Source organism: Pistacia vera, unplaced genomic scaffold (genome assembly GCF_008641045.1).
Source record: "Pistacia vera cultivar Batoury unplaced genomic scaffold, PisVer_v2 Contig505, whole genome shotgun sequence".
Lineage (NCBI taxonomy): Eukaryota > Viridiplantae > Streptophyta > Magnoliopsida > Sapindales > Anacardiaceae > Pistacia > Pistacia vera.
This window is the reverse complement of record NW_022196341.1, coordinates 165,953-238,041: the sequence shown is the minus strand read 5'-3', so window position 1 is coordinate 238,041 and position 72,089 is coordinate 165,953. Positions and strand designations below refer to the sequence as shown.

Below are 72,089 nucleotides of genomic sequence, written 5' to 3'. Positions count from 1 at the left end.
GAGTGTGCTTGATGGTTTTGTTGACAACTTCAACTTGACCATTCGCTTGCGGTCCTGCGACAGAGGCAAATTTTTTATGGATACCCAGCTCGTCGCAAAACTGCTTGAACTTCTCATTGTCGAACTGTGTGCCATTATCTGAGATGAGGGTATGAGGAATCCCGTAGTAGCACACAATGTTCTTGAAGACGAAGTCCTTGAGCTTTTTGGTGGTGATTGTGGCTAATGGCTGTAACGCCCCACTTGAGGTACGTAGCTAAGTTATAGTGTATTGCTTGAATGTTTATTGTTTTGCTTTTATTTGGGTTGATATATTGTTAATATTGGTTGGTTGGCCCATAGTTGAATTTTTGTTAAAGTTATTTTGAGAAAAATATGAAGAAAATCCCTTAAACGTTCATTAGGAGTAAAATGGTCTTTTCACTCAAAATTAGTTGAAATTATGGGGAGTGAAAAGAGATAGAATTTCATAGAGAATGCATTAAAAATGAGGGCATTATTGTAATTGACTAAGGGACATATATGAAATTTATAAGAAAGAGCAAGGGAAAAATGGGAAGACATGTGTTAATTGTGAGTTAATAAGGGTTTGGGTCTAGAAAACCCTTCATTCTTCTTCTCCACCACCAACTTCTTCTCACCACTTCCTCTCAACTCTTTTTTTCGACATTTTAAGATATTTCAAGAATTTTAGAGAGCTTTTTGAGTAGTTTGGGATAGAAACTTAATCTAAAGCACCCTAAGGTAAGGATTTTTGCTCTAGATGTGAAGTTTTGCTTATATATATATTTTGAAGTCTTAGGGTTTTATTGTTTAAAGGTGTAGAGAAGAGACAAGCTATCAAAGGAAAGGAAAAGTGTTAGTGAAATCTCTCCATTAGAAGGTAAGTAAATCCAACCAAGTTGAGATTCAAGAAAAGTAAATGAGTAGAGATTTATTTTAATTATGTATATATATGTTATACATACTTAGAAATTGAGATGAGATGTGTGCTTAGTCATAGTTCTTGGATATGCTTAAATTATGAGAAGTGTTTTTGAGATGTGATGAGAGGATGTAGTTTGAGATGAAGTTGGAGCAGATTGAGTAATTTCTTTGGCAGTATTCTTTTATGACAGGAATTATACCTATGTGAGGGAGTTTCCCCTCATTTTGGATGGTGGAAGAGAGGAGTAGAGTTATATATAAAGTAGAGTTTGTGTATGCACATTAGTTGTTTGATGAAATGCCTAAGTGAAAAACTGCCCTGTCACAGCCGTGACTTTCTGTGTGATTTTTGGGCATCTTACAGATTGAACTAGGTTGAGACAAAAACATAAAAGGTATAGCCCTTTCTCTAAGCTTTAAAACGAGACCAAAATTGTAGCAATCCAATGTGTATAACTCAAGTTATGCCTTCTTGAGTGTGACCTGTGCAGAATGATTATTTTGATGCAATATTGCATTTGTGCATTTCATAAGTGCACTAAGTAAGAAACTTTAAGCACGAACCATCCTTATGCATTAATTGTGCATTGAGAAGTAGTTTGAGAAAGAGTTGAGAACTTTGTGAATGGGCTACTCTAAAAGTAAAGAGAATGAAAAAATCTACGAATGGGTTGGTGCTTTGTGAACTCCACAAGTCACGAAGAGTGGGTTGGTGCTTTGTGAACTCCACCCGGTCGTGCCTCCGGTAAGATGAGGCCGTGACATTCAAGTGACAAAGAATGAGAAAATATGAGAAAGAATAGAGGAAGAGAATGAGTAAAAGTCACGAAGAGTGGGTGGATGCTTTGTGATCTCCACTCAGCCGTGCCTCCGGTAAGATGAGGCCGTGACATACAACAGAAAGTTAATAGAAAAGAGCTTTGTGAAAGAGAAATAGAAAGAGAAAATAAATGAGATGAGAAGAGTGTAAGGAAAGAATTACGAGAAAGAGTTACGGGGATAGACAAGTAGAGGATTTACTTACTGAGCATTATTTTGTGCTCACCCCGTTGTTTCTCTTTGTGTTTGCAAGATCTCAGTGAGGACGTGGTCGAATGAGCATCGGCAAGCGAGGGGCAATAGCTACACTGTCCACTGTTTTTGATAACTTTTACAAATGATACCTTACTTTGTATAAAGAATATGATTATATGTATTAAAAGAAAATTTTGGGCTCATTTACTTTTGCTAATATAAATGTATTTTACTTGATGTATTTCTATGAGTATCCTAGTATGAAGCAGTTACTACAATGGCTCTGCTTCAACCCACTTAGTGAAGTAGTCTAACGCGACCACCACATATTTGACTCCCCCTTTACCAACTGGCATGGGACCAATGAGATCGATTCCCCACATGGAGAATGGCCAGGGGCTGGTCATGGTTATCAGCTGGTGGGAAGGAGCTCGCGGTATGTTTGCGAACCGCTGGCACTTGTCACACTTTTTGACAAAGTTGTAGGTATCTTCTTGGACCTTAGGCCAATAATACCCTTGACGAACAACTTTGTTGGCAAGAGATCGTGCGGCTATGTGATTACCGCAGATCACTTCATGTATCTCCCTCATGATGTAGTCTACCTCTTCGCTGGTTACACATCGGAGGAGAGGGGCACTAAACCCTCACCTATACAGCTAGTCTCTGATGAGCGTGTAACGAGCAAATCTTGTTCGCAGGGTCCTTGCCTCGACCTTGTCATTGGGCAAGGTCCCATCTCAAAGATACTGAATGATGGGGGTCATCCAAGAAACTGATTCTGTAGTATTCATAGCCTGTTCGGTTAGCTAACATTGGGGGCCTCTATGAACCAAACAGGAATACTTTTCGACGCGTCTGAGTCTAGCGACGAGGCTATCTTTGCCAAGGCATCTACCATAGAATTGCTATCCCTAGGAACCTGTGTGATCATGAAGTGCTTGAACGGCTCGAGTGCGGCCTTAGCTTTCTTCAAATAGCTGATCATATTTTCTTCCTTGGCCTGGTACTCCTCCAAAATCTGGTTGACAACCAGCATGGAGTCGTTGTGCATGCTGATCGCGGTCGAGCCCATTTCTCTAGCCAACCGCAATCCAGCGAGCAGGGCTTCATATTCAGCCTCATTATTGATCGCTTTGAACCCAAACTGGAGGATGCCATGAATATGACCTCCTTCGGGACTCAAAAGAAGAAGACTTGCCTCGACCTTCTTTCTATTCAATGATCCATCAACGTAAAGGCTCTAGGTTGATAGATTTTGGGCAGTTTCCTGAATGGCTTCTCTGGGCTATTGCTTTGACTTATTCGTCGGATGATATGAGAATTCTGATATGAAGTCGACAACGGCTTGCCCTTTGATGGTTGCTTTCGGTCTATACTTCAGATCGAACTGACTTAATTCTATGACCCATTTAAGCAATTTACCTGATGCCTCTGGTTTCTGGAGGACCTACCTGAGCGGATAATTGGTCATTACATGGATCGTATGGGCGTGGAAGTAAGGTCGCAACTTTCGGGAAGCGATCAGCAGGGCATAAGCTAATTGCTCCATTTCTAGATACTGTATTTCGGCATCCAACAGACGCTTGCTCACGTAATACACTAGCCATTGGACCCTGTTCTTTTCCTGAATTAAAGTTGCACTGACTGCGAACTGAAAGACAGACAGATACAGGAAAATGATCTCTTGCGGGAGAGGTTTGAACAGAAGATGTGGCTTTCCGAGGTGCTCTTTAATGCTCTGGAATGCCTGTTTGCATTCGGGAGTCCACTCAAACTTCTTGTTGGCCCTTAGTGCATTGAAGAATGGCAAGCAACGGTATGTTGCTCTCGATATGAAGCGACTTAGTGCCGCAATTTGCCCATTGAGGCTCATAACTTGCTTCTTGGTGGTCGGGCTTTTCATATCGAGGAGAGCCTGGATTTTCTCGGGGTTGATCTCTATTTCCCTTTGGTTAACCATGTATCCCAGGAATTTCTCCAAGGACACTTCGAATGAGCACTTGAGAGGGTTTAACTTCATTTTGTATTTTCGGAGGATGTCGAACATCTCAGCGAGATGCACTATGTGATATAAAGCAACATGCGACTTGACCAGCATGTCATCTACATAGACCTCCATCGACTTGACATTCGGTTAACCAGCCGCTGGTAAGTTGCGCTAGCGTTTTTTAGGCTGAAGGGCATAACCTTGCAACAATGCAGCCTCCGATCTGTAACAAATGAGGTATGCTCTTCATTCGGTGTATACATCGAAATTTGGTTGTATCTTGAGTACGTGTCCATAAAACTCAGTAGCTCGGGCTCGGAGGTAGCATCCACGAGCTGGTCGATCCTAGGTAGGGGAAAACTATCTTTCGGGCATGCTTTGTTGAGGTCGGTGAAGTCAACACAGGTCTGCCACTTGCCGTTAGGCTTCTTTACTATAACCAGGTTGGCAACCCAGCTTGGATAGAGCGCTTCTTGGATGGATCCATTCTAGAGGAGATTATCTACCTCAAGCTTCAAGGCAGCATTTCGCTTCAGATCCATCGCTCTTCTCTTCTAGCGAACCAGTTTGGCTTCACTGTCGACGTTCAAGGCATGGCAAATAACATTCGGGCTGATCCTAACCATATCTGCATGCGACCATCCGAACACTTCAATATTCTCTTTGAGGAAGCCGATCAGTTCGGTGGTGAGCTGGGGGTTGAGATTGATCCCAATCCTCAACACTCTGCTTGGCTCGCTCTGGTCAACTGACACCTCAGATAGATCCTCAATTGGCCCACTGGAAGGGCATTCGTGAATGCGAGGATCCATATTATCCTCAGCTAGGCCAGGCTGTCGTTCGATCTGGCTGATAGCCATTGCCTGTCTGGGAATGCCGCGCGAGATACCTTTCCCTTTGCACGCCATCTGCACTGCCCTTACATAACAGTCGCGAGATACGCCCTGAGACCTGCTTACTTCCCTTATCCCCGCAGGGTGGGGAACTTCATCTTGAGATGGTATATCGAAGTGATCGCCTTGAAGTTTCTCAGTAGAGGTCACCCCAGGATACCATTAAAAGCGAATGGGCAATCCACTACTAAGAACTCAGTTAATATGGTCACCTCGTCAGAGTCACCCAGCATGACTGGAAGCAAGATCGTTCCTTTGGGGATCAAGTGGTCCTTTGTAAAACAATATAGGGGGATCGAGGTGGGCTTCAGGTTGGCCTCGTCCAAATTTATTCTCTCAAAAGCTGTCTAGAACAGGATGTTCATAGAACTTCCGTTCTCCACCAACATTCTGTGGACGTCGAAGCGCCCTATTTGGGGTGTGATCATAAAAGCGTCATCGTGGGGATGATGCAATCGGACTGCATCCTTTTCAGAGAAGGTGATTTCTTCCTCCTTGCGAACCTTTGGTGGTCGCCGTGTCATGTTCATCACACTGATGGGGTCATGATGGGCTGCACGAGCATATCTTTCCTAGGCACCTCGCGAATTTCCCGCGAGATGTGGCCCTCCGAAGATTACTCCAATACTACAGATACCCTTGCGATCACGACACTTTTTTCCTGGTTCCTCTTGATTTTTCTCCCTTGCGAGAGCAGAGTCATCAACGTACTCTTTGAAATGCCCCTGCTCGATAAGGTTTTCGATTGCCTGCTTGAGAGCTCGGCACTCATCGGTGTGATGCCCATTGTCCCAATGATAACGACAATATTTTTTGTTGTTTCTGGATAAAGAGGAACCTTTCATGGGCTCGGGCTTTTTGAGCAGACTGGCCTCTTCTGACTTGTCAAGAATGGTCGAGACAGATGCATTTAAAAGGGTATATTGACTCCTGTCACGATCGCGATGAGGAACCAGAGCATAAGACTTCTTGGGCTCAAACCGGGGTTTCTTTCATTTTCGTTGATCATCATTAGCCCATCTGCGATCAACCCTCCTATTTTCCTCCCGATCAGGTGCACTACTTGAAGTGCCGAGGTCGTGGCAGTGGAACGCCGCCATGAAGTTTTCAATACGGAGGTATTTCTCCGCAAGGTTGTAGAAGCGGGTGAGGGAAACATTATCCTCAGCCTGTAGTTCTTTCCACAGATCCGTCTGTGAGTGAACTCCCGCGATGATGAGAGTTCGAACAGACTCTTCGGGAGTGTGAGCTACCTTATGAAGCTCTTTGTGGAATCGGTCGATGTAAGACTGGAGGGATTCATCCCTCTCTTGCCTTATGTTGCTGAGGTAGCTCAAAGGCATTGAGAATTTCCTGTTTGCTTGGAAGTGTCTCAGGAACGTCGTGCTCATCTGAGGCCACGAGCTGATCGATCCTGCTGGGAGTGACCTGAACCACCGTTTGGCATGAGAGGTTAGAGTTACTACTAAACAATGACACTTCACCAAGTCTGAAACCTGGTGAAGCTCCATCAGGTCGTTGAATTCATACAAGTGATCCTGCGGATCAGAATTTCTATCGAACGCCTGCATATCTGGCATTCTAAATCTTGATGGAAGAGGGGCGGCTAATACCGCCAGAGAAAAGGGAGGCGCTACTGCGACCTGCCCTTGCTCATTTTGCTGAGCTTTTAGCTGATCTAGAGCTCGCTGCAGCTCTCCAATCTGAGGCAGCGGAGCTATCTGGGGACTGTTTCCCCCATGTGAGTTCGACCCTCACGATTGCGGTTAAGGAATGACCGTAGGTCAGATTCCTCCTCGCCTTTGCCGGTAGTTCTAGCCAATCTTGACACACGCTGGCTAGAGCCGTGTGATGGTGATGAATGGTGCGGGGAATTTTCACGACCTCCATGGTGGTACGAACCACCCCGCGGAGTGTGGGAACCTCCTGCAGGATGACGATCGGGATCGTTATTCTGGCGGTGATAAGAATTACCCCGCTCAACAATTTTATAGGAGTGCTTATGCGATGTGGCATGGGCAGCTCGGGATGCGACCAGTCACCGAGCCTTAATGCCATGGGTATTTTACCTGGGACGTGGTCGGTGTTTGCCGGCCCTTAGGCTCGCTATTCGCCACTTATTTACCCTTCCTTTGACTCACTGCAGTGCACGCGACATGGGCCATCGCCTTTTTTCGTGCTTTCACGTGACCTGCAGACGTTTTTGGCGGTTGCACTGCCCCATTTGATTCGGGTGGCATGCCCTAGTCTAAACGGTCTAACCTTTGATTGATCGTTTGGACAGTATTGTTGAACCTCTCCGGGTAGCTCATGACGACAAGGTCGAGCTGTGAGCTTGAAGGAATATCCCCCACGACATTTTGTGGAACTGAGGGCACCTTGGGAAAAATGTCCTCTTGTACTTGGGGGATCTCCTCATCACCATGATTGGTTCGCTCAGATTCGAATTGGCGAGCCATTTGCTGTAGTAGGACCGATTAGTCAGAGATTCTCCTGATGAAGGACGAATACTAAATCAGGCACTCCTTCTAGCGTCATACTGTTGATGCATGATTTTGACACCAACTAAACGCACGTGTGAAATGCTGAGCTGGTCCAGAAGACACACGCGAATGGGGGTAGTGAAATGTGTAATAGGTGAAGCAACAATGTTTTAAAGTGGTTCGGATGCTTAAGCAAGCGACTTCTACGTCCACTGATATTGTATTAGTGTGGAGGGTCAGGTCGCGTTCAGCGAGCTGACTTGCAAGTGATTACAGAAGAGATAATAAGCAATTACAGAGAGAATTTAGCTATTACAGAGTAAAAATGAGCTAATTCCACAAACGGGAGAGGAGCTCTCTATTTATAGTGGGATGAATTGGAGTAATGATTACAGAATCCGTAAAAAGGGGGCAGATACCGTGCAAATCCTTCTTTGCGTCCCGTTGCTCACCCACTCGAGTGATTTCCTCGTTTAGTACAGGGGTTGGACATGTGGACGGCCTCCAACCTTTCGTAAGTATGGCACACACCCATTACACTGGTAGGAGCATGCTGCTTACGCCAGAATGCGACGTGTCTGTGTCTGAACGGTTGTAGGATCTGCCTAGACTCTGACCATTTACGCTAATCAGGCTCTGCATCAGCCCTTTTTTTTCAGGCATAACAGATATCAAGCTCAAATTTGCTCCAACTGTCGACTTGTCAATTTATGTTAGCTTTATTCACTAGTTGACCAGTTGTCATTTTCCAAGACAATGTTTCATTACTATTCCAACTCAACTATTGGTTAAACTTTGAGTCCTTGTTGATAAAACGACTTCCTCTTTTTATGTCATTTCTTATCCTTGCTCTAATTCTTCCCTCCATATGTAGCATGAGACACAGTAAATTAAAAAAAAAAAAATTATACTTACAACTTTTTCATACAATTTTTTTATACAATCTTGAGGTGGCAGTTCGCAATTGATCAATTTACATTTGGGCATACAAGACATGTTGCGAGCTGACCAATCGCAAGTTGTCATATCAGAGTTGTATGAAAAAGTTGTGAATGTAGTGCTGCTCAATTAAAAAATATTAAGTTTATAGATAATAGCTCAATAATTGTATATGATATTATCTATGAGGGAACTGTTTTACGAAACTATAAAAACTAAAAAAAAAAATGATATAAGTTTCAAAATATATTATTTGTATTTATGGGTAATAAATCACTACTCACAAAAATGATAAAATAATTTAATGTGGTTCACAAAAAGCCACATCCACGAAGAATGGAAGAGAAACACGTAACTTGATACCCCATTGGTACTCCAAAACTTGGTATTAAATTTCCAGAGATTAAGCAAAATAATATGATACTTAACAAAGTCTCAAAACTATATAATAACTACTTAAAAACCCTTTTGCTAGGGGTTAAATTGAAATCTGAACTCTTTTTTATTGGCTTAGTAAATTTACTCTAACAGATAGAGAAAGTCACTCTAACGCTTGACTCTCTTCCAGTCAACTCTAGTGCTACAATCTAGTCGACTCTTGCACTAGAGTAAATTTTTTTTTTTTTTTTTTTTTTTTTTTTTTTTTTAAGTTTTTGAAAAGAGCACTCTAGAAGTTTAAAATAGCATCCCTAACCTCTCCTCAGATTTCACAAAATTCTCTCAAACCTCTCTTCTCCACCTTTTGCTAACAGAATCCTTTAGGGGTTTGTATATTTTGAAAACATCGGGGGGTTAAAATAAGTATCGCAATCTTTATTGTTAGGCCATTCTTCAATTGAAAGTACTAATAACTAAATTAATACAGGAGGGTTAGGATAAAAGTCCTCTTCAACAATCTCATAGAAACTTGTTCATTCAAGATTAAGAAATTAGTTGATGATTTTAATAATATAATCCCGCATAAGATTAACAAATTATTCGTCCTTTTTTGCTGCATATTGTTAATATTTGGCTCAAAGATGTTAAAAAATGCTAAAATAATCACATGATGAATAAAAAATCTAAAACAATCTCAGCTTTTTGTCCTAACTTAATTCTTTTCGAAAACACAATATAATAAACATTTCAAAGTGGATAATAATAGGATTAACACTAGTACTAAAATTTATGTAAAGTATACCATAGTACTTTGTTTCTAATGCATAAGATATTTAGATCCCTGCATAATCTCAACTTTTTATATTGTTTAAGCGTCTAATTATTTCAGAAATTTATGTCCAATTTTAATTGTATTCACGAATTTGTATCTTTATTTTGATTCTCCCTAGGTATAAATATACTAATTTTTCCAAAGCACACACCAATGCAAGTAAACGAATGTCAAATCCATAAGGGTCAGTTTGGTTCGGGAAGGGTAATGTCACTCTTATATTACTTGATTACCACGTTTGGTTGTCAAGTAATATAAGATACCAGTAATCTTCAGATACCAATAGTGGTTATTATTGGTAATATAAGAGGTAATCTGATTACCTCCATTTTCTTAGGTTTTCTGAGATTACCAGGGTTATCTTTTTTTGTTACAATTTTATCCCTTATTAATAAAAATTTTGGACAATAATACCCCTACTTTAAAACAAATTTACATTAATATCCTATTTCAATTTTACCCTTGTTTAATTAAAATTTTGGACAATAATGTCCCTTATTAATAAAAATTTTGGACAATAATACCCCTACTTTAAAACAAATTTACATTAATATCCTATTTCAATTTTACCCTTGTTTAATTAAAATTTTGGACAATAATGCCCTTATATTTAAAATAATTTACAGACCACCACTGCCACCAAGCCACCACCACCACAGCCACCCAGCCACCACCGCCGACAGCGGGTCAACCACCACGGACCACCGCCGGAAAATTGCCGGAGTCCCTAAAAACACTGGAAATTCTGTGGGAGGCTCCGGGAGGCTTCGATATGGCCGTTTTTGGCCATATTGATGGCCGAAAACAGCCATATTGGGCCAGATCTGGCCGGAAATGGCCAGATCTATTTTGGCCATTTCCGGCCAGATCCCTCGATCTGGCCAAAAATGGCCAGAATAGATCTGGCCATTTCCGGCCAGATCTGGCCCGATATGGCCTTTTTCGGCCATCAATATGGCCAAAAACGGCCATATCGAAGCCTCCCGAAGCCTCCCACAGAATTTCCAGTGTTTTTAGGGGCTCCGGCGATTTTCCGGCGGTTGTTCGCGGTGGCGACAGGCGGCGGCAGGAGGTGGGGGTGATTTCGTCATGAATTAAAGTTTTTTTATAAGCGGGGGTGTTTTAGCTAAATTTGAAATATTGGGGGTTAAAAAACTATTCAAAAATTAATAATAAAAATAATATTATATTAATATTCAAAAGAGGGTCAATTTAGTAATTTAAATAACATACCCACCAATTTATTCCCATAACCAAACATATTAATATAACATACCCACCAACTAACCAAACATATTTTTTTAAAGATTCCCAGTAATCTTCCAAGGTAATCTATCTTTCCAGTAATCCAATATTCTCAGTAATCTAATATTCCTGAACCAAACGCCCCCTAAAGACCTTGTCATAAAAGCGTATGAACGTAAATAGATCAAGGTCTTTATGTAGGCCAGATTCACTTTAATTAAGAGACTGTTAACATTGACCTTAATTATTATCAAATTGTATATGGGAAGATTCAATGAAACAAACATCTTACGTTAAGACCTAATTTATTTAAACTTTTAGTTATTGTTGACAAATAAAGGTTTTGATCGATCCTTTTCTTATGGGCTGTCTTCTTTTCAACAAGATTGTTGTTATTTAGTTCAATTAAAAAAACATTACTCTTTAAGGGTGTTTGGTTGGCGATAATGTGAGATAATAGGGGTTATGTCATCTTATATTATTTGATTACCATGTTTGGTTGTCAAGTAATATAAGATTTCAATAATCTTCAAATATCAATAGTATTTACTATTGGTAATATTGGAGGTAATCTGATTACCTCCATTTTCTTAGATATTCTAAGATTACTAGGGTTATCTTTTTTTGTTACAATTTTATCCCTTATTAATAAAATTTTTGGACAATAATGCCCTCATTTTAAAATAAATTTACATTAATATCCTATTTCAATTTTACCCTTGTTTAATTAAAATTTTGGATAATAATGTCCTTATATTTAAGACAATTTACAGACCACCACTGCCACCCAGCCACCACCACTACCACCCAGCCACCATCGCCGATAGCGAGCCAACCACTACAGATAGTCGCCGAAAATTCGCCAGAGTCCCTAAAAAAGAACGAGATTCGGTGGGAGGCTCCAAGAGGCTTCTCTATGGCCGTTTTCGGCAATCAATATGGCCAGAAACGACCATATCAGAGCCACTTTGGTCACGACAAGCTACTGACAGGGACTTTCAGAGACTTCCGATGGTGGTTTTGCGATGGCGACAGGAGGTGGGGGTGATTTCATAATAAATTAAAGTTTTATATAAGTGGGGGTGTTTTAACTAAATATGAAATATTGGGGGTTAAAAGAAATTATTAAAAAATTAATAATAAAAATAATATCATATTAATATTTAAAAGGGGGACAATTTAGTAATTTAAATAATATACCCACCAATTTATTCCCTATAACCAAACATATTAATATAACATACCCACCAACTAACCAAACACATTTTTCTAAAGATTCCCAGTAATCTTCCAAGGTAATCTATCTTTCTAGTAATCTAATATTCCCAATAATTTAACATTTCTGAACCAAACGCCTCCTTTCAACAACTTTAGTAAGTGTTTGGGCTGATTCCTTCAAACAATTGAGTTTATTTTATAAGTCGAATTCGTGGGCTTGCTCATACAAAGCATGTGGAATTTTCAACAAATTCTTTAGCCAATTTTCTTAAGCAAATGGCAGCTACACGCCTACACCTTCCACATCAAATGATTCAAGTAAGTGGACTAACCTCTTTTTTTTTTTTTTTTTTTTTCAGTGACTTATTATTAAATTTATTGGAAAGTGATTTTTTAGCACCCAACAAATAACCCCCACTTTTATTATTATTTTTTTTCTTGACAAGGTTAACTAATGATATAATATTTTAAATACACTCATTCTCTATTTTATTTATTGTTTTAATTTTTAACTTTAATCTTAGATAAACCAATCTAAATTTTCAAATCATTAAAAAAATTTTTTTATTTAAAATTTTTTTGTTTGATGAAATATATTACTAATATGTATGGAGGAATAATCATACAACAGGGTGAATATGATTTTAAAGAAGAAAGAAGTAAGTTCAAATTTGAAATTTGGAAAAAAAAGGGGTTAAACAAAAAAACCTAATTAAGAAATTTGGGAAAATGATGTAAACAAAAACTCTAATTAGGTTTGAAATTGGGGGGGGGGGGCAAATAAAAAACCTAATAAACCTAATGAGCAGGGTTTTTGATATAAATAAGATTGAAAGAGAATTTAAAAAAAAAAAAAACGGTTAATTTAGTAATGGAAGATAGTGATCAATTTGATAGGAGCTAAAAATCACATCCCTCTTTTATTAAGGCATATAAAACACAATTTAATTTTTAATTGATTTGCTAGATTACAACATGATGCCTCGAAATATTTTTTTTCCTTTTTGATTGACAAATCACTCATTTATGTTTATTGAGTAATTATTAAATTGAATTTTTATAAACCTTAATCCACTCATTTTGTGAGTCAGTTTGTGTAGAGAGTTCGTACATTTGATTTTATTTTAAAATTAAAAATTTTGTGAAAAATTAGCCGTAAAAACATATAATTAATCTCTAACCAAAGAATGTTTTTTTATGTTATCATTATTTACTTTATTGCAAAATCTCATATTAATCATATGAAAATGATTAAAAACACATTTTCGATACTATTCTCAAAATAGGATAATTAACAGATTTTCAAAATTAAACTTGTTATTTTCATTATTAAAAGCAAAATATATACAAATATTAAAGGATTATTTTGAGTCCCAAGCTTGTATATGGGGTTAATAAAACTAACCCACTAAAAATTTGTTTAATCAAAAGGGCTTTGCAAGAGAGATCATGTTTTAAACTTTGAAGTAAAAAAATAAGCTTTGAAACAAAGGCCTTTTACACATAATCAAAGATATACCAATATCACCCAACAAGGGGAACATTGACCTCTAAAAGAATTAAAACTAAAATTAAAGTACAGGAATATAAAAGGTAGTAGTAATTTCAAACTCTTTGAAATTTCAAAATAGAGCAGTACAAGATAAATACCACTCAAACAGAGTGACTTCCTACATCATTAGCTATCATTGAGGGGAGAAAGAGCTTGGTGCAGCAGCTCTTTGCTCTGATAATGGAGGGCAAGGCAAAACATCCCGACTCGCTGGCAGGCTTGTATTAATGGAGCCCTCAGGCGGCACCGGAGAGGGTGGAAACAGAGGTGTAGCAGGGGCAGCATGTGTATTTGATACAACCTTAATGGGGTAAACTTCAGTGACTTCTTCAGTGCCCTCATCCAAGTATACAACATCCTGCATGGTAAGCTGGTGATACTCGACAACCTCCCTCAGGAAGCGATTCTCACGCGCATAGACTGAGTTCTCATGTGCCAATCGAGCCTTCTCAGCCAAAAGTGTTTCAAGTTGAAGCCGTATCTGACATGAAAATGTTGGCATCAGAATATGTGAATTCGGTTGATGTCTAGTTTTAATTCAAACTTCATTTTCCATTCCGTTTGACATGAAAAACTGGTGACTCTTCAATCTTAACTAGCTCAGAAAATTTGCGGCAGATTATTGAAAGGCTGCCTAAAAATTGCATGATACAATGTGAAGTAGTTCGTTGAATTACACAGCCCAGATATGGTTAAATCATGAAATGGACGCTGTTCCTGCAACTACTGACGACAGAACAGAAAGTTTAACTGTATCTATACATGGCTCTTGCAAATAGGACTCAGTGCAAACTTGGGTTCACAAATTGGATTCTTGTCTCTCGAAGTCCTTTGAATTATCCAACAAGTGTAAGGTATAAGGAGGTCTACTTTAGATTTGGCTTCCATCCTCTAGAAATTTTATCATGCAAGTGGAACGAGTTTTTTGAAATAAAATTTAAACAGAAATTTCAAACCCCCAAGCTAGAAAAGAAAAAAGAATTTTTTTAATTTCTATCTTTGATGGTACTAAAAAGGTATGCCACCAATAGTGTTTCCGGCTTGTATTGTTAGCTGTAATTCATTAATATGTCATTGCCTCTCACCCACATTCACTACAAATTACAGATATGCAGAACAGTGTATACTAATATATGGGCTTGTAATGCATTTTTTCAACAGAACCTTTGGTTTCAATTTTTCAGTTGTCGAAGAAAAGATAATAATGAAGCAGATCATTACCCAGATTATCTCAACAAGAAAAGATGAAATATATAAAGTAGAGAATCAGGGAATAAGAGTACCAAATCATCATCTTCTGAACTCTCTCCCCTTTCACGACTCTCCCGAAGAATTTTATTTTGTTCCTCCAGCTGAGCACATCGCTCTTTAGCAAAAGCCAGATCTGCTTTGACAGTTTTCAACTCCCGAAGAAGAAGCTTTGCCTTGGCAGCCATTGCCATAGCAACCTGTAACACAAAAAAGTAGGCAATCATGGATCTCACTTTGGAGGATGATTTATTAAAATAGGATTCACTTGAATATTAAATGGAGTTCTGCAACTCGCACATCAAAAAAGAAAAACAGTATTTTTTATTCTCTAGTTCCTACTCTCATGTATGTGCTGCCTAAGCATGAATTTATATACAGCTAATAATGAAAAATCTAGTAGTGATATGCAAGGCTCAAGGTTGGAAAGATACTGTCTCAAAAGACATTGATCTCCATATATAGGCTGTTTTTATGCCCATGTTCTGTCCTAATTAGTCAAGAAGAAAGAGTAAAGCAGGACTCTGGAAGCAATCGATATTTCAAAGAAGCGGTTCAACCAAAAATGCTGAGGATATGCAAAAACAAAAATGGAATATAAATCCTAACTAAAAGAAGCCAGAGCTTGATAAGATATCCATTTAAAACCAATGCATAAACTCAATAGGAATGCGGTTTCAAATGTTATAAGTCATTCAAGACATTTTGCTCATAGCATGCACTGAAAACAATCATGCAAAGGGACACACCATCATACACAAGAATACAGTGCCAAGTGCAACTTGAAACTTGTGTATATGAAACAACCAATGTTATATTCCATAACATCTAATAACAGTACTATGCACTGCAGGTTGGGGCAGCCCAAACATGCAATCTACTTCTAACACATGAACCAGTGACAAACAGTTGCCACCTTACGTCGCGAGATGCCTTCAATTGAAGTTCTTGATCAGTTGGCATCATAGTTTGGGCTTGGGTCTGTACATGCGGTTGTTTAGTTGCCTGTTTCTGCGCCATATAATTGCCAGGCTTTTTCTTAATATGCTTACGAGTTTCTTGAATGATGCCGGCAGTTCGGTTCTCCACAATTGAAATGCCCTCCTGAAAAAAGTGGAGCAGCAGAGGTTTGAATTAAAGAAAAACATTACATCAGCAGATTCACAAACAGTTTGCAAAAACAGTAGAAATATCATAAATTACGAACATGAATCCTTAAGTATGCCCTAGCAAAGTAGCTTCAATCAATGATCCCAATATGTCTATTAAGATTAAATATATAGGAAAAACTAAAAAGTAAACAAATGAATACTCAAAGGTACAAATGGAAGAAAAAATATCTATAAAAGCTCACCTCAACAGCATTTCCAATATAATTTAAAGAAGAAGTAAGTGCATCAAGTCCCTTCTGTAATCCAGGAGACTCCGGTTTTCTATGCGTCTCTGCTGAGTAATATGCTTTGTGGTACTGCCAGAAGGTAAACTTAAATGAATAATGCTATATATACAAAGTTGAAATCCTAAATTGATATCCCAACTGAAGTAGCTACTAATTTGGCAAGTAATACCACGTATCACATAGTATAGTGTTGTCATATCAACAACCACATTAATTGGGCTACAAAGTATTAATATCATTGACACACAAATATAATGATTATGAACAAATGCAGAAAAAGAGTACTACTATATACTCCAAATAGTATCTCAAAATTTCATTCCAACTGATAGCACTATCGTGTCATGACACATTGCCTTTTCTATACATTCTACACCTAATGTAGTTCTGCCACACAAGTTGCTACGTAAATTCAAATTCGACGTTAACGATTACGAACACCACACATCTCGAATAGTATCTCAAAAAATTTCAATTCTAACTTATGTGTGTTCTTAATGCTACATTATTTGGGATGGGAAATTTCGGATACTAAATAACTTCCTAAAAACATAACCTTGTAGAAATGAAACTTTAAATATAGACCTTGGGAGTTGTCTCAGTGGCAGGCAAGTCCTGCGGCGGTTGATCATCCAAGATTGCTTTAGCTTTTCTTGCGAGATTGCCCCAAAACCCAGGTTTGGATTCGTTTAAATTCTTCATTGATGTGTAGTTATAAGAGCCGGGATCCTAAATTAACAAAGAACATAACAACCCACATAAATTATTACTGTTAAAGAATAAAAAATAATAAAAAAAATGTTAAAAAATTAAAGAATACCTTTGATTGAGATGGAAAAGAAGAGGGGCTAGGTTTAGAAAGAGGAGAAGAGTAAGCAGAGGAAAGAGAAGAATCCCTATTAGCAGAAGAAGCTCTGATGGCTTTTGCAGCTAAAAAATTGGAACTTGAGCTGCTGTCAACATCATCTTCATCGGATAAGCCTTGTTCTTGTCTTCTTCTAAAAGCCATTTTTGTTCAGATTTCATCAAAATTAACAAACTTTTTTCTACTTGAGTTTGTTGATTGATTGGTGTTTCTCAAAACGCCTTCCTTTTTTGTCAACGCGTTTCCCCTCTTGCTTCGCTGCTGCTTATGCTGAATCTTCCACTCATTGTACAATTGGATAATTACCATTAACCCGCCTTAGTTAGGTCAAAGAACTAAACCACACTAACATTTGAAAAATTTAGAAATTTACCCTGATGGTATTGTATATGATAGATAAACGGAAAAGTTTTGAATAATATATGATGGTATTGTATATCATGTAATTTGTAAGACCATTAGATAACATCCAAGCATTTTTATATCTAATTTTACACCCAAATATTACTATAAAGTTTTAATTTTCAAATAAATATATAGAAAATGAAATGCATTCGCGGTTATTCAAAAATATTATATACCCTTGTTATCATTAAATACCCCATTAAAAAATATCAAAAACCCTCTAAAAAAAATTTTCGCTCTATGATTTTTCAAAACCTCACTAGATTTTGTTCTTTAATAGATTTTTTTTTTTTTTTTTCAACAGCCTCTGTTTTATATATACCCTATTTAATTTATAAATTTCCTTTTTAGATTCTCATTTAATTTTAAAAACACCCCATTAGTAGCATAACAATACGTTTTGTTTTCTATTGGTGAATTATTTATACTTGGTCTCTTTTAATTTTTGTTTATTCAAATAAATTCAATTGTAATGTTTAGGGTTTTGGTTAACCAGTTTTTTAAAATGATTAAACCGATAACCGAACCAAAAATTTGGTTCAAATAATTTTTCAAATCGAAATTGAATCAGTTTTCAAAAACTGGTTTTTTCGATTTTTTTGTTTTTTTTGCAGACCCCTATGTGTTGGTGTTGTCAGGGGCGACCGATGACGTTGAAATCAGGTTGGATTGGCCTAAGACGATAGTCACTATAGGGTATATTTGTAATTTGATCAACATTTGTGGGTGTATTTAATTTTTATAAAGTATATTTGTCATTTTTGTAAATAGTAGGGGGTATCATAATTTTTTTGGGTACCTAGAACCAAAATCAAACCTTGGATTTTAGGTTCCACTACCAGACATTTAGGACATCTAGGAACTGGAACCAACCAATTCCGATTCCATGGGATTTTGGCGGGTACTCGTAAGTGCCCACCCTTGGTCACTGTTTGGCATTTGCAAGGATTATTTTTATTTTGGCTTTTTTTAGTTATAGTTTTTTCCCTCTCTTCGTTTAATTTTTAATTTAAATATTTAAAATTATGTTTTCGGAATAATGATAATGAGGGACAAATAATACAAGTGAAAACAATGAAATGAAATTTTTATTTATCTAAAAAAAATTAAGGGTATTTATACAACTTACAAGGTTTAAGAATAAAAAATAATTTAAACCAATTAATTAAAAAAAAGTCTTTACCTTCACAATGCTATTCATCTAGCTAATAGCTATTCTCAACTTGAACTTAACACTTATTCTCCATTTGACGCCGGGGATTATTTATTTCGACGCATGAATACACTTCCCCGACTTCGTGGTTGCATCAGGGCAGTCCTTAGTTCTTATAGTGTATTGTAATGAAGAGTTCTATTGGGAACATACAATGTCTATGAGATTGATTCCTTAAAGCACATAAACATGTTAGTTCTCCAAGTGACTTGGAAGGGTCTAATGTAATTGCATTGCATAAATTTAAGGATGGTTATTAATATCTGTATACACAGATCTTTGTGGCGAACATTTACATGTAGTACAGATTTGTGTTAATGTAGAAAAGCTTATTTCACCTAAATAAAGTTGCTTGTTTGATACAGATTTGTTTGGACTCGGCCAAGTAGTGTCAGGAACTTTCCCCTTGTGGAAGGCAACTATGCTTTAAGTACAATTGTTAAATAAATGCTTTAGGTTAGAATTGCATCACAATTGCTAAACAATGGTTAAATAAATGCTTCAGGTTACAAGTTAATATGCTTCTTATGAGCCTGGTGCGAATGAATTAGAACGTAGATACCATTTCATAATTCAACCCATCACCAAAACATTTCTACAAATTACAAGAATACCGACCTATATCAAAATGTAGGTGAAAATAAGGTCAAACAACTCTGCACTTTCATATAGATTTAACTTAATGATATTTCATGTCTAATGCATAGTTTCAAAGAATATAACATTTGTGTCATAAGTATATAATTACAAAATGATGTGTACATAACCCTTAAAAAAAAATACATTAACATCATACAGTTAGATAAAGCTTCATCATCCCAAAAATGAGGTCGATTGACACATGAAGTCGGTAAGTCAGCCATTAAGTTTCTTCAATTCTTTTACAGCATGATTTAATGCATAAATACACATTTTCTTCACCTATTTTAACGTAATACAGAAAATACATTAGGGATCATTGAGATAAAGATAGATACAATTTTCATAACCCAATTTTTAAAAGTGCAAATAGATTTATATACATAGTTTATTAACCTTAATTTGATATTGTAAACCTTTACAAATTCTGCATGCTAAATAAAAAAACACAAGAAAGGTATGTACTAATACGTACCTCAAGTTTGTCCTTCTTACTCTTATGCTTCCTTGGAAGAGTGCGAAACTCTTCAGTGAGACGGATGCATTCTTCAATATTTTCAGGAGAAACAAAGTCAAGTGCAACTTTTATACAAGACTACAAACAACACGAAGGAAATGATTAGTAAAAATCTACTTATCATATGAATGCAAGCAACAAAACTTACCAAATCGACTGCAAAGGTCAAATTGAATGTTAAGTAAAACTTTCAATTAAAATGTTTTTCTCCTAAAGTCTTCCAATTACATTTAAACAATAAATACTCTTCCCAGTTACATTTATAACAAAAGCTTCACCAAATAAAAGAATCAAAATAAACATAAATATTAGATCAATCATCCTTCCATCTGCCATGGGTGTAATTTGTATAACGATACTAACCAAATAAGTTAAACTTCAAATATGTAACCAAACACCGTCAACATGGATTGAAAATTTGAAACAATGCACTTCGTTAAGGTAGAGACCATCGGCGTTGGTGTAATTTATAAGAATCTCATAGGCCCATAGCTCATATAAGAATCTTCAACTCCAGATGAAATTAATTATCATTGAAGACATCAACTTCAAATCAAAGAGAGAAAAATGTAATTACATGATGTAACTACCACATCAATAAGATACAAAACTACGGCGGCATTACTCTACCTGAAAACACAACCTACCATCTAATTACAATTACACTAAGTAGTTGGCAAACACAATCCAAACAAACTATTTAGTATGAACTCAAGCATTCATTTTTTTATTTAAAACTTGACAAATGAAGAAAGAAAAATTGTGACTCAAAGGAAGCAACCCAGCATCAAGGATTTACGTACCTTAAGATTTCTCACTTGATGGGGACATCCAGCTGGGATAAGGACTGCCTCTCCAAGTTTCTGAACAAAACTCCAAGGCTCTACACCTGCATAAAAACTTCTTACTGTGTCACAAAGAAAAACAAGTCAAAGTAACTAACATCAACTTAATAAAAAAAAAAAAAAACCAACCAAATTCCTCTTTGAGCTTTCTCTTATGATGCATCGTTAAGTAGAAAGTTTGATCATGAATCGGGTGCACAACCTATAACATTAGGCAAGTGAAGTATTAGCATCCTTAACAACCAATAAATATGATAAAAGATTTTCTTAACATTAAGTTTAGCATTGATAGTAATTGAGCAAAAGAATCAGATAACTTCTATTAATAGAAGTGTTCATGCCCCATCTTAGCAACAATAATACTTTATTTGTATAATTATATATAGAAAGCATCCTAATATAATTTACATACAAATAACTATTCTAGTTTAAATATCCAACTTAGATCATATGGAACCAAAGGAGGCTTACGAAAGTAATGCAATCTACTTTAATAAAGTAAATTGATATTTTTCAAACATTCAAATACAACATATAAGCAAATAAAATTATCCTTATATAATATAACTTAGACTAGTTGTTACTTCCTCTACAAAGCATTGCTCCATTATTAAACTATTTTACTGATAAAAAATGGAACTTCAGATAATTCATGTTTGGAATGAACTTGACTTCAAATGTTTCAAAAAAGAAAAAAAAAATTGAGCAATTTGATCTGTCATTTATAAAAATGTAAAATGTAGAGTAGCTGAAAAAAGAATCACCAAAATTTATACCTGATCTACTGGAGAGCAATAAACATCCCTAAATTCCTTGTGATGAAGCCTAAGATATTTGTCAAGTTTGGGAACATCTTCCCGCCGAAAAATATCCCAAAGAGCACTACCGTCTGATGCATCCATTGATAAAGGGTCATACAACTCTAACCTTAACTTTTCTTCAGATTTTGAGGGACACTCCTCATATATTTGTTGTCTTCCATGCTCAAGTTCTAAAAACTCTTTTTGGTTTTGAGCATCATGCATCTTCTTCAAATTTTCTATTTTAGTAAGCTGTTCAGAACTAGGGGTCACATCCGCTGTATGCATCAAAATATTCACCTGATTTATGACAAACCATAGTTTAATCAATCAAAATAGTTTAATCAATCAAAACTTTCTAAAGCCCCGGGGTTACCTTTTCTCCCGGTAATTTGTTATTGCATAATAAACAAGTCACCAACCAGGTCTACAAAAATTGATGTATTAACTGATGTACAGAACATGCATCACACAAGTGATAACTATCAAGAAATCAAATAGTGAATTACCTTTATGATACTCTTATTTACTTCGATCACTATATGTTAACTGTAACTGAATAATTACACATATGACCATATTGCAATTCAGTAAGCATCATTAATCTAAATTATTTGTTTGCTCCATCTGCAACCAATATGGCATGATCTAGCTAAACAACTTTTAACGTTTTTTTACATGACCTCAAAATTGTTTTATAATTAAAATGCATCTAATTATGATTTTAAAGAAATTTCTTAATCACCTTCGAAAACAAATAAAGTTTTTTCTAAAAACTACCTCTAAAACACAAACTCAATAATTGAAGATTCAACTTATTTTGGTGTTTGAAAGTTTCATTAGGAAAATTTACTCAATCACCTATATAGAAAGCATTTTCACATTTGGTCAATCGATCAATAGAATTCATTAAAAAAAAAAAAAAATAAAAAAAAAACCTACTCAATATCAAAATGGAACAACATAATCATTGGCTTTCTCATTCAATTCTTAGTTTAACTCACCTCCAAGATAAAAATGTATATTATATTTTTTTTTATTGATGTAACTATTTCATATTCAAGTGGCTAGGCTAAAGTAGAGAAATACATTCAATAGTGTATATTGCCTTTCTTAGACAAAATCACAGTTCTAAGCTAAAAGATAAATTAGAGTTTTTTGGATAAATAGAATCATCAAAGTTTCACTTGCATACCGCATCTGTAATGTCACAATGAAGCTTGCTCACAGAGTCTCCACGTCCAAGCTCTTCACGAAATCCGTATGCTATATAAGATTTTGGCCCTAAATCTAGTTTCAACATATCTGAAGGTAGATTTGTTGCAATATTGAGAATGCCCAAATAAGGATGTGTATATTCAACATATGGCAAGGCCCTTAAAAATTCTGCACTGTGGCGTGGTAAAGACTTCTCAAAATGGTTAGATGGTGGCCAATCTTTGAGTTTGAGGATTTGTGGCCAAGAGTTTAAGTGAGCACGACCCTCCAAGTAACCTTTGAAAAATTGGTGAATATTTATTTCTACCTGCATGAGTATCAATCTTCAACATCATTCAAAAACCAAATTACAAATATCACATAAAACTGTGAAAAAAAAAGTGTTTCTCATTATCCTTTTCTTCTTCTTTTCTATGTTTAAATATAACTATTATACATAAGAGATATTGAGTTTTAATGATGATGATATATAAAGCAATATAAACAAGAAAGCACAAGGCTATAGATGATAAAAGGAAAAGAATTAAACTATTTCGATTAGTTCACATATTATGATGCATAATTAGCAAAAGTTTCAATGCTAATAAACTTCATAGAAGTCTGCCAATCACCCGCGTTTAATATGGTTTTTGGTTAAACCATATATATAGCATTAAAAATTACATTAATTAAATAAAAAGACATTTGAAGTTACTTATAATAATTTGATATTCAACTATTTTGAGATTTTTCATATACAAATGTACTTGTTAATGCGTGCAAGAGAGTATTTTTACAGATACAATTTCCAAAGCCAAGAAGCGCAATTGTATCATCTTTTAGATAGTCAATAAATCTATATTTCCATATACTGTAGCATTATGTCCATCATCAGATGTTTTCATTGCACAACATACTAGTCAACCCAATTAACAATTGGGTAAAACAATATTGTGTCAACAATTAACAAATTAAGAAACATCATATATCATTAATGGTAATTATCATGATAATGACCTAATGGAACATACCTTACACCCGTCAAGACAATCAATGGCTTTAAGTACCTTATTTGAGGAGCCTTTAGCATGTAATATAACACAAAATATACGTGACATTACCATTGGCTCCCAACTCAAGCCAGAAGTCAATTCCAAAGAATTTGTAACAATAATTGGCTCTCCTCTAACCCAATGGTACTTAAAATGCTCTAATCCTTGTTGTTGGATATCATCAACTGAAGGGCAGTACAAAAAATTAGCAACAGAACCTTCCCGAGAAGCTGCTTTCCTTAATTTCTTGTTACATGAATCAATCTCACCACCCAAAGTCGAGCCTAAACTACTATTCTTAGAACTTTGTAGTTCATCTGTCAGTTTATGAATTTTCATCAATTTTTTAACTTTTTTCTTCAACTTTGAGAGCCATCTATTTGAAAATAAACATTTCAACTCCAGTCGCTCATATCCACAACCACCCAACTTTTCCAGCGGACAAGGGATGTCACCATTTTCATTTACTTTCCATTCAGCTATAAGTCTCTTACGTTTCCTTGAGATAAGCCTAGTTTGGTCATTAGAAGGCTTTTTCTTAACTAAAGGGAGCAAAACAGGTTCCCCTCCATGTAAATAATCTTTCCCCCGGTTGACATGCTTCGTGCTCATTTTATGTCCGCCTTGCAAATAACCATTGCGAATTTCTTGGCAACAAGAAAGACATAAATCATATGAGCATTTCGGGCAGCTCCTGTGGTAGTCAGCTATGGAGGTTTTGCAATTGTTGCTGCAAACAAAACGAAAAATAAAATAAAAGTAAATAAGAAAATTGTGCAATCGATTGTTTACAAGTTCTTCTAAAATAAGGAAATTGATCTTACCAATATAAACGCTCATCATTCTTACACATAGCTTGTTGTATTTTTATCTCTGACAGTTCTAACCCTGTCCACAAAAGCATATGAAATAAAGCAGTTTAAAGATAAGATGCAAATGAAGTGCACACTATAAACGCAACGCTATGAATTGATACCTCTATTTTTGGCCTCTACCTCTTTTTCTGTCATTTGCTCACGGTAAAACTTTTTGAAGAATGGATATAGTAGATGCACTAAATACATCAAATGTTGAGACTTTTCCTTCTCATTGGTTGGCATATAAATATTTCCGGTACCCTACAATGAATCACAAAGATAACTAATTAAGACTCAAATGACAATGTCATATTAGTTATGAAATGTTTTGACTTAAACTAATCTTAACTGTTCTAGTCCTACGCAAACATGCAGTACAATTGCAGTTTTCACGACAAAATGGGCAAGCATCTTCCATATCGTTCTCTGACATTTTTGGGTACCTATATTCAGTAGACAAAGCATTAATTGCAGTAATATCATTCATCCAAAGAAAGTCAAGAAAGCAAGTAATTCAACAATGAGACTTAAAATTTCAAGAAAAGCTTCAAGCAAAAAAATTGAAATGAATCAAAATTTAGTAAAAAGAAATTATTCCACAGTCCAAATGATTTTGAGCTATTATTTCTATAAAGGAGGCCCCAGTTTAGTAACTAGTGATTGAAACTAGGAATATTTCTTTGGAATGTTCATTACTCCATTAGCAAAAGAGGTTACAAAATTCTGATTACTCTCCCACATTTCTACAAGGATACACTACAATTAAATAGACAAGAGATATACAAGAAAACTAACCAAATAACCTTTGAACTTTTCAATTCTCATTTCTGGCAATTTATAATTAACATAATGACACCAAGTCCATATTGCAATTTGCGCTACTAGAGCAACTTAAAGATTTTCTATTGGGTCTGATCAATTTTGAATAAAATTGTCAATTTTACTTCATTATTAACACTATATATACTTGATGACACTTATAATGAAACTACTATAAATACCACGCTCATGCTGTGATAACTACTCAATGATAATTATTAAAAACACTTAATGACTCACAGAAGTTATATTCGCTGTATTATTATTTATCAAATCTCAACTAATTTTTGTTTTATTTTTCTTTCGTATATATTGTAAAAATGATACAAATTTAAATTACATTTTATTGTTATTATTTCTTTTAAAACACAAGGCTATTATAGGGTAGTCGAATAAAATTACTACACTTATTAAAAATATTACATATACTATAAATAAATTTGAAATAAAATGGAAACCCAGAAAGCTTTATCTAAAATAATTATGTTTTAATATTGTTCTATATGTTAATAAAGCAAATGTAAAAAAGGAAAACAAAAACTAGGAAAGTTGTGCGTTATTGTACACAATTTCTTTTCCTAAAACGAAGTAAAGAAAATTACAGCTTTTGTGTCTTCAAAAAAAGTATTTTGTAACAAAAGATAAAATTGAATCCATTCAACATTCACAAGAATTGCTTATATGGTGTAAAGATTTAAAAGATGAATACATACCATTTTGAAATGCAAGTGACACAATAACGTTTTCCTTGGCATTTTTGGCATTCCACCACCCTCTTAGAAATTTGGTGGCATTGATGGCACCTATTTGACTTCACCTTTGCTTGTTTATATTGCTCGTCTGTTCTCCGTAGCTTGCTTCTTGTCCTCCTTCCAATTGACTCAATTTCAACATCATTGTTCTCTTTGCATTCAAACTTTTCCTCTACATTCACTTGCATTTCAGCTTCAACATTGCTGGTACCCTATAATCAATCACAAGGATAAAAAATAAAAATAAAATAAAAAAATCACATGCATTAGCATAGCAATGATTAATTTGACTTTAAAAAAATCAAAATTAACTGTTTCGCCATTGTTGTTGATCTCTTCATGATCTGATTTTTCTTGGCATGCCAAATTGCCCCCTTGATTCACTTGCATTTCAAGTTCAACACTGCTGGTACCCTAGAATGAATCACAACATGGATATTTAAACAAAAGTAAAATGATAGAGGCAAAGTAGCAGCAATAAATTTGACTTACGTTGAGGAAGTGAGACTGACAGAGGGGCTTCTCATGTAGTCTCCATCCATGGCAACGCAATCCTTTGCCGTCGCGTCTATGGCAGCGAAGCTCATCCGGTGGCACTGGAACCGACTCAGTCTTATCCATTCTCACTCACTCTAGAAACAAATAAGAATAAACAAAGAGAAAATAAAGAAAGAGGTTAATTATGGAGTCCGTGTCAACATGAAAGCCTCCAAATTTACCGTTTCAAAATATTGAAATAATGTAAAAACAGCCTTTTTACTAATTGATAAGCAAAATCATATTTCAACTTATTTGCTATAATTAAATCAGATTATGCAAAGAGTGTTAGTTTGTCGCTGAGAAAAGAATACATATTAGCTAGCGGATGCATAACAGCATACACATGCATGAAAAAAAATCACAGCCACCCCAGTATTTCAGTCGTTGAGTAACTGATACAATTTGCTTTAAATGGCATTATTGACTTTGTTTATAATTTCTTTTTCCTTAAATACAAATATCACGAGATGGAAATTAATGCTACACAGTAAAATTAAATTAATTAATGGATAATTACATTTTCACCCTTAAGGTTTGCCTCAACAACTTTTCTAACCAAGTTCTGGAAACTAACGTTTTCGCCCCCACTGTTTATTGCTTTATGATCAAAACTTTAATAAATTAATCATATAAATAAAGTATATTTTCTGACTAAAAATATTTATTTTACTATTAATTTTAATTATTCAAAATATTATACAATGTATTATAAGATTATGATAAAAAATATAAATTAATATCAATTTGAAATATAAAATATACAAAATTAAATTCATTCCACACAAAGAAAAATCCAAATATAAAGCCAAACAGTAAGGGTTATCTAATTCTTCTTTTATTTTTCATTTTCCAGTCTCAAATAAAAATTAAATCAGACGTAACCAGTGACACATCCATTCAATAACTATTAATACAACTTTATACCTATTTTCACACAAGATTGAGCAACATTATCTACTTCAAACAAATAAGAACAAAAATCAAAAATCAAAAGTTAGCCCACGATTTATACCGTTAATAGTCGTCGTCGTTACCCCACGATTCTCTCCCTCACACGTCGTCTATCGTCTCCGTTTAGGAGTTGTTGCCGTTCAGTGAAACTCACTCCGCCACTGCCGTCGGTTTTAACTCGTCTTCCACTGTCGCCGGTGCTATCTTCTTCTTACGTAAGAGACAACCAAAGCAAATTCAACTACACTCCCCGAAAGAGACAACATAAAGAGAAAAAATAGCTTTATCCATCTACACCGGAAAAGCGCTAAGCCGTAAGTCACTTCACTCTCTTCTCTTTCAATGGCAGCAGCTAGTTCACAAACTCCTTCAGAGACAAACAGCAGCTAGTTTACAAACTCAAATTATAATTCCATGGCATCCCAAAAGAGGTCATACGACAATAAAGAAGAAGGCGAAAAAGCTTCTGATTCTCTGAACTAACAAGAGTGAAGAAACAGAAAATAAAGAAGAAGAAGAAGAAGAGGCGTACAGAGAAGAAGACGAAGAATGAAGAAAGAGAAACAATAATTATTTCATTTGCTTTGGAAAATAAAATTTGATTTAAAAAAGATAATCCAAATCCCAAAGCAACTACATTGGAGCATGGGCCATCATCAAATCCTCGTACGATGACGGTAATTTTGAATGTTTCAGTTTAAGTATATTTATGTTGATTTATTTGACATTGAAATTATGATTTATTTTTGGTTAATTTATATAAATAATTATTGATCAAATTAAAAATAGTATATATTATTTCGGAGATGTGATTCTGAGATATAATTTACCATATAATAATTAACAAATTATAATCAATTTAACTTAAAGATATTCATATTAATTAAAATAAAATAATAATCTTTTATTTCTAAAGATTTTGAATGAACTAGAATATCTTTCAAATATATTATTTTCTTCCCCTAAAAATATTATTAATAGTGAATGAATCTTATATGTTTTGATTTAAAACATATAAAATTCAGGTGTAATTAAAATATTTTGGAATTTTATATTCATATTAATTGAAATATTATTCTATCGGCTTAAATTTTGCAGGTGTAAACCTACTTAATCAAACCATTGATTTTTGGGGGCATTCGCTCTCTTGGGGTGAATTAAGTATACGCTTCATCAATATTATGTCAAACAAATTCAATAAGCTTTAGGATTTTAATTGATATATTTGTGATTCAAAAATTATTTTTAAAAACTAAAATACGGTTTAAAATTTTTAATTGTATTTTAATATTTTTTATATTTGAAAATGTGTCTAATGTAAAATTTTAAAATTGTTATTATATTAAAAGCTTATAAAAAAAACTGTAAAAATGATTAAAAGCTAGTTTTTATTTTTTAGGATTGTATTCAAAAACTGTTTTTGAAAACAATGCATTTTCATAAAATTTGTTGTATCCCTTATTCTAAAAACAAAAACCCATATTTAGATTTTACATTATACGGGCCTAAAATATGACTTCAATTTCTAAAAATATAGATTGTGAATTCAAATTCAAGTGTCACTTTTTCATTTATTATATTTGAAAATTCTTGATTTAGAGACGGTTTCTCAAACTTTGGCGATGTATTTTTCATCAATAAATGTAATATGCTGAATTGAAACTAAATTTGAATATAAAGAAACGCTTCACCAATAACTTGTAAATAGAAATTGAAAAAATCCTGCATTTATATTGTTCTGTTTTCAAATATTTCTATTTATTTTCTGTTGTAATACTAGAATTTAGAAAAGAAAAAATAGACTAATAATCATGCTTAAAATAACTGTATAATATTTCATGAATATTAACATACTAATTGATTGCTATACCACCGATGAAATATTTTTTATGAACAACAACAAATTATAAAAACAGGTGTTAAATTGCAGCACAGAATAAACTTGTTCTAAATATTAAAGAAACATCAATTGCAAAACAGAAACAAAATTAAGAAAGATCTTACATAAACTTCCAAAGCAAAATAACTCCCAGTATTTGATATTAAAACAGAATGAAGATAACATCATGGGTACTTCCAACACATTGGCTAAATTCTATCATCTTCTTGGACAATCAACCATTCCTAAGCTGTTGTAGCTGTATCCAAAAATGCTTGTCCTGGTTGACGATTTGCCAACGGTCCATGACATCCAAGAAGCTGCAACAAAAAATATAACCTCAGAAACCAGCGCAGCCACCTCATGATTCATATTTACATTATGAATGCAGTACTTTTATCATTACAGAATCTTAAAAGATGAAACTTGCAAAGACAAACCTTAGCATTGACACCATCGGGCAAAATACGGTTATCTGATTTGTACTTCAAATAATCAGTGCGGTTGAACTTAGTAAAGCCCCTGAAATTGCACAAAAACAAATGTAGGTACAGTTACTAAAAACCAGTCTGCCAAAAAGTACCAAATGATTATCCGAGGTCATAAAGCAGGTTAGGCTTTAAAATGTCAGATACGAGGAAACATTATAATATTGTTCAACAGGGAAACTATCCTAGTATTAGCAAAATCTATAATTAAAACTAAGCCAAATTTGACCATAGGTACTACATAAATAACATCTAATAAGAAAACATCTACATACCACTTCCTGCTGACAATGATCTTTTGGCGACCAGGGAACTTAAACTTAGCACGACGGAGAGCCTCCTGAGCATGATGACTGTTGCTGTCCTTGCAACGAACAGACAGAAGGACTTGTCCAATAGCAACTCTAGCACAAGTGCCCTGGGGTTTGCCAAAAGCACCCCTCATACCAGTTTGGAGCCTATCAGCTCCAGCACATGAAAGCATCTTGTTGATACGCAAGACATGGAATGGGTGAACACGGACACGCAAATGGAAAGCATCCTTCCCAGCAAACTTCGCCATATATTTGTTGCAAGCAATTCGTGCAGCCTCAAGCGCTTCACTTGAGACATTTTCTTTCTCCCATGACACTAGATGAACACAGAAAGGGAATTCATCAACACCTTTCTTCTTCATTCCCACATCATAGATCCTGATCTTGGGATCAGGCACACCACGACAGTATCGTGATTTCGGGTACGGTTTGTTCTTGATCTGGCGGTAACACCTTGCAGGTCCTATGGAAACAATGTCAAAACATTATATCATTATAAAAACCACCAATAAAATTTGCAACTTACAGATTTCAACATTCTGCTAAACCGTGCATCAAATTCTACAAATCCCAAAGCTTTATCTTCAAAATTAAGATACAATCCATTTAAGATTTAAATTATATTCACTTAAAAGCAATAACAGAACAGAAATATATCTATAGAAAGGCCAATGATATTTCTCTACTTAATCAAGAATACTGTAAACAAGTTTTTAAGACTGATTTATTCATGGTTCTTAAAACTACAAATTACTAATCTTCCAAATTATTCCGAAATAAATAAAATACAATTAAAGCGGTCTAATAACATTTTTGAACACCCCTCAACCATTTTGAACCTATGAAAACCTACCATATCAATAGGAACTATAAATTTTATTCACTAATTGGTCAAGAATATTAAGCTAATATGCCCAAAAAACGAAAGGTTTTTATGACAGATTTATTCACTGTTATTATATATTACACATTAACGCATCAAAATTAGACCAAAACAAATAAAACCCAATATAAACTGTCTAATAAAACATGTAAATTCTGATAATTAGGCCTTTATTTGATTTTATTTTCGGGTTAGATAATAAATAAAGTCGTCATACTAAAATATAATACATATATAAATGATTTCTACAAAGCATTAAAAATTGAAACAAGAGTTTTAAATCTTAAGCTACACTAAATTAATGGCAGCAAATCAAATCTGGTATGAGAACACATAAAAACAAGCCTAATTACAATGAAAAAATAAAACCCAAAAAGCAAATAAATAGAAATATATGTCAATTAATTGTCAACAAGGATCCATTTCTAAAGTTTTCAAAGGTGGAAGAGGAAAGAGAACTTACTTCTCCCCATGGCGAAAGCGGCAGAATACAGAAACCCTAGAAAATGAAGGGGAAAAAAGAGTGGGTTTGGTATATATAGATGATTGAAAAACCCTAGACGTCTGCCCTTCCGTCATTTGTTTGATGACCCAACCCAATATGCTTCTAGATCTAAGCCCATAGATTAAGACTATGGATTGCTTGTTGGACCAGATCTCTAGTTCTTCGGCCTCTTATCTATTTATCGAAGAGATATAATTTTATTCATCCTTGTAGTTTCAGTTTCTCACATATTAGTCCATTCGTTTCAAATATTATAATTTTGGGCCTTCTGCTTTTAAATTATTACCATTTTAGGTTTTTTTTTTAACTTACTAAAAGCTTAGTTAAATATTAAATTTAACCCCTTCTTTTAAAGTCATTAAAATTTTACTAAACATTGGTATAAGAATAAATAAGTAAATATTACACATTATACATTACAAATCCAAATTAAGTGAACAAATTATACTTTAAAATTAAAAAAAACACATTATAATTTATTTATTGAAGGGTTTTTTTTAATGGGTTAGTATTGTGATTTCCCCTAAAACTTAGTATAATTTTATGCCGCCCGTAATTTTAGAATTATCGTTTACTTTCCCTAAACCTTAGGGTTTTTTAAGTTTTAGGTTGTTTAGCTTTTTATTTTTATAAATTTTTAGGTTCTTTACATTTTATTAATTATTTAGTTATTTTTTATATTTTTATTATAGTTTTTCCTCTTTTATCTGAAATATAGAAAATTTCTAACATATTTGATATGATAGACCGAAGAAGCAGATTGCTTGAGCTTTTGTCGAGCTCAAGCTGACCTTTTCTGTGTTGAGCTCAATACAGTAGCAATTGAGACGAGTTCGAACAGCTTCGGCTTGGCTCATTTACACACCTAGATAGACAATAATTTCCGGTACCTACGGGGTTTTCTTGAACTTGGACACCTCGAAGGGTTTTAAGTAATGATCCCCTAAATAAATAATGCTAACCTGGGCGATAGTCATTAAGTAATAACAAAAATAGTTATATATTTATGTAATATAATCACTTATCTATAAAAGTTATATAAAATTTTGATCCAAGATTGAAAGTCAATAGCTGATCTTTGAGTTTGACAATCAAAGATCGTATAGCTGATGAAATTGGTGGGTAGTCTTTATCTTTGTTTGAGTCTATTGCTTGGATTAAGGAAATTCCTCCTGCTATTATGTGTTTTTGTAACCAAAGATTTGGTTGTTTTGAGTTTGGTTTGATGGGTTTTTCCCACTTTCAGAAACAAATTTAAAAAAAAAAAAATGTAGAACTTTTTTAGAAACTAATTGAACTTTTCTATTTTACCCAAAACAAAGATTCAAAATTGCTGCATAATAACATTAAGTAAATATGAATGATATAATTCATCTTAAATATTTTTGCACTGTTATTACAACAACATCATAATACCACTGCCTACTCTACCTATTTTTACAAAACAAATCAAACTATGCAAAATCAGAAACCAAACAAGATAGAAATAACTGCAAGTGTATAAACTTTCTATGATCAAAGAAAGTATAACCAACCAATGCATTTTTATCTTGGTGTGATGGTAGGAATGACTCCACTAACAAGGTTGCTACCAGAGACATCCGATGAAACAAACGGGTTGTTCGGATGCAGGTGCTTTACCATAGAGGAAGAGGATGGAGGGGTTTCTTCTTCTTCTTTAGGTTCACTGCCTTTGGATTCTGCTATTTTGGTATCTGACTTTGGCATCATATGCCATATGTTTTCAAGTTCTCTCACAACCTCTGCCATCGAAGGCCTTGCATCTGTCTCGTCTTGGCAACATTTGAGGGCCAATGTCAGAAACTTATCGACACAGTCTGAAGGATAAGAACCCATTCTTCCATCAATGACTGAGAAGATCATTCCAGATTCATAAGAAATTTTAACCTGTTTTGGATGAAAACCATGTAATTATTACACAATGCATTCCGCATAAGATAAACACCTTTTTGTTGTAAGAACATAACCATCCGTGCTACGTATATCACGGATGATTCGTTACCTTCATTTAAAATGTAGATGCAACTATGGCAAAAGGTGTTAATGGAAATTGAAAAGGATTAAACTGGAATGTATTACATTAAAGATTAAACTTCAACCAAAATGGTGAAGTAAGTTCATACCTCTCGGACAATGTTTTTGCCATGTGAGATCGGGTGCATACCAGTCAAGAGTTCCAGGAATACCACGCCAAGACTATAAACATCACTCTTGTCTGTCAACTTATGAGTTAAGAAGTACTCCGGATCAAGATAACCCTGTAAAGAGTGGATAAACATTAAAACTATGGTTTGTGATAGCAAAACAAATTCCATAACATTCACATTGCCAGCACTTTCATTTATTAACTTCTCACAAGGCTTAATTGATTCATAACATATGCTTTCTGTTTTTCTATTTATCTATTTCAATATAGTATTTGTCATCCATTTTGATTCTCTGTCACCTTATTGCTTATCTTATCAAAGTAAACAAATCACATAACCTATCATTTCCCTAGATCTCTTTGGGTGCAAATTAATGAGTCAATCTGCTCAAGCCTCTTGCTGTAACTAAAAACTATGTGTATCTCACGACTAAAAACATACAAGAAGAACAACTATCTAACATCAAATCTCTTGTTCGGAAAAGTTCTACTGCTGCATCTTTCAACAGCTAGAACGATTCAGTTGCCAAAGAATTTTGACTGAGATTTTGGAAAAAAAAAATATTTATTACATTTCAATTTTTCAGAATTTATCATGTATCCGTGATAAAATGTCCAAACATTGACATGTCAGAACATAGAGAGGCTATGATGCTTCATAATTGTGTCCCAGCCTGAATAATCCTAAATCAAATTGCCGTTCTTCATTAAACATAAGTTAAATAAAGTTGAAGACTATTAATAATAAGTCTTACCGGAGTTCCCTTCACAACTGTGGATACATGAGCTGGTACAATCCCTTCAAGATCAGGAACTGGAGCAAGTCGTGAAAGTCCAAAATCAGCAACCTTGGCAGTGAACTTATTGTCCAATAGTATGTTGCTGGCTTTAATATCTCTGTGGAATACTGGAGGATCAGCTTCTGTATGTAGGTAGAGGATGCCCCTGGATGAACCCAGTGCAATCGACAGTCTTGATACAAAACCCAGCGGTTCTTTCGCCTTAGCTGCATACCATATGCATCAAACATTAATTAGAACTCATCATATATCGGCACATAAATTTGGAAAAAACATGCTTTTGTATGTCTCATTCAGCTCCAAAAATGAAAAGAATTGACAAGAAAAAATGTTTACAACTTTTCATGACAGTTTTAATTAGCATTAGTACATGGCATCAGCAAATAAAATGGAAGATTATAAATTAAATGTACCTGAAAGTTGATCCCTGAGAGTGCCATTTGACATAAACTCATACACCAACATCTGTTTACACAAAAGAAAAATATTATTAAGATCTTCCAAAATAATGGTTTTCAAAACACGTACAGCAAAAAGAAGAACTAGTCTTGGCACATCATGCCAAGTAAATTTCCGGGAAAATAGCACTTCTAGCAAAGAAGGAATGAAGGATCATAGTCACCCCAAGGTCACAATAAAAGGATAGAATTTTAAGTGTTTGTTGCATATACCAACCGAATTCTTATTGTGTAGCAAACCTTCTCTAGCTTCTACAATTCACATTGTTAACAACGGAATAGTATATATTCTTTTTTTTGGTGACTGAACGGAATAGTATAAATTCTTTCTGAATGAAGTTATATTTTCTTCAACCCTCCATTATTCAAGGTAATTATTATATGATTTTTAGATCTCAAAGCTTCTAGAATTATTTTAGTTCAGCCACATCAAATTCTTAAGTTGATGTCAATTGTTCCCTATATTGATCTATTTAGCACATTATTTGTTGTGGTTGCAGATAGGATAAAAGATTTGGTAGAAAACTCAAAAGTAGATAAAAATGGTGAGAGGATCTACCTGTTCACCTTCTTCATCACAATATCCAACCAAAGATACAAGGTTCCGGTGATGTAATCTTGACAAAAAGGATATTTCCGTTAAGAACTCCTTCTCACCCTGCAATGATCCCTCTTGTGCGCGTTTTATGGCGACAACTGTGCCATCAGCCAGAATACCTTTATAAACCTTACCGTACCCCCCTTCGCCAACTTGTGTGGAGGTGTTAAAATTGTTAGTTGCCAAGGCCATTTCTTCAAAAGTGAAACTTCTCACACCATCAATTTTGATGCTGATCTTGGATGCTGTAGGTACACAAAGGACAAATATCAGAATTATAACAATTAGACCAGCAGATTTCATGCCTTAGAAATTTTAAATACCTAACATACGGATCAATCTTTGTTTTCAGAATCCTAAGTTCCAAAATAAAATTCTAAGATACCAGTAATAAAAAGTCAATACATGTCAAATCAAGTTTTAACCAAAGTAAGATCGAATCTAATTTGATCACAGTAATAGTAGTAAAACATCATAGTGAATTCCAGAGCAAGGAAGTATTTAGAGAAAAAATTGAAATCAAAAAGTAGATATCCAAAGAGACATTAAACTTTGATTTGACAAGTAACAGTTGGAAGTTCAATCAAAGAAACTGGAAAACTATTATGTATCTGTTTTATACAAACTATTGAAGCATATGAGATACTCACGGTGGCGCTTTTTTGAAAGTGCACGGTAATCCTTCAAATGCACCCTGATGATAATAAGTGAAACAATTGCAGATAATGTAACAGCACCAGCAATAGCCCCCAGGATTATGCCAACCAGTGCACCCTTGCTTAATCCAGACTTGGTAGTGGTAGGAAACACTGTCGGTGCAATTAAATCAAATACCAATTTTAGCCATGAAACAATATTCATAAACTATGCAGATAAATGGAAACAGGTGAAATGCCTGCTCCACCGTTAATCTATGCATAGGTAATCATGATCAATAATGCAGATATAAATCAACATTTTTTAATAAAATAACTCTCAACATGGTCCCGGAAAAAAAATCATCTTGATCTATGCACAACAATTATTATTACATCTGGCCCATTATGAGCTATCGTACCTACAAATACAATAGTACTGACTACAGTATTTCCACAGAAAAGGCACAAAAGTCCCTGATTATAGAAGATTTTCGATAAGAGGGTAAATGTTGGCTACAAGCACATACATGCACACATTTAATTCAAGAGTTTACATAATGCACACAGGAAGGACGGTGCATTCTAATATCTATAATCTTGCATTTTGGGTAGAAAGGACTTTCCAGAGAAACACTAACAGCCACACAATGAAGCAAATAATCAGGTCAAATTTCAATTTACTAAAAGTTGCAGAGCCTTGAAGCCAAAATGTCCAGTATTGTGAACCATCCATGATGGAGTAACAAAAGTTAAAATGGAGGAAAACTGGAAGAAAAAACTCGAATGATTGCAAAACTAAAATAAATAAATATATATATTAAAAAAAAAAACAAAAAACAAAAAAAAAATGCTTCTTCCAGCTTGAGAAATTCAAGTGTATCAATAAATGGGCAATAATTCATAATTTAATAAAGCTCACACAATATAGCAGTTAAAGTTTAGAGACAAACCATGTTGGTAAGGGCCCAATAGATCAAACTCCAGAAGTTCATAGGGGCCAAATATGTCACTATCAGGAATTCCCCATCCAGTGAACATGCTTCTGATCCGTCGAACCTCACTATCATTAAAGACATTAGTATTTGTGTTATTAGCCTGATATACAGGAAAAAGCTTTAAGTACATTTTCAATCGAGGTCCTTTTTCCCATTCAAAATCATCAAGGTCCAGCTGATAAAGCTGCAATTCGAGACCAGAAGCCAGGTACTCCTCAAATGTTTTCTTATATGGTAGAAAATATGAAATTCCAGGACTTTTTAGCCGGTATCGAACAAGCAGAGGGGCAGCACAAAAACAACGAACAGGAGATGTTCGCGAATATTCATAAGGGACAGGACATGATTGAGGGGGACAGTCAAGAGTGGAGTTTGATCTCTGATTAATCTCAGTGTCACTTTGAGATCCACAAAACTGGACTGCATTGGAGTTTGAACATAAAGGGTTTCCTTTAAGCCTGTAGTTATAAAAGCAATAGTCTATTAGACTTTCAATACGTAAAGTTTAACAATGAGTTTCACATTTGTTATCATCATCTTTCTCACAGCAATATTAATTAATAGAATGATGTTGATATTATCCTCACTCATCTTTATACAGCAGTAACATGTATGTGAAATACATTTCATGTAGATCCACATTGCATTCAAATAGAGATAAATAGGAAGTGAAGGGAAAGGCTTACCAGACAGAGACATTCTGAGGGAGGGCAGAACTGTCTGAAATATTTGAAAGTTGATTGTTCTCAAAGTCACTGCAACACCAAAGGGATGCATAACACAATTTAGCAAAACAAATTCAAGATGTTAAAGTAATTATTGATTAGTATGCAGATAGTTGTTACTCCTTTGAGCCCATAGGAAATCAATATTTTTACTTAAAAAAACAAGCACATGATTCTCGACAGTATAATTCATTCTTGCATGCAACACACAAACACTTTTTAGCTAATGAAATTGGTAACATTGTCACTTCAGGTCTTACAAGATAAGTCTCTCAGTTGCATTTAGAGTTCTGCCCTGCCAAAGGGTCGCTGGGACGGAGCCATTCAATGAATTATTTGCTATCAACCTGCCATGAGCAATAACAATTAATAAAACTGATTTTTCTTGTAGCTCGATTTATTGGGATCCTTTTATATCATGATCAGTAATTCAGTGTTTAGGATTACATCAGAATAATAAGCATAATATTCGCTCGTCCTGACATAATCCAAAATACTATTCACAAACTATACAAGTGGATGAAATAGAAGGAAACAGTGAGTGGATGAATGCTTACAAATTCTGAAGAAGAGGAAGATCCGAGAAGGTAGAAGGGATAGGTCCAACAAGATTGTTATTGGATAAATTGCTGCACATATTGTTCAGATAATAAGTAAATGTAAGGAAATCAACATTATTGTAGTCTACAGGGTTTTCCGGTTATTGAAGACAGTTATAAGTTTTGATACCGAGAAACATAAAGATTGCATATTATTTGCAAGGCAGAGAATCTTACATAGTCGTGATATTTAAGGAAAGTCCATTTCCAGGTATAGATCCATTTAGCTGGTTTGAACTTAAGTCACTGACATTAAGTTAACATGAAATATAAAAACAAATACATATAAGCAAATTAGTTGCATATTTCTAATTTCTATGCTTCGCAATAAGGAAAAAGACTTAGGAATGAACACACAATTTATGAACTTACAGATAACCAAGACCTGGAATCGTGCTCAGATCAGGAATTGGCCCTTGCAAGCGGCAATTTCTCAGACTCCTAGTAAAACCAATCAAGAAAAATAAGTTTAAAAGAAAAAAGAAAAACTTGTAGTAATACAATTAAATGCATGCTTCCTTAATGTGATCCTGAAATAATTTAAGATTTCTGGGATACTGATGGGTCTGGGAAAGGTAGCTGATAACCTATAACTACAATCAGGATAGAGTAGATACTATGAAATGAGACATTAGATGACAAATGGACGAAAACCAACTATAGTAAAATATCTTTATTAGGGTTGCTAGCAGGATTTATGTCCCAAAGTTGCAGTACAATACAATACTTCCATTATATTTGGATATGAGACTTATATCTGCCAATAGATATTATAATAATGAAATGGAGACATTGCCATGTTTAAACCTACTTAGAATAAAGGGAAAGAAATTAGCATTTACAGTTTCAACAATTTAGACATATTGCTGTAGGAAGATGGAATAGTATTCCCTTCAAAGTTGTTGTTATCAAGTTGTCTGCAACGAGGGAAAAAGATAGATTTGTTAAAAGACACAACAAAAGATTGCCTCATATTTAAAATAAAATACTATCAAAACTTAGAGAACATCCAAATGACAGGTTTAAAAGAAAACAGAGTGTATAAACAATGAATGATGATAATTATGAAAAATCACAAAGCTAAATCTTCTTCTAGTTACATATTACCCATTCATGATGCACACACTTCTACATATTTCTAATATATCGGTTATTTCCTAACTACACCTAAATACTTTGTTCATTCTTTTGTGCCTAATGACAAAATCAGAACTAGACTTTTATAATTGCCATAGTTTTGCAGCGAATGTCTGCATCTCTTGTTGTCACATTTATGATTCCCTTATTAGTAGAGAAATGGCCCTGGTTAATTCGTCAAATTTCAGAAATTACTCCTCTTTCTAGCTTCTTGCATGCTGCTTTGAAGTATCACTTATTATCTGAAAATATCTGAAGGTTATAAGAAGCCCTCAAACTCCCCTATCCTAACAGTTGGTAGGGCTTCCACATAATCTAATTTGTCTGCTACACCGGTATGACTCTATTTCCAGCTAGAATTGCAATTTTGATTGGAGTAATGGCATAACTAAAATGTTAAACAATTGTCTAGTGCAGGAAATTCTGGAATATTTATGCTCAAGTATTCGTATGTTAAATTGTAATCTAGCTTATATTCTTCTAACAGAAATAGCACAGGTTAAATCACTACTGCAACAAATCTGAAAATCTATCAATAAATTATATTCAATTAACATTAATTTAAGAAGAAAAGGAAGAAACAGACAACAAATCCAAGAATTTGAAAAAAGATAAAAGATAAATTTTATTTTTGAAAACGTAAAAATATAATCATTTCTCCAGGGAACTCAGACACTTACATGATCAGTAAACTTGGCATTTGAGATAACTCTGGTGGAAGGTACCCTGATAAATTGTTGTTATCAAGAAGCCTGAAAGAAATCACTTTGTTAACCATGAATGGATAAAACACCACGGGAAATCGGAAAACTAGCATAAAAATAATTTGACGATTGTTGAAAATCTCATTCATAGTACAATTAAATCACAAAAAAATTCCAAAGAGTAACACAAAACTTACAAGTGAACAAGACTTGGCAATCTGGCCAATTCAGGTGGGATTTGGCCACTGATTGAATTGTTGTTCATGTGACTGGTCAAGAAGAGGTAAAGAAAAAGGAATGAGAACATCAAGATAAATATAAGGACAAAGTTAAGAAACTAACACTTGTTTTAAGCTAAAAGGCATCAGAAGCACCCTCACAAATGCTTTGTTTTGTTCAAGAACGCAAACGACTTAGGTAATGGTCCTGATATATGGTTCTGGTCAATTTGTATTCTGTTCAAGTTTGGAAGATAACCAAGCTCATCTGGCAAGGAACCTGTTAATTCATTTCCATTGAGGAGCCTGGAAACAAGAATATCACATATTAAGTAAGAAGCCAGGAAGATAAAGTGTCTGCAATTGTAACATCAAAATAAACGAACACTACATGAAATTAATCCAAGATAATAGAAATATCAAAGCCACATGCTCTTCAAAAACCAAAACAAAATTGAATCCATGAAAACAGGAATATATACATTTCTTGGTCTCAGCAAGTGCACAACAAAATACAGTAAAAACCAAGCCTGGCCATAAAAGAACACTAATGCATTAACTCACAATAGTTCCAGAGTTGTGATATTTCCTATCTCCTTTGGTATACTACCAGTTATGTTATTCCACATAAAATCCCTTCAAAAACACAAATAGAAGGAATTGTATTAGTAGTAGAAGTAAATAATATCCCATCAGTGGTGGAAATTAACAAATCTTTTAGAAAACTAAGCAAGTAAGAAATCAAAAAATTTATAGTATATAGAGATTTTCTTTAGCAAGTAAAATGCGTTGTGCCTCACAATATTGTCATCTTAGATAAGCGACCAAGCTGTGGCGATAAAGTTCCTGATAGATTCATATTCAGTAACTGCCTGAAAACACCACAGCAGCAACAAAATAAATATCACAAACCAAAATAATCAAATTCACTCGAAATAGCAAATTCACCAAGCAATACAAATAGCAAATTTACATTATCCCACAAATTTAAAGACCATATTGCTGATTTTTGCAATGAATTTTTTGCATTCTTTAAGATGTGCTGCCCAAAATTCATTGCCAAAATCAAGCCAATAGGTTAACAAATAGAATTTAGGAAAGGTTATAAGAAACCATACAATTCTATAACATGTAGATAGCCATCCTCCAATGTCCGATTGTAGCACAAAATGCCCGTCCAATTTGATGTACAGGGGTCACCTCTATCCCAATTACTCAAATTCTTATTAACATCAACTAAACTTTTCTTGATGGCCCGCAAAGCCGTCACTGCAAATTGATATCAACCAAGAAAACAAATATTTCATGAATTTCACTAGTTGTTTTGTTTCTAAAACTCTTGTATCTGAATTTCCATCATATTCAATCACACTAAAACTAATACCACCATTATCCTATTAGTCAAATTGAAATCTAACAGAACTTTTCTTCATTCAGATTTTAGCCTAGATTTTAGGATGGCATTGAAAACTGCTTTTTCTAAAACATTTCAACTCATTTAAACCCATAAAATTTCTTGTATCCTTCTTTCCTAAAACAGGCACTAAATTCTCTAACAAATTCTAAGTGTCCACATAATTAGTTAAAAAGAAATCTAAAGACACCATTTGAGCTGTAATTAACGAGTACAATTGATGGAGAAACTGATTCAAAATAAAGGAAATCACCTTCAACAGGGTCAGTTATGCGATCATCAGCTCCAAGAAGAAATGAAGACCAAGATAAGCATAAGAGCAAAACAGCAACATAATTCCAAGCTTTTGATGAACACATCCTCACTTTGAAAACCCACAAAAAGTGTTCCTGAAAGCAAGAAACAAGAAGCATAAACTTGCCATACTGAAACTCAAAAACAAAGCATATTTCATTTTATATCTTCAAAAAAACAAAAGAAGATTCAAAACCTTCAACCACTTGAAAACAACAGAATAAAGACAAGACAAGAGAATGCAAAGTAGTAAACCCAAGAGAAGTAATTACTTAGCATCAAAGAAGAAGAAATGAGAAAGTAAAATGTTGAGGATGAAAGTGAAGAAAAACAGAGTATTTGTTTAGTATATTTTGGACCAAGTCGGCATGACGAATGCTGCAGAGATAGATATTGTAAAAAAATGTCGTAAATTTTGACAAACCGGGTTTATGAAAATAAGGATGAAGAAGTTGGTTTACTGGTCTTAAATGGGTATGGCGTTCTTGACTTTGGGGGAGGGGAGGTTGATTGAGGGATATAAAGGTTTGAAATTGAAATTGAAAAAGCCAACCACCACCATGAATGTCAGCAACTTGAATAAAATAACGAGCAAAGGTTTATTATCAAATGATATGGACATTCCATTAGAAATCAATACCCACTTCCCAGCATGCGTTCAAATATGTTTTCATTTGGCAACTCGGAAATGTTCAACAAAAGCTGACTCAATCATGCATAAACTTTACAGGGGAATTATTGATCATAGAGATTACCGCAGAAAACACCCCTGGGATGTTTCGACCCTATTTAGCCCCTGTTGATTTCAGAGATACCCCTCTAACCCTCTTATATCAATCTTTTAATGAGGGTTATTGTCCCTCACCTGTCTTTAGGTGAGTGTTTATTTTTTTATTGACATCCTACAAGTTTACAACAGTATCCTTCACTTACTCTCAGATTTCAAAAATTCTCTCAAACGGTGAAGACAAAAGGATGCTATTTTAAACTTGTGGCTGTGGGGTGTCCTTAGGAAAAACAGAAACATCTGGGGAGGTGATGGATAATAAGCCATTTAATGATGGTTGACAAAAATTAAAAGGTTATATGATATTTAATATCAAGGGGGGCAATTATAAAGAACATTAAATTTGTTTTGTTATGTTTATAATGGGAATTGGTAAAGAAAAGTAACAAATGAAATGGACATTCCATTATAAGTCAATACCCACTTCCCATGTGCTCAAATGTTTGTATTTTCATTTGGCAACTTGGAAATGTTCTGCTTGGCTTCGAGTAGTTAGAGTCAAGTTCAATCATAGTATAACTCGACTCAAAAGGTTTATGAGTTTTTCTAAGCTCGAGGGTTAAGTAAATAGTTTTTAAAGAAATAGGGGTCATAAAAGTTTATAAATTGAAAATTTTGCAGATCCACCCCTATTCAAATAATGTAAAACAAGATTTGGGAATAAAAATTAAAATTCTTAAATCACAAATATATCTTCTCTCATTCTTCACTGTTTCTCTTTGAAAACCGAAATCGCAACTTGGAAACGTTCAACAAAAAGGGATTCAAATCATGTGTTAGATTTATTAAGGAATTATCAATCAAGAGTATATCTTAAAATCCTTTACAAAAATCTAATTTAGTACTAAATATTTGTTAAAGATAACGATATCATTATCAATGAAGAAATCAATCACACACAAATAATTTAGTGTAGAGCTGTGAGAGGTGGACGTGATGATTAGCCTATCATCATCATTCGCCAATTTTTCTAGTTTTATGTAATTATCAAATCATTTAATGATGGGTAAAATGGTCTAGTGGTAGATATGAATTATTTCCCGTGGGAATCCCCATTCCTATTCGAGCAACAATCACCTCGTCCTGGATTTTTTAATTCCAGGATAGGGTTGAGCTCCATTCTTGTTTGGAGATAGGGATTGAGATCCACACTTTACCTAATTGACATTTTTATTTTATTTGGCATTAACTTGGAACCACGAACGTCTAGCGCACCTTTTACTAAGATCAATGTGGTCGTATGTTCAACAAAAAATTATGGGGTTTAGAGAAAAAAAAGAATTCAAGAAGTCTCTTTGAAGGCCAAAGATCAAGTTCAACAAATATGGGGGACCAAGAAAAAGCAAAATTTTTTAGGGATAAAAGTAACATATTTTTATATAGTCTCTACAAATTTTTGTGGGTCTTGGATGGCCACAGCCTCCCCCCTGGTTGCGACTTTGTAAAATGATCAAAATAGACATAATATTTAAACATTTGTATCTTTTTCAATGAATTCATATTAGTTTCCCTTAATAATATTATTTACCCACTACAAAGATTTGTCTTACTTTTAAAATATTTGTACGTGGAGTAAATATGTGAATGAATAAAATATTCTGATTTTCAAGGATCTTCACCATGAATTTATAAATTCCTTTTGGAAGAATTCTAAAATCATTAGGCTTTGAATTGTGTGACCAAGTCTTGCTAAGGTCATCCAAAGCCAAATCCACCACTTGAAGGGAAAGCAAGTAATAGGGTTTTCTATTAATTAAGTAGAAGAAATGTTCAGTTAACCTCATTTAATGCGTGTCTTAATAAGCTATTGAATCAAAATTGAATTACTTTTTCTTCCTTCATAATCAATTTACTATTTCAACATCTCTTGCCTCGACTTTGATAAATGTAAGACTTAAATTAATATAAACAATGAAGACTTTTTATCGGCAAGAGGGTTTTTAAAAGGACAAGTGGACAAATTATAATAATTGACGAAATTGTTGGTTATAATGACAAGCAAGGAAAATGCACTGAGAAATGGAAGACTTGGTAATGAGAACAAGTGAAATGACTGAGTCTTTTAGTTGGCATTTATGAACGAAGTTGTCTTTGCTACTTATTTTGGGAGTTAACGACTTTTTCCCACCCAAATAATGACCTAATAACAATTTTCCACCCACAGATATTTACAATACTATTTTACTACTCAAATTTATATTCCGACTGTAAATAAATAGCAATTTTGGTCCAAGCTGTTAGGGCTTTTGAAGAGGAGAAACTGATGAGGTTTTTGGTGGTAAGAGGTTGGATTTTGGTGGTTGGGATTGATCGAAATTTGACTTGGGAATGACAGTTGTGCAAACCCTAATGGCTCAATTGCTGATGATTAGTAGGGTTGGGGGAATAGGGTTTGAGAGATTTTGGTGAGTGATGATTAGGAAGAGAATGGTGGGAGTGTGAAGTTGCAACAATGCCAGAATCGGAAAGGGAATATAAATTTGGACAGTAAAGTAGTATTAAAAGTATGTGGGTGGAAAAGTGTTATTAAGCCATTATTTGGGTGGGAAAAAGTCGTTTACTCTTATTTTAGGGTTGAGAGGCAGGGGCATACAAACTATTTAATATCAAAATGAGGTGGAGACTTTTACTTCTTTTAACCACATTTTCATATCTCTCTCTCATTTGACATTTTTTTTTTTTTTTTCTATTTTGTGTCATTTTGCCCTTCTTTTATACAGTAAAACCTCTCTATAGTCATAATGGTAGGATGAACTAATTTTATTACTATGAGGGGGTTATAACTTAATAGAAGTTTAGTTATAAAAATTATTGTTTTCATTTCTTATTTTATAATTCATGTTTTAGTACTACAATATTGGGATTTCAATTCATGTTTTAGTAGTATTAGGATTTCAATTCAACTCTTTAATTATCTACTTTTGAAACGGATAGAAGATTGTGTCTTGGAACTAGCAAAAATAAGTGTCATAGAACTATAAATGCAGTTGATGCATGGTCAATTGATGTGAAACCACAAACAATTGTCAATGGTTTTAAGCACTCAAAAGTAGGACATCTGATGTCGAAGAATTGTGAGTTACAAATGAAGTTGATGAAGAGAATAAAAGAGTCATTGCAAAATTGAGTAATCAGATTCGACAACTTCATTGCACTAATTGAATAAATATTAATGTCTTCCTCAATCATCTAAATGAGCAACAAATCATGTATGTTTTAATTAAAGAAGAAATCATTGCTACAATTTAATAAGAAGAGAAATGAAATAATCTTGAGGATGATAGTATGAAAATACAAAAAGTTTTGTGCTATGAAGCTCTAAACATGCTTGAGAAACTAAATATATTTTGGCTTCAATAAGAAGGTGTTCATGCTAGCGAGTTACTACGTACTCACAAATTAAAAGATGTGGTAACAACTCTAAAGTATAAATCATTATCTCAAACAACTTTAAATCAATATTTTATTTCATCTTAAACCTTTAATACAATATAAAATATATATTTTTGTAATATACTGATAATTATTACTATATAGAGGCGACTTTCCTTAAGGTATGAATTAAAAAAATTATAACTTATTACAATGTGGAGTTTATTCTTATTTATAACTATCCCAAATTGAGACTATAATTTTTTATGATTATGTAGAGTTTATTCATATATAGAGTATCACTATAGAGAGGTTTTACTGTATTCTCTTAAAGGGCTATTATCAATTTAATCACAATGTTTTCATAAAATGATAAAAACAAAAAAAAAAAAAAAAAGTTTCAAATCCTTCCAAAAAATAAAAAGAAGATAAATTAACCACAATTTACGATTACTTTAATAGAAAAAAAAGATTCAAAAACTAAAATACGATTCAAATTTTTGAGTTGTATTTTAAAAGTTTTAATATTTGAAAATGTGTGTGATAGAAAATTTAAAAATTGTTTTTAGATTAAAAGCCTTAGGAAATTGTAAAAACTACTTTTAATTGTTTTTCTATTTTTACACTATTTTTAGGATTGTATTCGTAAACTGTTTTTGAAGAACATTCCACTTATTTTTACAAAATGCATTTTCATAACATTTTTCATACTTGTTTAAAAAAAAAAAAAAAGTATTTAAATTCTACATCAAACGGGACCCTAATTACCCCAAATATTGCAATATATATTATGCAAATTTAGTTTTTAAATGATAAATCTTAAAAATAAAAACATAAAAAATAAAAAATCAATTATTTTACCATAATATCCTTGATCTATTAAAATAAATGTTGATTGGGGTTTTATGTTATTTCTGATAAATAAAGGTGAAAATTTTATTTGAGGAAATCTTGATGGGGAAATTTAAACCCTTATTTAAATTAAAAAATATGTATAAAAGTGTATGATAAAATTTAAACGTAATTTAAGCATTATAAGATTACCAAAACTTAGAACTAAATGAAAAGTGATTTGAGCGATTCTATATTTATATAATAAATATCTAAATTTTTATATCTTGAATCAAATGATAAATAATTTAACATGAATTATATTAATTTAATATTATCTTATTATTTATCTAATAGTGTTAACAAAACAATTATCATATGATATGACTTATCAAATTAAGTGCTAGACCCTTAAAGAATGTCGTAGGCATGGGCAGGCTGGTGGCTTTCATCCTTGGCCACAACCTTGCCTAGATAGTACATGGGAGCATGCAATACGAGGATGGATGGTGGACCTTAAGCAAGCACACAAGGCAGTAGTGGTGATTGAGCTTCCAATCTTGAGGTGTTTGGGCATTGGGGTGCCAAACACACACTAATGGAGGATGACGAGCACACATATAGATAGACTTGTGGGTGGAGCACTTGCAAGCATATACATGTGCAAACAAAGCATGTGTCGACATGGGCGTTGGGGCATCCATGAGCAGATCAAGCAGTGCATGGGCTAGGACATGCACAAGTGGGTAATGTGTGTAGCAAGTAGCTGATTACATTGTTGATATACATTTGTGTGTGCAATTAAATGTGCGTACACAAGACAACCTAGATAGTACAAGCACAAGGCAAACAATAAAGTGCACAGGTATGCATGAGGAAATATGCCAAGATGATGGGAATGCTAAGGCAAAGCTGGATAGTTGCTAGACAAGAATGAGGGACGGTTATATATGTTTAGATGAAACTTGTACAGTTACCGAAGTGCTTGGTAATTGCTAAAGTTTGTAACTACTTCTTGTAATTGTTTATGTAATTGCCTTGCAAATATTAATCTAATGCAAGCAAGTTGTTTATTCAATGGGAGAGGGGTATTATAGGTGTGTGTATGCCATTGCTGTAAACTTGAGTGCTGTAATATGTGAGTTTGGAAATCATATTGTAACAGTGGGGAATCACTGTGTGAGCATTCATGTAATCCTTGTATTTTGTATAATTAATATAAGGTTGAGAGTTTTTCCTGTAGATTCTTGTGTTTATACTTTGGTACCTTTATTCATTATTGTTGCTGTAAATTGTAACAAGGATGCACACATTTGGGAAGGCTTACAAGTAGTTGGCGTGCTTGTGGTGAACTGTGCCTAGATGGGGATTTAGGCCATATGACATTGGTATAATAGCTCGGTTAAACTAGGTTTGTGTTAAAACTTTCCTTGTTGCTTGTTTATGTCAAGACGGGTTGAGATGGAAGCATTAAGAGATAGATTGACTCAGTTGGAAGAAATGATTGGTGATGCTCAAGATGGCTAAACTATGACCACAAACTAAAGACTAGATCATTTTGATCAAAGTTTCGAAACGCTTCATAAATAGTTTATGAATTGGTGGATTTGTCAAACAGAAGGCTTGATGCCCAGGAGGATCATAATGTCCTGTTGAAACATGTTATGCACCAAGGTTTTGACGAGGGAAGCACATCCAAAAGCAAAGTACCCAAACCCAAGGCTCTTTAGGGTGCCAGAAACAACAAAGAGTTGGAGAACTATGGGACATGGATTAGTACTTTGAAGTCGCAAAAGTCCTTGATGCTGAGAAAGTGTCTATAACCAATATGTATTTGGCTGCAGATGCTAAGCTATGGTGGCATAATAGGATGGCAATCATGTGACCACAAGTAGACCCAAGGTTGATACTTGGGATAAACTGAAGAAGGAACTGAAGGATTAGTTCTTACCAGGGAATACATCTTGGAAGGCTCAAGATCGATTGAAAAAGCTCCAACACAAGAGTACTGTTAGGGATGTCAGACATTCAAAACATGTCCAAGGAGGACAAACTGTTTAACCTCACGTCGGCTTGCAGAGCTGAGCATAAGTTGAGTTAAGAAGGCAAAACATGAAGGATTTGCTTAGTGCAATTGCTGTTGCTGATGGGTTAGTGGACTTTAAGACCACTAAGCAGAAAGAGTCTATTACTGTTGTAAAATCAAAGAAGAAGGATAACAGGGAGATAAAAGGAAGTAAGAAGAAAGACTTCCAGTCTTTGAAGAAAAATCCTACCAATGATAAGGGAAAGCAAGTGGTGGAATAATTTTTCTAAACAAAATAATGAAGACAAAACAATGTTAGACTATTTGGGGACCACATCAAGCAAAGGATTGCCCAAAGAGAGAAAAGTTAAACGTTTTAATTGACAAGGAGGGAGAGCCTAGGGGGGAGCAAATCTTAGTGAATCCTATGCAACTGCTAAGTATTATAGAGGCAATGACTATTTCAAAGATGGGAGATGATGCTACTTACCTTGGAGTTATGAGTAAGGGTGATGCTCATAATGCTTTACTATTCATTGATATTAAAGTGAATGATGGATAGGTTAAAGCGCTGTTAGACATGGAAGTAACCCACAATTTTGTGATAGATAGTTGTTGCAAAATTGGGACTAGCATTCTCTAAAAGTCCCATAACAGTGAAGGTTGTTAACTCTAATTCACAAGAGGTACAATGTGCTTGTGTATGTGATTGTTGGACAGGTAAGATTAATTTGGTTGCCATTTTGTTAGATGACTTTGATATCATCTTGGGAGTGGACTTCTTTAAAGGAGCAATGGTGTTGATGATGCCCTACTTGAATGGAATGATGATCAATCAGGAATATGGTCCTTGTTTTGTGTCGTGCTACTCATTGGGTAATGGTAGTAAACTAGGCCACTTGAACCTTACCACTATTTTAGCCATTATCATAAAACATTGATTGAAGCAAGGGAATGAAACCTATTTGGCGGAATTGATAGAATTAAAGTCTGATAAAAGGGTTGAAATCCTGAATATAGTGGTGGAACTATTACATGAGTTTGCAAATGGAATGCCATGGGAGTTGCCCAAAGAACTTTCTCTAAGGCAAGTTATTGATCATAGAATTGAGCTTGAACCTAAGGCATTCCCACCTGTTCGCCCACCATATAGGATGTCTCCTATGGAGTTGAAAGAACTTCAGAAATAGCTCAATGAATTGATTGATGCAGGTGCAATAAAAACCTCTAAGGCTCCCTTTGGTGCTCTTGTTTTGTTTCAAAAGAAATAGGATAGAACCCTTTGTATGTGTGCCGACTATAGGGCTCTGAACAAGATTACCATTAGGAACAAGTATCTTGTTCCCGTTCAAGACCTCTTAGACAGGTTGAGCGAAGTTGCTATTTTCACTAAATTAGACTTACGGTCAAGGTATTGGCAAGTCAAGATTGTTGCGAGAGATAAACCAAAGACCACATGTGTTACACATTGTCCATAATTTGGATATGGAACGACATTTGGTTTATTTGAAAAAGTTACTAATGCCATTGAAGGAGCATCGATTATATGTTAAGATAGAGAAATGCTAATTTTCTAAACAGGAGATCTTGTTCTTGGGGCAGCACTTGGTGAGTAAAGGCCAAGTGAAAAGGGATCCAAAGAAGGTGTAGGCAATAGTGGAATAACCAGCTCCTACGAAGGTAACTGAATTGAGATCGTTCTTAGGTTTGGCAAATTATTACCAAAGTTTATTACAAGTTACTCTAAGAAAGCAACACCATTAACAAATTTGTTAAGAAAAGGGCAATAGTGGGAGTGGACAAAAACATGTGACAAGACTTTCAATAAATTAAAGGAATCCATTGCCTCGGAACTTGTATCAAGGTTGCCTAATTTTGAGTTACCTTTTGAAGTTCATATGGATGCTTCAGAGAAAGTTATTGGTGGGGTGTCGGTACAAGAGGGACATCTCATTGCTTTTGAAAGCCAAAAATTGAATAGGGCATAGCAACGGTATTCTGTTGACAAGAAGAAAATGTGGCTATTGTGCATAGTTTACAAGTTTGGCAAGTGTATTTGTTGGGAACAAAATTTGTTGTGATAACAAACAATGTGACCAACACTTTCTTTAAAACATAGAAGAAGTTGTCCCCAAAGCAAACCTGGTGGCAAGACTTTTTAGTTAAGTATGACTTGACATGGCAACATAAACTCGGGAAGCACAACCAGGTTGCCAATGCCTTGAGTAGGAAAGAAGCGATTGCTGCCCTATATGCAATAACCCATATGGAATTTGGTATGTTGGATAAACTACGAGTGGCTACCCAACAAGATGTCGAATACAAGGACTTGTTGACACAGGTTCGAGAGGGGATTGTAAGGCGATGTTGGTTGGAGATCAATTGTTGTATGCCAAAAGGGAAAGACTATATGTCCCAAACAAGGGTGGATTGAGGTGATTGTTACTGAAAGAAGTTCATGATGCACCATGGGCAGGTTATCCCGATAGAGAAAGAACTTTGGCTTTGTTGGCAAGTGATTATTATTGGCCTAAGATAGAAGCTGATATTGAATCCTATGTAAAGACTTGTCTTATATGTCAGCAAGATAAAATGGAAAGGAGGAAGACGACAGGGTTACTGTAGCCCTTGCCCATTCCCAAGAGGCCATGAGTGTCACCCTCTCTTGATTTCATCAATAGGTTCTCGAAGGTAGAAGGAATGTCCTCTATGCTTGTTGTGGTGGATAACTTTTCTAAGTATGTCATTTTTATGGTAGCCTTGGATGCTTGTATAGTTGAGACAACTATTGCTTTATTTTATAAAAATGCGGTGAAGTACTTTATGGTGTCGATGGATTTAGTTAGTGACCAATATGAAAGGTTCACTGGACAGTTTTGGACTACTTTCTTCAATCCCTCTTCAATATGATGGGAATTGAACTAAAAGTTTCTATAGCCAACCATCCACAAACAGATGGTCAAACTCAGTGGGTAAATGCATTGTTGGAAGAATATCTTCGGCATTATGTGACAATTAGCTAACAGAATTGGCTAGACATATTAGACACTACACAATTTTGCTATAATATTCATAAATCATCTTCAACAAATTTGAGTTCCTTCAAGTTGGTGTTGGGAAAATAACCTTTAACACCTGTGGAGATTGCAAAACAACCAGGGGGGGGGGGGGGGTGGTTGAGGGGGGAATTTTTTGTTACTTATGAGGTGGCTAGGGATAGGTAGGAGCTTAGAAATCAAGCCCAAGACTGTTTGCATAAAGCAAACAAAAGGTTGAAGAAATATGATGTTGCTAAGAGGAGACTTTTAAAATTTGATGTAAATGACCAAGTGCTACTCAAACTTACTCCTTAAATCTAGAAGAAAATTAATAGCAAGCGAGTGCATAGGAGATTGATGCCGAAATATGATAGACCATTTGAGATCTTAAGCAAAATGGGTGTTGTTGCTTATACATTGAAACTGCCTGAACGAATCAAGGTGCATCCTAAATTCCATGTTAGTTTCTTGAAACCTTTCCATGAAGACAAAAATGATTCTTCACATACCCAAGCTAAAAAAGTTCTTTCTATGATTAGGAAACAATTTGATGATGAAATTAAAAAGATCCTAGATCACTAGAGGATGGGACAACATAAGAAGAATCACCAAATGGATTATTTGGTGAAATGGAAAAGGGATAATAAAACTAAAAATTCGTGAGAGAGAGACATTGATTTGTCACAGTTTAAGGAGGTTGTGACAAAGTGCATTTCCACCATTCTGACAAGGACATCATGTTCTTTTGATGGGGGTGGTTTGTTAGACCCTTATAAAATGTCGTGGGCATGGGCAGGCAGGTGGCTTTCATCTTTAGCCACGACATTACCTAGATAGTGCATGGGAGCATGTAATACGAGGATGGGTGGTATGTCTTAAGGAAGCACACGAGGTAGTAGTAAGTGAGCTACCAATCTTGAGGTGTTTAGGTGTTAGGGTGCCAAACACACACTAATGGAGGATGGTGAGCACACAGACAGATAGACTTACGAGTGGGAGCACTATATAATATTTATATATATATATATATATATAGAATATATATATATATATATATATATATATATATATATATAGGCAGGGCATATATATAGGCAGGGCATGTGTCGGCATGGATGTTGGGGTGTCCATAAGTAGATAAAGCAATGTATAGGCAAGGACGTGAACAACCAGGTAATGTGTGTAGCAAGCAGCTGAGTACATCGTTGATATATGCTTGTGTGTGCAAGCAGACGAGCATACACGAGACAATACAGATAGTACACGCACGAGGTGGGTAGCAGAGTGTGTGGGTGTGCATGAGGAAATATTCCAAGCTGATAGGAATGTTGAGGCAAAGCTGGATAACTGCTTAGACAATAATGAGGGATAGTTATACATGTTTAGAAGAAACATTTATAATTACCTAAGTGTTTTGTAACTGCTTCTTGTAACTGTTTATGTATTCCCTTGCCAATATTAATCTAAGGCAAGCAAGTTGTTTATTCAATGAGAGAGGGATATTTATGGGTGTGTGTATGCCATTGCTATAAACTTGAGTGTTGTAATCTGTGAGTTTGGGAATCAGATTGTAATAGTGGGGAAACACTATATGAGCATTCATGTAATCCTTGTATTTTGTATAATTAATATATGGTTGAGAGTTTCTCTTGTAGATTGTTATCTTTATACTTTGGTAGCCTTTATTCATTATTGTTGCTATAAATTGTACTAAGGATACATATATTTGGGAACGCTTACAAGTAGTTGGCATGCTTGTGCCGCACAATGCCTAGATGGGAATTTAGGCCCTCTGACATTAAGTATAGTAATATTAGAGGTAATATATAGAGCTTTCTTGTAGAACATCAACTGGATAAGTTTAGACCCACGACATATAAAGGAAGACATACTTAAATGTTGTGCATAATCATAACTTTTGTTTTACATTTTGGACTTGTAATGCTTTATATTAGATGCACATTCAAGTGGATTGCATATTTTATATTCTTAGGCTTTAATCAATTTCTTGAATTTTACTTACATGATAAGAATGTTGTTAAATATACAAAGTTGAGATCTCAACTCATGTGGTTGTTGATTTGTCAACAAAACATGAAGTTCTCTTTTGGGATTTGATTTTAAAAAGATAAAATCTGATTAATTATAAACTTTTTTCACAAATTTAATGTTCGGTAAATATTTCCAAAAACTGATTATTTTATAATTTCCTTCATTTTGACATATTAGTAGCTACATTAGTTAGGATCCAAAGTTGAAATCCCAACTTTATATACACAGTATTATTGTCATAAAATAATAATGAATAATGAAAATTTCTAATTTACCTCAAATGTGGTCAAATAAGTCAATTTCATTACTTTTATTTATTCAATGTAAAAATACAAACATCTTAAACTTTTATACTAATTAATGTATTGGTTAGGTGGTATGTTCATTGTCCTTCAAATTTTACAGGGTTATTAGAAATGACCAAAAGTTGAGGGGGCTATGAAAATAATCAATTTTTTAAAGGCTATACCTTTAATTCTAAACCATCCAAATAATTGAAATACAACCTTTGTCTAGTTAAACTCTTGAACACTTTTTCATATAAATTTCTCTACATTCGAACCCATAAAAATCACTCAAAATTAGTTAAACATCTCCTATTTGAAATGTGTAAACATTATATTCAGGTAAGATCGTCGATTTATATAACTTTTTTTTTTATGTTTGCACAATCTTTTTTCACAAGTTAGGGTATGATTTTTTAGTAGATGTGATGGTACATTTTAAGGTTTTGTTAGATTTCTGTACATATAAATATTTCTTTTATGTTCATTTATCGTGTATTTGGTTTTGATGTTGTGAAAATTATGGAATGGGGTGCATGGGGTAAATTCAGTGGAAAATGGAGAGAAAAGTTGTCTAGTGTGAAATTTCCCAGCTAGTGGGAAATTTTTTGCACGGATTGAATCTTACATTCACATATGATTAAGTATGTGGGAAATTGCCTAGTCAGTGCGAAAATTTTGCATGGACTTGAGAAAATTTCACACTAACACAATATGCTTTTTCAATTTTTTCCAGTTAGTGTGAAATTTTCGCACTAACGAAATTTAGGTCACATGAACTTTGTTTAGTTTTGTTTTTTACCTTTTTATTATGTAGTGGTTTTTTTTTTTTTTTTTTTTTTTTTTTTTTTTTTTGGGAATTATATGTTTCATACTGTGTGTTATTTGAATCCCATGATCATTCAAAATGTTAAATGTCAGTTGCTTTGGTTTGTTAGTGAGGAGAATAAAGAGTTGCTGATGAGACACATCGTTATGTTGGAGAGAGGCAAAAGATTGTACAATTGGGTATTGCCTAAAGGGTAACTGAATTGTGAGAGGTTGGCAGATTTATTGGGGCAAGCATGTACGTATAGATTGTACAAGGTCTTACATTAACCTTACAATAAAGTTGAAATATGCACTGAACATGTATACCTATGACCATCGAAGATGATGAAGATGTTTAGACTTATTTGACATTCACCTAGAATAATGTTAATATAATATATCCACTGTAAGTAACAAAAATCACACATACTAATATGGGTGTCAGTGGAGCATATAGATTAGCTATTGAAAGTAACCAATGTAATGACATAATACTTGAGATTGTAGGACCATCTAATTCAGATCTTTTGGACCAGTATTGAGTTAAGCCAATCAACTATCCAGTTGGTAGACCAAACATTCATCTTGTTGTTGAAATGGAAAGTCATTGTGTTAGAGGTTCAAACTATGTGTTCATTGATTATATTGAGGATGTTTTGGGACTAAATTTAGAGGAATTAGCAACTCCTAAGTACTGGGCCTGTAACAATATCAATTTGTAGGAACAACCACCATGGGGCACATTCAATGGCATGGGTCATGGTGGAGAAGATATACAATTCACCAATCATGGTGTGCAAGATATAGAAGGCATCCATTGTGTTGAAGATGTCAAAGGACATTTTCTCGAGACTATTCCAACATATTAGAATGTCACACCAAAACCCATAAATGAATCTATTCCAACTACTTTGCATGTGACACCAATTAAAACTTAAACGAAGTTCCACCTAGTCATGCAAATGATTTGTTCCATTGGTTACCTCCTTTCATTGAAGATCTGTAACGCCCCACTTGAGATACGTAGCCATTGTTTAAGGTATGGCCTAAAGGGTTACTGAATTGTTCCTAAATGAGTTGGTATATTGTTCATGTTGTTTGGTTGGCCTTTGGTTGAGTTTATGTTTTCGGTTTGGTTGAGTGTGTACCATGGAATTGATCAAGACTTGGCAGATTTTGGAGTTGCAACCTTCGCCGGGGCGAGGGAGAAGCTTCACCGCGGCGATGTTGGTTCTATGTTGGCGGTGTCGGTTCTGGAATGTTTCGCCGGGGCGACGGAAAGTTCTTCGCCGTGGCGACGGAAGGCAGAAAAGTTTCTTGAGTTTTCTAGATAATTCTTCATAGGGGTAAAATGACCATTCTACCCCTAATTAGCAGGAAAAGTGTGGAGTAAAATGTAAGGAAATTTCATGGAGAATAGTGTAAAATGGGGGTGAGTTTGTAAAGAATCAAAGGATAAAGGTGGAATTTTCAAGAAAGAGTAAGGGCAAAATGGGAAAGAGTGTTTATTATATGAGCTAATAAGGGTTGAATTCTCTTAACCCATTCATTTTCACCCATTTCCACCACCTCTTCATCTCCCATTTTCTCTCAATTTCCTCACTCAATCTTCCAAGGGATTTGTAAGAGTTTTGAGTTGGAATTTGACAAAGAAGTGATCCTAAGCAAGAAGAGGAAACAAGGGAAAGTTATGATCCAACAAGAGTAGAGAGCTTTAGTGGAGACTACTCAAGTATGAGGTAAGTAAATCCAACTCAAGCTAAAGTTTAAGAAATTCTTAAGTAGAGATTTATTTATGCATGTATATATGATGCTTATTGAGAAATTGAGTAGAGATGTATGTCTATTTGTTGAGGAATTGAGTTAAGAAGAGTATTTATGTTATGTTTGTTGGATATTTCCTTTATGGGAAGTGTTAATGGGTGATGAGTTTGAGATGAAGTTGGAGGAGATTGAGTAGATATTTTGGGAGTGTTCTTTTATGATAGGAACCATGTCCATAGAAGGGAGTTTCTTCCCATTTTGGATGGTTAAAAAGAGAAGGAGAGTGGTAGTTAGAGAAGAGTTTTTGTATGCACATGAGTTGCAGAATGACTGTTTTGATGCAATATTGCGCATTTGGCATTTCAAAAGTACATTAATGAGTATGAACCATCCATATGCATTAATTGTGCATTGAGACGTAGCTTGAGAAAGAATAGAGAGTGTTAAGTATGAGCTACATTATGAGTACTAGCTTAAGAGTAGAGAACTTTGAGTAAAAGTTATACTATGAGTAATATTTTGAGTGAGAAAGAGTAAAGAATGTTGAGAATAGCAACTCCTAAGAGTAAAGAGAATGAGAACACTCTGATAGTAAAGAGAAAGAGAGATTGAGCACTAGTGAATAAAAGAGCGAAAAGTGCTAAGGAAGAGAATAGAGTAAGTTGTGCGATAGGGAACCTGTGAGTGATGAGTAGAGTCATGAGAGTGGGTGCTTTGTGATCCCCAGCCGTGCCTCCGGTAAGATGAGGTCGTGACCGTCACGCAGAGTGGAACATGAGGTTCCAGCCGTGCCTCCGGTAAGATGGGGCCGTGACATTTAGAGAGAGAGAATACACTCACATGGCCAAAGGTTCCGAATCCATGCATGACCAAATCCGATCGGTAGAGAAATGAGCAAAAGTCACGTAGAGTGGTAGCGCCCAGCCGTGCCTCCGGTCAGATGAGGTCGTGACATTCCAATGAGTAAGAATGAGAAAGAACAGAAATAAAAAGAACAGAAATGAGAAAGAACAGAAATAAAAAGAACAGAGATGAGAAAAGCTAAGAGTTAAGCTATATTATGAGTACTAGCTTGAGTATGAGTACTAACGTGAGAAAGAGATGAGCAAACATGAGAAAGAATAAGAAAGAGATAAGAGCATAAAGTAGGTTATGCGATAGGGAACCCGTGAGTAATGGGTAGAGTATTCCCGCATGTACGCCGCGTTGAGAGAGCAACATGAGTATGAGAAAGAGAAGTGGTGTAGCCCGTGAGAGTACATGTGGATGAGGGCTATATCCGAGTACCCGAGAGAGAGATTATACACTCACATGGCCAAGGGTTCCGAATCCATGCATAACCGAGTCCGATCGGCTAGAATGAGTAGAAGTCACGTAGAGTGGGAGTGAGTCTCGGCCGTGCCTCCGGTAAGATGAGGACGTGACTACTAAAGAGCGAGTTAGTAGAAATGATTTATGAGAAATGAGAATGAGATGATAGAGAGAATTACAGAACGAGAAAGCTTGAGAAAGAATGAGATGATAGAGAGAATTACAGAACGAGAAAGCTTGAGAAAGAATGAGATAGAAAGAGAGAGAGAGTATGAGAATGAAGGCGAAAGTTTGAGCTAAGAAGAATAGAGAGTAGAAGAAAGAAACATGCAGTTCTTTTGTATTAATTGCATGTAGAGCTTATACAGGCGAGAACCATGATTTTCCTTCATGGTGAGTATGATGAGAATAAGAGAGAACCATGATTGTCCTTCATGGTGAGTAAGAATAAGAGAAAAAGAACAGAGAATAAGAACAAAAAGAAAGAATAAAAAGAGAAAAACAGAGTTAAAGGAGAATAAAAGTATCAGAAAGAAAGAGAAACAGTGAGAAAAAGAAATAGAAGAACGGTAGAGTAAGGAAAGAACCAAAGAGTGAGTTACGGGGATAGGTAGTAGAGGACTTACTTACTGAGCATTGTTGTGCTCACCCCGTTGTTCTTCTCTGTTTTGCAGGAAATAGGAGTAGTGGTCAGATGGACATCGAGGAGCGAAGAGTATTGGCACCACTGTCCACCAGCTATGATATTTTGTATTAATTAGAAAGTTTTTAAATACATAGTCTTTTGTATTTGTAAAGAATTTTATTTTATGAGTAAAGAAAAAAAATTTGAGCCCACTATTTTCCATACGCTATGTATATCTATAATTTACGTAGTATGCATTTTAAGAATAGTAGTAAAGAGGAGGTGTTACAAGATCCCATGATTGTCAACACGAATGGTCTAGTCAGGGGAGTTGCAAGATTGCATGTTATGGACATCTTCAATGACAAATACAAGCTACAAGTTGCTTTGGCAAGGAATGCTATAGAGAAAGACTATCAATATAAAGTGTCGAAGTCCAAAACGGATAGAGAGGAAACTAAATGTATACATCCTTTGTGTAATTGACATACAAGTTCGACGAAGATTAAAGGTATTAACTATTTTCAACTTTGCTAGCTAGATGATAACCACACTTGTCCAAGGGATCAGATTATGCCACACCATAGGTAGATAGGAAAACGTGCTATGGGAGAGATTTTGAAATAATATTTTGTTATGGTAGAATTGAAATACAAGCTGAAGGAAATCCAAGCGTACGATTCTTATTAATTTCTTGTAATGCCATTTGGGCTCACCAATGCCCTAACTACTTTTTTGCAATTTAATGAACTATATTCTTTATGACCATCTTGATCGCTTTTTGGTAGTTTATTTATACGACATAGTGGTGTATAGTGAACCAGTGGATGATAACCTTGATCATCTATGATAATTGTTCTCATGAGTTATTTGTCAAGAAAGAAAAGTATAAATTTTGTAGACAAGAAGTGATGTTGCTCAAAAATCTGGTGAGTCAAGGCAAGATTCTCATAGATGAGAGAAAAGTCAAGGCAATCCTTGATTGGCTCGCTCCAACTAAGGTGAATGAACTTTACTCTTTCCTTGGGTTAGCCAACTATTATCGCAAATTTATCAAAGGGTACTCGAAGAAAATGAATGCATTGATGAACTTGTTGTAGAAAGAGCAAAAGTAGGAATGGACTAAGTGTAACATATTTCATTTGACAAACTCAGTAAGCCAATACCTTCAAAGCCAGTGCTAAAGCTATCAGACTTTGAGAAGCCTTTTTGAAGTGCACCGGATGCATCTAACAGACTCATTGGTAGTGTGCTATTCCAAGATGATCACCCAATAACTTTTGAGAGTCAAAAGTTAAAGGATGCAAAACAACGATAATCAACACATTAAAAGGAGATGACAACAATGCTACATAATTTAGGCACACGAGGCAATATTTGCTAGATACGAAATTCTCTATGCTTACAAATAATATTGCTAATACTTTAAGACACAAAAGAAGTTACTTCTAAAAGAACCAAGATGGTAGGCATTCTTTGCCAAATATGACTTTATGTGGCATATGTGGCCATCTTAGCATTAGTGCTTACAAATTTTCTTGACAAAGTAACGCAACACGTAGAGAAAGATCTTGTATACTGCAGACTATGCAATGAGATTATGCAAGGGCTTGTGCGGCGATATTGGCTTGAGGATGAGCTTATTTATGCTTGGGGTGGAAAGCTATATGTTCCTGGCAGAGGTTGGCTTTGCAAGAAGTTACTAAGGGAGACGCACAACCCTCATTAGGCAAGACATTTGGGGGTTGAAGGGATGGTGCTATTGGAAAGTTCCTCTTGGAGGAATATCTGTGACATTATGTGACTACAAGTCAAAGGAATTGAGTGGACTTACTTGATGTAGCCCGATATAACTATAACACTCATAGATCATTGGCAATAGGAATGAGTCCTACAGAGTTAGTCATAGGGCAACAATCGTTGACTCCCTATGAGATGGCAAAAGACACTAATTGGAGATGCCCTATAGCACATAGATTTACTCTAAATAAGTAGAAGTGTCTTGATTTGGCTAAGGATTGTTAGTGTATGCCCTAGGAACCAATCGTGTCATCAGTTCCAAGGCATTATGTTTTGTATATATATGTTAATATATATATTTTGTATATACATTTTATCTTATCAATAGAAGAAAGTGTTCTTATTTCACATGTGGTTTATTGCTTCATTTTTATATATGTATTACATGTGAAATGTCCGGATGATACAACTCTTTAGAAGATCAAAATCATTAAAGTATTCCTACATAGGTAATATTAATGGGCAATAATATTATAGTAGGCATGTTGAATGCCTCCGTAGAATATCTGTGATGGTATAGCGTGGGTGATTATAAAAGTTATATCACTAGGGCATTAGCATGGATACGTGGTTAGTGAACTGTTATCGAATATGACCATTTATGATGAATCAAATGGACATTTAAAATGTAGTCAATGATTTATCATAAGATGTACTAGTGTATTATAATCCTTAGACTGAGATATCATGGTTAGATCTGCATAAACGCATTAGTTCATATGGTGTTAAAACATGAGGCTAATCATGCCATGTGTTATAAGCAGATTTGGCCATGTGTTGTTTATGTGTGAGGACAAGTGATAGTCAAGATGGGATCCGTTGACTTGGTATAGATTGATATAAGTTCCTAGACAAAGTCAAGATACCTTGGAAAAGGGAAATCTCCGGCCGGGTATATAAAATGTTACATGAAATGTTGTTTCATGGTGACACATTCCATATGTATTGAATTAAAATTAAGATAAGGATTTTGAATACCATGAATCCATTCTTAATTGGGATTAGACAACGAAAGATTTATTATAAACGTGTATGATTGTAAAAGGTTTGTTGGAGTATATCTTCATTGTGACTTAGGGGTTATGGAGCATTGTAGATGCCTACCATAATCGTGGGGTTTTGTTCATAAGAGTTATGACAAAAACTATCGAAATAGACTGTGATATTGGGCCCACGGCTAGGCCACAATGAACCTAAGAGGTCACACATAAAAACTAAGGAGAATGGAGAAATAGCCAAAGAGAGTTGATTATCCAAGGCTGGCTAGCACCTACCAAGGGTAATAAAGTTATTTATATTAAACATTTTCTTTATATTAAATTGGTTTTACAAGGGGTTGTAATTGTAAACCATTAAGGGTTAAATTGTTATGTAAACAATTTAAGAGTTAAAGTTGAATTGTGATTAAATATTAATCCAATGTTATAATTTAAAGAAGTTTAACAACTTCATAACATTATGGAATTGTTAAGGAATCCAAAACAATTATTGAATTGTTTACAAGGATTCCTATATAGAAAATAATTATCAATTTTTGTGTAGAGATCAAAATTCTAAGAACCCTAAATCTTTCTCTTGGTCAAATTTCTTCTTCCCTTGGTGTGGATACTCTTTTGCTTAATTTCTCTTGAAATTAAGAGGCTCCAAGGTTGCTAAAGGCTTAAGGTAACATGTTCTACCTTATTATTTCAATTTGATTGAAATTTATTTTTCAAACTATGACTATACTTGTTATAGTATGATATGTTGATTCTCCGATCCATCTTTCAAGGACAACTTGGTTAAAGCTTGTAGAAGGCCATTGGAGTTAGAGATGTAAACGAGGTGAGCGAGTCAAGTTTCGACTTATCAAGTTTTTGCTACAGGGTCAAGCTCAAGTTGAGCTCGAGCTTGTTGAGTCAAAGAAGGGGACAATTTTTTTTTTTTTTTTTTTTTTTTTTTTTTTTTTTTTTTTGTGCTAATCTTGTTTTAATACATAAATTTGCATCAAAAAAATGGCTAATCCATATTATAACCATATTTGTTAGTAAACGGTCCCATACATACAACGGAAACAAAAAATATAATCAGGGATCGTTTACATGAGCCAAGATCAAGGGTATAATTTCAATTCATATTAAATAAATATGCAGAAAAAAAATCTGAGTTTAAAAGAAACAAACACACGTTGGAGGCTCCTCCAAATTTGTCGACGAATGTTTTGCTACCGATCTAAGTGTAGGATCGAACCTGCGTAGTCCACACAAAGACAATCTCAAAACACCATAGGGATTTGCTAGTCCTCTTTGGCTTCAAGATTAAGAGAAAAGCAAATCAATTGAATTGATAGGCAAAAGATGTTTCTGGTGGGAGTGTTTTGGAATGGCTGCGTGTGTGTTTTAATTTCAAGAAGCAATCAATACTAAATAATTAACACACACACTTTCTTTTTATGTTAATCAATTTGCCCTAATCCCATACGGAATAGGCTTGGGCTCCAACCCAACACCCATGTTGCCAAACACCAATTTAATATTTATTTTTTCCTACATATCTCAATTATATATATGTATATTAACATTTAACAATAATGATAATATATATTAAATATGTGCGAACACACATTAAACGTAATTCACTTATTTAATTTTCTAACAAATTAAATAAAGGGTATGATCTCAGCAATTTAATTGCATTGTGAATTATAAAATACCGTTTCGCCTTAAAAGATGAAAGCGCCCTTTTTCTTCTTAGATCTTAAATTGTCTTCTATGTGTGTGACCCATAGGTCTCATCATATCGACAGTGTATAGTATCGCGATTAACACCAATTAATCATTACATACAGAAACCAAGATTGGCCCCTAGCAAGACATCATGGCCCACATAGATTCGGATTCAGCAAAGTAGAACCTGTCAACGATATGGTTACCGTGCAATTTGATCCTTTCATCATTGTTATCTCGACGAGACGAAGGCATAGAAATAGTGTCAACCTTCGGTTACTCTCGATATTAGGTATTCAGTTTCTGGACCAATGACCCGTATTATAAACTAGATAGAGAACAACTCAATCCACTGTGGCCACAGTTTAACGTCAGCCATATACTGAATTGCACGTGAGATAACTTCTCCCGTAACGGGAGTGATGATCATCTGTCAATCCACCATAATCTTGATACACTCCTTGATGCAGTCAATCACCACTGTATGATAGCTTGAAAAGAACTGCATTAGGTTAGTGTCAAACTACACCAATCGGTGCACAAGGCGCTCCGGTGATCTCAAGTCTAAGGATCACATGCACCACTATTCGTTAGAGGATTTGTTCCATAGACATTGAGGTTACCATCCATATGGAATCCTCTGGTGGGTCAGTCCAGTGAACTTGCTGCGGTGTAATCGCCTACAGCAAGCGCCCATGTGTTGCCACAGGTTGTCACCCAATAAACTTGACAAGTGAGATCAGTCACTAATCGGCAGAGTCGTTCAACATTATGTAGTCTTACCGTATTATCTGTGCCCTTACTTCAGAATAATACTGGGGCTACGGACATTTCTAGAATGGCTACCATTGTGCTCATAGGGTTCTCACTATCAAGATTTGAAACATGATACCCTCGTCATGGTTCTACCATTCTAAGGACATATATCAATACATACTGCATAATAATGATTTAAGCGATATAGAATAAAATGTTTTATTGTTAATGAACATTATTACAAAGAGTCAATTCTCAATAATTGATTGGCTCTAGGACATTTATCTAACAAATATAACCATGATAGTTTCAGACTTTTAGTTACAAACTTACAAAATCAAAAACCATTTCCGAATATATACAAATAATAGTCTAGGACATGAAAATACAATCTAACAATCAAAATAATTGTCCAGTGGTAGTTTGTAGTAGGGTTTTCTAACAAAACCACCATTTCTCGTTGGTTGCATAAAATGTTCCATTTGGTATGTATTTTTTAAGGTAACTATCACAAGTCAAATATATGCATAACATGAACAAAAAGCAAATGAACAATATTTTACCTGTGCATGCTCCTGCACAACCGAACCATGCACTGAATCCAAGAACTTATGGGATAGGAAGCCTAATCTCCAACGGTTGTTGCTCTTCCTAAAAATAACAAAGGAGGAGTAATTTAAGTTTAGTTAGTATAAATATAAAGTAATTATTAAATTTAATAAAAAAAATATTCAATATGACCTACTTTGCATCATTTCTTCACCCATTCAAAGTCTGACACCAATCACGTCTACAAAAGCATCTCCACCGTGTCGGGAGACAACATGATCTATACATATTAATAACCTACTTCTAACGTTGAAAGCAAACTCAAAATCAACCGTAGTGATAGAGATGACTAATATGTCACGAGCCATGGGAGATAGAATAGGGAACTTTGTCAAATTGTTTTCCACCATGTCAAACATCAAATGCCGCAGGCTTCCCCACATTTATGGCATCCCTTTCCCAATAACAGTTAAATCTGATTGGCTCAACCGTCTCGACCATGTCCAAAAACTGACTAAAATTATCCCAATCCTCCACCCTCTCTGCCGTTGCCCCGACCCCCACCAACAACCTCAAGCATCCCCTCCAGATGTAAAGCGTGCACAGTCAATGCTTTACTAGTATCAACATACTCCCTATATACCTTATACAGGCATTTCAAACAGTAGTAGTATGCCCGTGCTTCAGGCTCAGAATAACATCTTAGGGAATGACCATTGAATCACCTTATCTTCAGTCTAAGGTCCAAAACATGAGCCACAACCTTCAATAGATTACATTCCCCAATATGTTCAAACTTTTTTTCATTTTCCAAATCATGGTCCTTTAATTTCATTTCACCTTCACTCTACTATCCAAACATATTTTGATTGTACAAACTTGTTTTAGAAACAAGTTTGATGTCGGATAATCAATCCCTGATATGAGATTCGTCGCACCACTAAAAACCTTCAAAATTTCACAAATTTTCTCTACTTGTCCTAATCCTCCTCTTGAGACCATAATGATAATCATATCATCTCCGTCGAACAAGGAAAACACTTCTAAACTTCATTTCGTTGCCAACATATCATATGTTGAATTCCACCATGTTTTGCAATCAAGAATAAGCTTGCGAACAGCAATAACCGCTGTTGAACAATCTCTACAAAACCTTAGCCAACTCTCCAATAAATGATATATACCACGCTATCATGGATATCCTCAATAATGTGTCTAATATGATAAAGACCATCTTGAACAACTAGATTTAAGATTGTGCACAGCACCTCACATGAATCAACTTGCCCCACATATGAGCCTCCCGTAGCTTCAAAATTTTCTTTCAACACTTTGATTGCAACATCATTGCTTGAAGCATTGTCTACCTAGATCATGTGAAATTAGCTTCAATTCCCCACTCATCAATCACTTGAAAATTGCATCAGCAATGCAACAGCAGAACAGAGAGGAAGGAAATGAATAAGTTCAAGACCCATTTATTCAACTTCCAATTTCATCAATCCAATGCCAAGTCAACACCATGCATTCCATTCCCTGATTGCCTGCATTTCATAGATTTGTGGTCAGACTTATCTTAACACCCTTCAATATGGTCTTCAACTTCTGCCTCTCATTTTCAAACACTTCATACAATTTTTCTTGCAAGTATTACGGGAAATTGGAGTCCATTCAGGAATCCATACTTCATCATGTTATTTAACCCCTCTTCCCATAATATAAAACGGATGCTCATGCATCAGCTCCCAATGTGCAATAAGCTCCCTCCTTTTAAACATATCAAATGGCCCTATAAAGCAAGCAAGATGACAGAGGTACCTTGAGAACTAGAAGCTGGAAAATTTATTTGTGTTGCCTCAAGTTAGTTGTTCTCTTCGCACACCTCTTTAAATGTCTATTGATTGTGTAGTGCTTCTAGTGGCAGTCATTTCAACTGTTTTACAATGAATGCTCTTACCTTCCTTGCAGTACTAAGGAGAACCGCCTCCCTAAATTCTGACCACATTGTTGATGTCTTGGCTCTCTTCTTCCTCTGGAGTGGATTGTCATTGTCCTCAACATTCAAGGCTACTACACTTTGATCCATACCAAAGTGCTTGCATAATGTTACGATGATCAAACTACTCTTACTGTAACACAGTCATTGACGTCATCCAATATAGGTGCTTAAGGAACTATCTCCTGAGGCCATACTACAATTGAAAAAAAGACACCGTCAATAAGGGAATATAGGCATACAACAAGTAAACTGTAAATAACATTTATGCTTTAATGTATAAAGCAAATGGTTTCTATTTCTTTCCCACCAACTCATCTTAACTATTCAATAACAATGCGATTGAGTTCTTTAGTACTCATCTTCACTTATCTCTTCTCATTCTCTCATTTACTTACACGCATCAGATGCAAGTATGCAAACACAAAACTATATGTGTTTAAGTTCGGAGCCAAAGGCAATGGTGTAATAGAATCCACCCAAACATTCAATAAACCATGTCTATAACAATAACAAGCCTGCTACAGCCCTACATATGCTATTGAGGTTTTACATGCCATAATCAAACATGAATTAAAAAGTAAAACAACTCATAAGCGTAAAGAAAAACTCTGAAAATATTGTGACAAATAAATGAACTTAAATATTTAACCTGTTTGATGCAGCATGAAAGGGATGAAAGAAGAGATATAAAAACTCATCGGTGACTGCAAGAACACGGATGAAGGTTGTTACTTTCACGGTGGTCAAATTTCCCAATTTGGGGTTAGGCTTCAGTTGATTTGGAGGAGAAGAGTCACCAAACCTAGTTTCAAGCTTGAGGGATGAAATGCTACTTGTGTGAGTGTTTTTTTTCAGCGAGATCGACGACGACGACGGAGATCACTGATTTCATGACAAGGTCACTGGTTTGGGGTTAGGATTCTTCGAGTGAGTGTTTTGCAAATTTGGGGAAATTGATTTAGGGGTAAATGTCGTTTTACTAATTTGCACTTTGGGGGGTAAATGTCAGTTTTTTTAAAATTTTTGAATTGGTATATAACAGTTCAGTCCCTTATAAAACTCACCAAAAGCACCCTACTTACAAGAGCTAGCCCAGGCTCGCGAGCTACCAGCCGAGCCCCCCATGATCAAACTCGACTTAGTTTATAAACCGAGTTAAAGCCAAGTCGACTCAACAATCGTCGAGTCGAGCTTCAAACGAGCTTTAGACGAGTCGATTTGGCCGCGAACTGCTCGCCTCGTTTAATAGTCCCAATTGGAGTTCAATGTGGATGACAAGGTGTTGCTAAAATTAACTTCCCAATATGAAAGAGATCGTATCATACAGTGCATTGAGACCTAATTCCCAAATATAATGGACCTTAAGGTAATCAAGAGGCTGCGAATTAGCCAAAATTTGTTAGTCTTATTTTAATAGTAAAAGCTTTTAAGAATCGAACAAAAAAGACAAAAATGGTAGAATATGATATAGATTCTTTTTGTGCAAAAATGGTAGAACCAATTATCAATATCAGATTCCACAGTATACAAAGTTGATAAGAATTAACGATTGAGCTTATAGTCACCCTCTTCAAGTCAGCAGGGCGGCTCCACAGGGAATTTTGGTCAAGGAAAGTGAAGTTATTTTAGTAGAAAGATAAGAATATTTAGTCAATTGAATAAAATAATTTTATATTTTTAGGTTTATAAACGTAATTTATGTATTTTAAGTTGAGAAAATAAAGTCGTATTTTAGTGTAATGCAAGAATGAATTGAAATGGACGTTGAGGAAGGTGACAAATTGATCATGGTCCATTACATAACTGCCATAAAAATGGGACCTCAAACCAAGAGTGGTACACAACATGCATGCTTCTACATTATAATCTGTTACAATTATTCTTTTTTAAAAGAAATTAAAAAAGTTTTTATTATTAAAACAGTTTTATTAAACTATTTAAATAAAAAAATTAAATTTAAAAATAACGAATTGGCAGAGCCGTTGCCAAATTTTTTTTTAGTATAATTAATGTTTTATTAATTAATAAAAATAATAATTTAACAAATTAGAATTTAATAATTTTTATAATTGACTCCTATAGTAGTTTTTGAATTTCAAAGGCTACAAACAAACTAATCAACACATTATGATAAAAATCATAATCAAGTAGATAAAAAAATGTAGGATGAGACCCTCCCTTATAATGAAGGTTCCCTAGAGATTTTAGACGTTGTGCCCAGCCGATCTAATTTAGCTAATTCTAATATAACTCAAAACAATTTCAATATGTGTAGACATAAAAATCTACCTGTGCGGAAGGGGGGTTTGATCCCGTGAGGTTGAGGCCACTAGCGATCCGCTGCACCTGCACACGTAGAGAAACAAGCCTGAAGCGAACGGAAAACACCAGGGGGGTGTTGCCGTAGGCACTCCGATGCTCAAGTCAACAAGGCTAAAAGAGGCTAATGTAGTGAGGGCTAGGGAGTAGAGAGGTTACCAGAAGTCTAGTCGGGGATTGTGACTACGACGGTGATGTAAAGCTCTCAAGTAGGAGCTTGGGTATGAAGGTGTAAGTAATCTGTCTTGTGAGGGGCTGACCCGCTATATAGTGATTGTCTGGTCTCCAATCCTGGTGGGAGTAGGAGTCCTAGTATGACTCTGATACAAACCTTAGAGGAATTAGGGCGATGGTGAGCTGTCTTACCAGTGTTCGAATAGGAAGGTGATCCCGCACAGGAAAGTAACCTCGAGTAGGAAAGTGACCTGAACAGGAATGTGACCTCGAATAGGAGACTGATCTGGAATAGGAAAGTGATCTGTGGGTGCCTGGGCTCTAGACTTGCTCAGAGTCTAGGAAGTGAACTGGGATTTGGAGGCCCGGACCCGATGGTTTGGGCCGACTGTATCTCATATCAAATGGGCCTAATCCGGATGGGGCCGCATCAGGATTGGGCTTGGTCTCTTCTCATTCAGTCTCGTTCTCCTATTTGGGCCAAGGACGATTTTTGGCCTTAACAGTTTGCCCCCACTCTGTGACTTAAGATTTTCTTAGTCAGAGAGTAGGAATGTAAACCCCGCGTTATTATTCCAATGCCTTAGTATGAAATTTACTTTTCAAGTAATTTTCTTTTTTTTTTGAATGGAAGGGTAAAATGGTCAATTTACATGTATTTCGAGATGTGGCCATTATAAAGTGTAAAGGATGATGTCATTGAAGAGAATGAGGGTAGAATGGTTATAAAGTTGATTGATAAGGTTAAATGGCATAAACGGTAACCAAGGGTATAATGGTTTTCATACAAAACCATATGATTTAAGTGTCCATACAAGTCACCAGGGTAAATTAGTCATTACCTAAATTAGTCATTTGGAGCCAAGGGGAGTATCTTTGTGCTTTGAATACTAAGGTAAGGAAAAAATCTCCCTTATGACTACAATTGATAACACCTAGGGTTTATGAAACTTACATGTATTTATGTTAATATGAGTGTGATGCTAAGTTTTGGTTATGAGTTGTTTAAATGGGTGTGTTGATTGGTGTATGTGTGATATTGGAGGAGATTATGCCAAATAAGAGATTTGTAGTTGGACGATGTTTTGGCACTTTTTGGTTCTGTAAAAAGGGAGGTTTTTATGGCCTTTATACTTAGAATGATATGGCAAATAATAGAATGTGCAAATGAAGGTGACTGGTCAAAATGAATAGAATTCGGATTGGCTGTTTTAAGACTTATACTGTACATGCTTCACTGAATCAGTCATAACTGAAGTTATAGAAGTCTGTTGAGTTGATTCTTGAAGTGTTAAAAGTTTAGAAACAGCCTAAAACTTATGTTTTGGCCAAAAATAAATTCGAATTAGAAGTAATGGAAAAATGCTTGAAAGTAACGAACTGTATGGATCCACCTTAATGGAAATTCCCATTTTTTCTAATTCTAATAAACGATAATCTTACTACTGAAATTCTTTGTATTGTATGAGAAATTAATGAATTAAGTTAAGAAGTTATGTAGGAGAATATAGTATGATTGAGCATGGAATATGTTAGTCCATATGTTTGCATTCAATGGTAATGCATTAGCTTATTTAGTTGTCTTATGAAAAATTTATGAAATGTTAATGAATGAATTCCATGAGTCTCTTGAGGTATAAACCAAGATCAGAGGAATGGAATTCTTATGGAAACCATGAGTCCTTTGAGGTGACGACAAGAACAAGGTAATGGTTCAAATGATCCGATCGGATAACAAAGACTAATGAAACCGTCAAGTATAAAGACAAAAGAAATAAGCATGCCATGTACATGAAATTCATAAGTCATATATGTTCTATGTTATATTATGTATGATTATGTTATGACTTAGTTTATGAGAAAAGTCCAAAGTGTATGATATGTTTTATGAACTTGTTATGTTAAAGAATGAAGGTCATATTTTGTGGTAGGTAAAGTCCTAAGTATTTACTTGTATGATGAAACTTAATAGTTTATAAATGGCATATTCCTTACTGAGCGATTAGCGCTCAACCCACGAAATGTTTAAAATGTTTTGCAGGTACGGATTAAGGCATGAAGCTGGAGAGAATTCCAAGGGACAGCTATGAGCATGAGGGGATGCTTTAATGATGACTATTGATGGTTTTGCTATATTTAGTATAGTAATTAGTTCATATCTCATAATGTAGTAATTATGTCCATGTCTATAATGGAGTAAATATGTTGTATTAACAAAGGAAATCAAATTGCTAGTAAATTTATAAAAGTGTGTATGTTCTAGTAAGTATTACTATGGATTTCATAATTACTCCAAGAAAGGAAATTATATTTTTGATTATACATGAACTTATATAGTTAGAAAAAAATTAACACATATATCTAATATATGTTTTAAACTACAAGTTTATTCTTTAAATAGGATTTAAAATAAACTTCTTTCCTAGGCGTGCGTTTTCTAGGTTCTCAATGGCCAAGGGATACTTAGGAAATACCCGGAGGGAGGGGTTTTACATTTGGTA

General features: G+C 34.8%; 4 protein-coding genes across 5 annotated transcripts; all 4 read right to left on the bottom strand.

Moving 5' to 3' along the window:
• Window positions 1-13,341: 13,341 nt before the first annotated feature.
• LOC116105788 lies at window positions 13,342-17,225 on the bottom strand. Its single transcript, XM_031392196.1, has 6 exons — window positions 16,939-17,225; window positions 16,704-16,847; window positions 16,074-16,187; window positions 15,641-15,823; window positions 14,755-14,919; window positions 13,342-13,952 (listed from the first exon to the last, which is right to left on the bottom strand). Exons 1-6 carry the CDS (start codon window positions 17,125-17,127, stop codon window positions 13,605-13,607), a joined length of 1,143 nt encoding a protein of 380 aa, XP_031248056.1. The 5' UTR covers window positions 17,128-17,225; the 3' UTR covers window positions 13,342-13,604.
• Window positions 17,226-19,399: 2,174 nt separating this feature from the next.
• Window positions 19,400-26,700, bottom strand: LOC116105794 (lysine-specific demethylase JMJ25-like). The gene is made up of 13 exons (XM_031392203.1): window positions 26,572-26,700; window positions 26,392-26,493; window positions 26,041-26,291; window positions 24,858-24,951; window positions 24,628-24,769; window positions 24,476-24,539; window positions 23,631-24,381; window positions 22,598-22,927; window positions 21,379-21,702; window positions 20,732-20,804; window positions 20,561-20,646; window positions 19,716-19,835; window positions 19,400-19,522 (listed from the first exon to the last, which is right to left on the bottom strand). Exons 1-13 carry the CDS (start codon window positions 26,698-26,700, stop codon window positions 19,457-19,459), a joined length of 2,532 nt encoding a protein of 843 aa, XP_031248063.1. The 3' UTR covers window positions 19,400-19,456.
• A 2,774-nt stretch (window positions 26,701-29,474) lies between these two features.
• LOC116105818 (60S ribosomal protein L10-like) lies at window positions 29,475-31,752 on the bottom strand. Its single transcript, XM_031392223.1, has 4 exons — window positions 31,598-31,752; window positions 30,213-30,714; window positions 29,890-29,971; window positions 29,475-29,769 (listed from the first exon to the last, which is right to left on the bottom strand). The coding sequence occupies exons 1-4, from the start codon at window positions 31,605-31,607 to the stop codon at window positions 29,695-29,697; spliced, it is 669 nt and encodes a 222-aa protein (XP_031248083.1). The 5' UTR covers window positions 31,608-31,752; the 3' UTR covers window positions 29,475-29,694.
• Window positions 31,753-32,957: 1,205 nt separating this feature from the next.
• LOC116105808 (probable LRR receptor-like serine/threonine-protein kinase At1g06840) lies at window positions 32,958-42,822 on the bottom strand. 2 transcript variants are annotated; one of them, XM_031392215.1, is made up of 21 exons: window positions 42,583-42,822; window positions 42,346-42,481; window positions 41,797-41,947; window positions 41,479-41,550; window positions 41,243-41,314; window positions 40,841-40,984; window positions 40,658-40,729; window positions 40,437-40,508; window positions 39,462-39,536; window positions 38,992-39,060; window positions 38,797-38,865; window positions 38,578-38,649; window positions 38,281-38,367; window positions 37,982-38,050; window positions 37,251-37,753; window positions 36,313-36,471; window positions 35,624-35,907; window positions 35,020-35,071; window positions 34,562-34,812; window positions 33,784-33,918; window positions 32,958-33,547 (listed from the first exon to the last, which is right to left on the bottom strand). In XM_031392215.1, the coding sequence occupies exons 2-21, from the start codon at window positions 42,449-42,451 to the stop codon at window positions 33,185-33,187; spliced, it is 2,877 nt and encodes a 958-aa protein (XP_031248075.1). In that variant the 5' UTR covers window positions 42,452-42,481; window positions 42,583-42,822; the 3' UTR covers window positions 32,958-33,184. The 2 variants fall into 2 exon arrangements, with proteins under 2 accessions (XP_031248075.1, XP_031248076.1); XM_031392216.1 differs by having other exon boundaries at window positions 42,659-42,821.
• Between the last annotated feature and the right edge of the window lie 29,267 nt (window positions 42,823-72,089).

Excerpts from the sequence above, each read along its gene's own strand:
- LOC116105788 (XM_031392196.1), bottom strand. The coding sequence starts at position 17,127 with ATGGCTTTTAGAAGAAGACAAGAACAAGGCTTATCCGATGAAGATGAT. Across the intron at positions 16,848-16,938 it reads CTTTTCCATCTCAATCAAAG|GATCCCGGCTCTTATAACTA; the intron begins GTATTCTTTAAT and ends TTGTTAATTTAG. Across the intron at positions 16,188-16,703 it reads CCACTGAGACAACTCCCAAG|TACCACAAAGCATATTACTC; the intron begins GTCTATATTTAA and ends ACCTTCTGGCAG.
- LOC116105808 (XM_031392215.1), bottom strand. The coding sequence starts at position 42,451 with ATGTGTTCATCAAAAGCTTGGAATTATGTTGCTGTTTTGCTCTTATGC. Across the intron at positions 41,315-41,478 it reads TTATCTAAGATGACAATATT|GGATTTTATGTGGAATAACA; the intron begins GTGAGGCACAAC and ends GTGTTTTTGAAG. Across the intron at positions 39,537-40,436 it reads ATGCCAAGTTTACTGATCAT|ACAACTTGATAACAACAACT; the intron begins GTAAGTGTCTGA and ends CCCTCGTTGCAG.
- LOC116105818 (XM_031392223.1), bottom strand. Across the intron at positions 29,972-30,212 it reads ATCATTGTCAGCAGGAAGTG|GGGCTTTACTAAGTTCAACC; the intron begins GTATGTAGATGT and ends GTGCAATTTCAG. Across the intron at positions 29,770-29,889 it reads CCGATGGTGTCAATGCTAAG|CTTCTTGGATGTCATGGACC; the intron begins GTTTGTCTTTGC and ends TTTTTGTTGCAG.
- LOC116105794 (XM_031392203.1), bottom strand. The coding sequence starts at position 26,700 with ATGGATAAGACTGAGTCGGTTCCAGTGCCACCGGATGAGCTTCGCTGC. Across the intron at positions 24,382-24,475 it reads AATGATGAGCGTTTATATTG|CAACAATTGCAAAACCTCCA; the intron begins GTAAGATCAATT and ends TTTTGTTTGCAG. Across the intron at positions 19,836-20,560 it reads ATCAAGTGAGAAATCTTAAG|TCTTGTATAAAAGTTGCACT; the intron begins GTACGTAAATCC and ends TGTTGTTTGTAG.